This window comes from Lupinus angustifolius, chromosome LG01 (assembly GCF_001865875.1).
Source record: "Lupinus angustifolius cultivar Tanjil chromosome LG01, LupAngTanjil_v1.0, whole genome shotgun sequence".
Lineage (NCBI taxonomy): Eukaryota > Viridiplantae > Streptophyta > Magnoliopsida > Fabales > Fabaceae > Lupinus > Lupinus angustifolius.
The window spans coordinates 32464149-32526902 of NC_032009.1; the positions used below are offsets into that span (position 1 = coordinate 32464149).

Genomic DNA, 62754 nt, shown 5'->3' on the forward strand with positions numbered 1-62754 from the left:
CCTTGCTTATCTTTTTAGACCTTTAATGTCTAGGTTGTTTTTTCTTATCGTGTTAAGTTTGTTTAGATTGAGCTCCTTTGCTATACCTCTGAAGTTTGGTGTTCTTAAAATGGTGAAGTAGACTTTCAGTCCATATGCTTTTATGCAATTTGGAATTTTTACCCTATCTTATATTGTTTGGATTTCCATACAGTTAGATTAATTTAAATAATGGTACCTTGGGGACCAATACCCTCATAATTTGAAATTATAAGGACCAATTCCTGATGGAAAACAGGGACCAACACCGTAATAAGAAGAAATTATAGGGACTAACATTCCGAACAAGTAAAAAATGTAAGGACAACACTATAGTATCTGGAATCAAAATCTGAAAAAGTGAAAATGTAGGAACCAAAATTGAATTTGGTGATATCATAAGGACCAAAAGTTCATTTAAGCCATAATTTGATCCATTTTTATTCTTCCTTTCCTCATCCTGATTAAGAAGTGTTGTCCGAACTTATGTAACAAAATGTTTATCCAGATAATGAAGCTGACAAGCAGCAGCAGTCAGAATCACAGATGCAGCCTTCATCTGAAAATGGAATTTCTGATCCTGGTCTTAGTACCCAGAATGTTCAGTATGCAATACCTGCACAGCTTGGAACTGGGCATGCTATGGTATGAACTTCACATTTCTTTTGGCTGTCTTCTCATTTTATCTTAAAGAACAAAAGATGTTTCTTTTGTGTTTTGACATCCTCGGTCCTTATTGAATTGGCGTCCTAATATTAATTCCACAATTCCCATGGAATGTATTGATTCGCATAGGCCTTAGACATCAGATACTATCCAATGTGTTTTTTTATAGGTCTATCCAATGTCTATTGCATGTTGTAAGTATAAGATAGACATATATGTCATTTAATTTGCCATCTCAATTGTACCGATGTTGGCAGTCATCTAGATGAACTTAAAGTAAGAAGTTCGTTCAGAATCACTGTTTGCACTAGTAATTATGGCTCAGGGCTGTGGTTCACATGGCCAGGTTATTGAGTTATTTTACCCCTCCCTCTTACTGGGGAACATTGTCATTGATATTTAATTTTAGATTGTGATTTTTTTGTGAACTTTTCTGATTTGTGCTGCTTTATTATCTGATTGAAGGCGCCACCTGTGTACCCGTATCAAGATCCTTACTATAGAAGTATCTTTGCTCCGTATGCTACACAACCTTATCCCCCACCACCATATGGTGGACAGCCAATGGTTTGCTCGAATTCTTTAATGTTGATTTTTGTTATAGTGAGTGGCTTCTTGTGGAAATATTTTTCTGATACTCCACTTATTGAACTATATCTTGTGTCAGGTCCAACTTCAGTTAATGGGGATGCAACAAGCTGGTGTTCCCCTCCCTACTGATGCAGTTGAAGAGCCTGTGTTTGTCAATGCAAAGCAATATCATGGTATATTAAGACGTAGACAATCCCGTGCCAAAGCTGAATCTGAAAATAAAGCGATACGGAATCGGAAGGTATTTCATTCTCTATGCTTATGAGTATCGTTATTTGTAATGATGCTAAAGCCGATTAAGAAGAAAAAATTAAAGAGAGGAAAAAGGGAAGTTGGATGTTCGAAGTAGTGTCGTAAGTTGCTAGCTTCTTGATTTTGCCTCCATTGACTGGATGGATCTCATGCTTCCATACCTCCATAAATCCTGGCATTCCCACCTCCACGGAGGTACTTATATGTTTTTCAAACAAATCTTGCAGCCATACTTGCACGAATCTCGGCATTTGCATGCACTGAAAAGAGCAAGAGGATGTGGAGGTCGATTTCTGAATTCCAAGAAAAATAATAACCAACATAATGGTGACGCATCACCAGACGAATCGGAATCACAGCTCAATGTCAATCTCAGCTCTGATAAAAGTGATCTTCTTTCGGCAGATAGGAATCCCAAAACTACAAAATGATATCTTGAAACAGCAGAGATATGTTGTACATCACAAGATCAATAAAAACAGGACTCAGATATGTCACTACTGCTTCACTCTGGCATTTAAGCTCTATAGATGTAGAATTGTGTAGAGGTACTTCAGGATGTTGCATGATGCAGGTAGAATGTAAATTGAAGTGATTTTATCAAATATTATCATCCTTTCTAGCATTGGGTAGGTATTATTTTCATTTTGGTGAAGCATTTCTGTGTATATAATATTAGTACCATGGAGAGATATTATTATCCAAGGTCATGGTTTGCTTGGATCATGTGTGTACTTTAATTCACTGTTGTCAAAGGATATGGTCTCAACCAAGATTGGTCATGGATATTGGTAGTTTTGTGCAAGAGCGTAGAAGGATATGGTTCAAATTTCTTGTTCATATTGCAATGCATCTTATTTTTTTGTCAGAATTTGTATCCTAATGACCTAATCAATGTCACTGAAACTGGTAGAATGATAGGATTCATATCCCTTTGAAAGATTAAAGGGAAGTTGTTCCATTATAAAGTGAGATAAATAAGAACCTTCAACTATCAAAGTAGTGTTTATAATGACTTACCTATAATGATCTAAAAGAAAAAATATTTATTTTGGTCCCTCAAAATTTTTCACGTTTACTAGTTTGGTCCTTCAAATTTTAGAAAATTCAAAATAGTCTTCAAAAATGTTAAACGTGAGTTAATGTAGTCATTTTTATCATGCTTTATGATACTTAATATGAATTATTTTAATTTATATTGGTGATTATTGGATTCTAATTTGGATTATGAAATTTATGATAATGTACTTATGATAATGTATTTACTCTCTAATTTATTGCCAACCATTTTGAGAATTTAAGATTATGAGGATAATTTAGATGATGGTTTGAGTAAAGAAGTATCTCACATTTTGACCTTTAATTTGTGATGAGGAATAAGAGGCACGTAGTGATAAGAAAACAACAAAACAAACATACATACCCAAACAAAATTTTCATAAGAAACCCCATCCATTACGTTATCCTTTCTCCACTACCAAACATAAAACAAATTCTACAGCTTCTGCTTGTGTGACAAATCAAAGAAAACATTATCTTAGAAACGTCAATATGGACTTTGGGCTAATACTATAATCAAAATAAAAAATAAAGCATGACTATAAGACATTTTTAATGTAAAATAAGATGCCACTTCTCTTTTTGGCCACAGTACCACTTGTGGAATTAAGAGAAAAAATTAACTTGTGAAGGACTATTTTGTATTTTATGCCTCAATTATTGTATTCACATTAAATATTTTAAGAAGTTATCCTAGGAAATATCAGTTACATTTTCTTGGTTCATATAAGCTGAGCAACTAGTAATAGTTGAGTTCAAGTGTTTCCTTTTTCCTATTAAGGTATCCCAAACAAATAATAAAGGGGGCACTAATCTCTTTTGGGCCCTCAGCCTTATTACTAAAGTTACCTTTTCCAGTAATAAAAGTCATATTAATATTTTGAATCAAACAGCTATCTATCAATTGTGCATGTATTCAGTGTTAATGTAATGTATCTATTGGAAGTTGGTTCGTTAGAATTTACTAATGAAAACTTTTGGGTGTGAAATTTAAAAAACTCTCAAGTTAGTTTTGAAAAAAATAACTCCCAAGTCTTATATAGAAGTTTCTTCCTTTCATAATTTTTTGTTCCAAGTTAAATGCGTTTTCATTCAACTTTTTCTTTCTCCCTCATATTTTCCGCTGATGCATTTCAGACAAACTTTTTCCTATTTCTTTCCGTGACACTAAGAATTGACACAAACAATCAAATTGTTAGAATTTCAAGAACTAACATTAGTAGTCGTATTGTGGGAAAAGAATTGACACAAGTGGCCATATTGTGAGAATTGACACTGATAGTCATATTATGGTGGATGTATTCAAGATCGTTTCTTACTGTTAGAATGGTTAGTTAGTTTTATTTCCATATTTGGCAAGTATTCAAATGGCAGTTTTGTTAGTTAAGTGTTGAGTTACTATAAATAGTTTTGTATCACATTGATTGAATACATAGTGAAATTCATTGATAAACTCTTCTTCTTATCTTCACCTACCATACACTTAATCCTAATCCATATTCTTCTTCTGCAACCTTCTTTAATTTCCAATTCTTCTTCAATCTTCTTTTTCTTCATAGTGCAGAGACACTGGTTTTTCTCCAACAAACTGGTATCAAGAGCATTAGGTAGATCCTTCACTCATCATTCCCTCCACTCTTCTTCTTCCGCATTTTAATCTCAATGGGCCACACAAGCACAAGCTTTCTGGCTAGCCTACCAGTTCTTGATGGAAAGAATTGGAACAGATGAAACATTCAAATGAGAGCAATCATGAGATTTCAAGAAATTGCAGAGATTGTTGAGCTCGATTATCCCCAACTTGAAGCAGAATCAACAGAACAAGAACGAGTGACATACAAGGAGAACAAGAGGAAATATTGCAAGCCATGTGTCTTCTACATCAGTGTGTTGATGAAGCACACTTTGAGAAAATTGCCTCAGCACAAACATCACAAGAAGCATGGCAAATATTGGAAAAATGCAACAAGGGAGCAGAGCAACTGAAGAAAGTTAGACTCCAAACTATGAGGAGATAGTATGAATTGATGCAGATGGAATTGAATGAGAAGATTGCCCAATTCTTTAACAGGATAATCTGTCTCACAAATCAGATGAAAGCCTGTGGTGAAAACATAGTTGATCAAGCTATTATAGAAAAAATCCTAAGAACTCTTACCCCCCAACTTTGATCACATAGTTGTTGCTATTGAAGAATCAAAGAGACTCAAAGATCTAAAGTTGGAAGATCATCAGGGGTCCCTCGAGGCTCATGAGCAAAGACTCATTGAGAGATCAACTGAGAAAGTAAGCCAAGCACTACAAGCTCAAACTTTCAAGAAGGGGAGATACCTTGGCAGAAATAGTGAAAGAAACCGAGGAAGGGGGAGAGACTACAGGGGAAAGAACCTTGGCAATTCAGGAACTCAAGATCAAGAAAGAACTGATCTTGATCAAGCATCATGTTACTCAAAGAGATGAGGTGGTAGCAATTAGAGAGGAGGAAAGAAGAAAATTGACAGAAGGAGAGTAAAATGTTTCAATTGTAGTAAGATGGGTCATTTCTCTTCTGAGTGCCAATCTCAACCAAGACACTCATATACTCACAATAGGCAGCACCGTGATGAAGCTCGTATGGTGAAGGAAGACAATGACTATGCTGATGATGATTCACCAATTTTGCTAATGATGACTACAAGTCAAGGCAACAACAGTGAAGAAATTTGTTATGTGGATTCTAGATGTTCCAACCACATGATAGGACATAGAGAGTGGCTTGTCAACTTTGATTCTAGCAAGAAGAGCAAAGTGAAATTTGCTGACAATAGAACTATCCAAGCAGAAGGACTTGGGGATGTTGTGATCAAAAGAAAAGATGGCAAGAATGCCTTGATTTCTGAAGTACTCTTTGTACCAAATATGAGTCACAACCTGATCAGCCTTGGTCAGCTATTGGAAAAGGGATTCTTTGTGAGTATGCAATATGGTGAGCTTGAGATTTTTGACTCTACCAGAAAGAAGATCATCAAAGCTACCCTAACTCAAAACGGAACATTTCAGGTAAACCTCAATGCTATTGAATCCCAATGCCTTAATACTGAGACTCTGAGTGAAGATGTGTGGCTATGGCACATGAGACTGGGCCATCTGAATTTCAAAGACCTTAGCCTAATGAAAGCAAAAGACATGGTTCATGGTTTGCCCTCAATTCAGATACCAAATAGAATATGTGATAGTTGCCAAATCAGCAAGCAACCAAGGTCATCATTTGGCAAATTCACTGCCTCAAGAGCTAATAATCTCTTTCATATTGTCTACTCTGATGTATGTGGTCCTTTTGAGACTACCTCACTTGGTGGAAATAGATACTTTGTCACATTTGTTGATGACTTTAGTAGAAAAATATGGTTGTACCCCATCAAGCTCAAAAGTGAGGTATTTAGCATCTTCAAAACCTTCAAGTGCATGGCTGAAAAGCAATCAAAGAGATCAATTGAAGTGTTGAGAACTGATGGAGGGGGTGAATTCACATCCAAGGAATTTGAAGTGTTTTGCACTGAGAATGAAATTTTGCATGAGGTGACTGCACCTTATACTCCTCAACATAATGGAGTGGTTGAGAGGAGGAATAGAACCATCCTTAATATGGTTAGAAGTATGCTGAAGTCTAAGAACCTCATACATAGCCTATGAGGTGAAGCTGCAACAACAACAGCATATGTTCTCAATCACTGCCCAACCAAGAAACTTGAGTTCAAGGTGCCTAAGGAAGTCTGGTCTAGAAGGAAGCCCTCTGTTACTCATTTCAGAATCTTTGGATCAGCTTGTTATAGACATATCCCTGACCAGAAAAGAGGGAAAATGGATGACAAGAGTGAGCTATTAATCTTTTTAGGTTATCACCCAATAGGCTCCTATAAGCTATTCAATCCTAAAACTAATCAAGTTCTGTTCAGCAGGGATGTGCACTTCAATGAGGCAAGCACTTGGGTTGAAAAACAGACAAAAGCAGAATCAACAGTTCGAGTTCCACTGGAATGGAATCCTAGTGATCTCATACCAACTGAAATCATGAATCAAGATGAAAATGAAACACACTCAGAGACTGGAACAAATGTTAATGATATAAGCAGGCCCCCTAGGATGAGGAATCTACCAGCCAGACTAAGGGATTGTGAAATCCTACCTGATAATCTACTCACATAAGAATGGGAGCTTGTTTAGTACTTGGCACTCTTTGCAGACACTGAACCTATCTCAATTGAGGAAGCCTTTAATAGCAGAGTATGGAAGAATGCTATGGAGGAAGAACTGAAGTCCATTGTCAAGAATGAGACTTGGGAACTGGTTCATCTCCCTGAGGATCAAAAGTCAATCTCAGTGAGATGGGTCTTCAAGACAAAACTCAAGCCAGATGGCTCTATTGGCAAATACAAAGCAAAGTTGGTAGCAAAAGGCTTTATGCAAAGGGAAGGTATTGACTTTTCTGAGGTGTTTACACCTGTAGCTAGAATTGAAACAATTAGATTGATAGTAGCATTGGCAACAAAGAACAATTGGGAGATATGGCAACTTGATGTAAAATCAGCTTTCTTAAATGGCTCACTTGATGAGAAAGTCTACATCAAACAACCTCCTGGATTTGTGATAAGAGGCAGTGAAGACAAAGTCTATAGATTAAATGAGGCTTTATATGGGTTGAGACAAGCTCCAAGAGCTTGGAATAGAAGAATTGATGCATTCTTCCTAAAAAGACAGGGTTCAAAACGTATGAAGTGGAGCATGGTGTTTATGTGAAGTGTTCAAACAACAATCATGTTCTCATCATCTGCTTGTATATGGATGACCTCCTAATTACTAGAAGCAACTCAGATGGAGTTGAATTGATCAAACAGAACTTGAAGTCAGAATTCGAAATGTCTGATCTAGGGAGACTTTCCTATTTTTAGGGCATAGAATTCAAACAGATTGATGGAGGAATCTTTATGCATCAGAGGAAGTATACTCAGGATGTTCTAAGGAAATTCAACATGACCAATTACAACTCAGCTAAGACACCAGTAGAGCCAAGTTTAAAGCTGGATAGAAGTGACAATGAACCTGCTATAGACAGCACATAATTTAGGCAAATGGTTGGATGTTTGAGATTCATTTGCCACACCAGACCTGAGATCTCATTCAGTGTTGGCTTGGTGAGCAAATTCATGAGTGATCCAAGGAAATCTCACCTTGTAGCAGCCAAAAGAATCATAAGATATCTCAGTGGCACACTCGATTTTGGAGTTTTCTTCTCCAATAACTCAGAGAAATGTAGGCTACAACTCTCTGCTTATTCTGATTCAGATGGGTCTGGTGATTTTCTTGAGAGAAAGAGCACAATGGGCTATGTGTTCATGCTATGTGGCTCACCCGTGTCTTGGTGCTCAAAGAAGCAAGAAATTGTTGTCCTTTCTATTTGTGAAGCTGAATATGTTGCTGCTTGTCATGCTGCTTGTCAAGCTTTGTGGTTAAGTTTATTACTTGAAGAATTGATGATTGGTTTTGAAGGCAGTGTTGAGCTTGCTGTTGATAAAAAATCAGCAATTAATTTGGCCAAGAATCCAGTTGGTCATGGCAGAAGCAAGCATATAGAAATGAAGTATCATTTTCTTAGAAGTCAAGTAGAGAAAGGCAAGATTTGTTTGAAGTATTGTAAGACTGAACTTCAAATTGTTGATGTAATGACAAAGTCTGTCAAGATTGAAAGGTTTAGGATGTTGATGAGGTTATTGAGTGTGATATGTTTGTAATAAATGGTTTAGAATTAAGGGGGAGTGTTAGAATGTTTAGTTAGTTTTGTTTCCATATTTGGCAAGTATTCAAATGGCAGTTTTGTTAGTTAAGTGTTGAGTTACTATAAATAGTTTTGTATCACATTGATTGAATACATAGTGAAATTCATTGATAAACTCTTCTTCTTATCTTCAACTACCATAACTTAATCCTAATCCATATTCTTCTTCTGCAACCTTCTTTAATTTCCAATTCTTCTTCAATCTTCTCCTTCTTCACAGTGCAGAGACACTGGTTTTTATCCAACACTTACAATGCATTACGAATTTGATAACAGAGGTCTGAACTGTTTTATCTTAGGGATGACGTAGTTGATAGTTTGCTTGCACATTTTGGGTGATGCCACAAAATATCTTAAAGAGAGTGACCTGGTCGTGACTCAATCACTAAGTATTATCTCGTGTCATTTAGAATTGTTACAAGCTACCGTAACAACAATATCTACCCAAAAAATGTAAAGTAAAGTATTCGATAGCTTATAACTAGAAGAGAACACATAAATTAACTTTGTAATAGGTGTTGATGTTTAAAACTTTAAATACAAGCATGTTAGTTGCCTCTAACCCAACCATCTGAACAACTATCACGTATTCACGTCAAAGGCCACCCATATTAGTAGCTAGGTCCTCTAAAGTTTTATTAATTATATATTCTTAATTATTAAAAAATTATACTGTTAATATAAAATTTATACATAATTAATATATTCATTTATTATTTATTTATGTTATTCATATTTAAGAATATATAATTATTAATTAAGAATGATGATGATGCATGTCAATGTAACAAGATCAACCGTGTAATGGAGGAGGATTCCAATACTTGAAGAAATTGAGAACAGGAGGATCCCAAAAATTCAAATTTGAATAAAAAATTGTGAATAAGAGAGTAGAAATAGACAAATGACAAAAAAATTAAAAAAGGGACTAATTTGATAATAAAATCAAAAGTTAAGAGACGAAAAACGAATATAAAATTGAGGAATTGAAAAGAGAAAAAAGTTGAGGGATTAAAATGATGAAATGATAATGGTCTAAATTGAGAATAAGAAAAATTAATGACCAAAATATCATTTTTTTTTGAAGTTTGATTGTTCTCACAATTTGAATAAATCTATAGAGGTTTTGTTCCAATAAAGTTGTTATTTAAGGTAGGGTGAGTATAACTCGATCATACTCACTTAATTTGGTTTGATGATAATTAGGTCCGAATATCATAGTTTTTTCAGTTATATGGTCATGTCCGAGTTACAAAATTAGACCCATTTAATTTTTAGAGTCAGGTAAGGGACAAATATGGTCATTCTTATAGTTACTCATTTATCATATTTGTATATATATTTATTCAATTGTGTACAGATCCATAACATTTTGTTTGGTCGAAATTAACATTGGATCTCTATTTTTTCTACCATATATACATATATTATTTCATATGTCAAATTACATATCCATAATAATAATAATAATAATTAATATTGAGAATATTATCTAAAAGATGTATGTGTTCTATTTAAGCAGATCTAACATCTGGTTCAGGTTCAAAGGTTGACCCAATTGAGGTATAAAAGTTCAGTTTGGTGCAGTTTTTGGTGCAATTTAGTCATCAAACTAAACACAAAGACATAGTTCAGTTCACCTCAATTAACTACAAAATTTGTTGTCAGAATCGAACCGCTCTTGAATGGTTTAGTCTAGTTTGGTTCCATAATTTTCTTGTTTTTTTTAAATCACGCATCAATTGAAAATTCAAAATGTATTAAAAAGATATTGTTTGTACATAAAACGAAAACCACTACTACTATTATTATCATGAAATATAAAACATCAACACATTAGTAAAAAATTGAAATTTGTAATTGCTTGTTAGTAATATATATCAATTATGTAATTTAGGGAGAAAAAATTAAATCAAATCTATAATAGTACAATTCATGATTAACAACATATATATTTATTAAAAACATATATATCAATACAATCCACGACTAAAAACATACATAATAATTTAGTAACATATATATCAATTAGCAACATAATATGTATAACAATTTATGGTATATGTTAATTTCAAATCCAGTATCATGGAAGTTAGAAGATATGTTCCAAATCATTAAGACATTGGGAAAGTAGCACATAACAATTTAGTAATTAGTAACTCTACAATTTATACAAAATTGGTAATTTAAGCCACAAAATTGGTTGAAGAAATCAAACAAATTAAGGTATCTATTTTTTTAATATGCGGTTCGGCTCCAACGATTCCTAAATTTATAAAATCATAAACTGAACCGAATATAAATGGTTCCTTAAAAAATAATCAAACTGAATTGCAAAACCGAACCAAACCACGTGTCTGGTTTGGTTCTACTAATTTCACAATTTAAACTAGAACTACTGACACTTATATACATTATCAATATTTATGATCGGGTTATCTTCGAGTGTAGATTCAAGTTCATGTCAAAAAATAACTTGACCACTATTTAGGATTGGGTAAGAGACAGACCTTATCCAACTCATGGTGAACCCTAATCTAAGGAAATCAATGACATAATTCAACATCAAAAATGCTACATTCTCAATGTGGTTACATGCTACACCCAGTGGCGGACCTTGACTAGAAATTCATAGGGGGCAACTGATGACAACCTCTAGGGAGTTGCCTTAGAATTAGAATCGTTTTAGCTTGAAGTCTTGAGCTTTTTAAACTATAATTCGTTTTTGGCGAATTGTGGGAATTTGGGGTTGTTTTGGTGAGGAAAATGGAAAGGATTTGGAGGGGGAAAGCGCCACAAGCATGGAAGCTTGATAAGCTATGGAGTTCGCCACAAGCAAGGATGTTTGATAAGAACAACAATGGTGGCCACAGCCAACCTAGGTTTAGGAGAAGTGCTCTCAACTAAAACAATTCAAATTTACTCAAAATTCAACTTAACTTTATTAATGAATAAACAAAATTATAAATAGGCAGATTTGTCTTGTTGAAAAGATAAAAATAAGATCTAATTTAAAAAATTGAAATTTGAAGATAAAATCCTAACTAACATAATCCTAACAAGCCTAATCTAATTTGATCTGATCAATTTCGGTTGGATTGAGTTGTTGAAGATTTGAATTTGAATTAGCCTTGAAAATTTCTCGAATTAATCATAGAATTTCCTTGTTTAAGTGGACTTGATCATCTTCTCTTCATCCCTTAAGTATAGCCACAAGTTGGTTCTGAAATTGTTACAGTGTTCCTATTATCATGCCACCTTGTTTATGCTACACCACTTAACCACTATTATGCCAAATTACAAGGAAATAAATAATTTCCCAATCCCCAAAATACATCAAATTAAATACTAAAATACTTGAATGAAAAATAAACATAAATCCTAAGACTACATGAGAATTAAATTCTCATTTATTAATAACAATGCAAATTAAATAAACTAAATTATGCTACAAATTCTTTGCAAGAACATGGCCTCCAAAAATCATAGGTCGACCCCATTGGTTTACATCAGCAACAATATTTAATTATAATTTACGATTAAAATTAATTCATTAATAATAGAATATAAAAAACATATATAATTATTTCGAAGTTTCAAAATAACATATTAATTATCAATAACATTAATTAAGAACTAAAAATGTTAAAGAAAAATATACATTCAGTTAAAGTGCCGCTCTTCGTTCTTTTAAAGACTTAAACTCCTCAATGATTGAATCAGAGGAAAATATTTCAGCTATTTCTTTTTCAATGTAAATCATCATGTTGTCTGCAAGAAATTCATCTTCCATCTTACAACATAATCTTGTTTTGATTATCTTCATTGTTGAAAATACTCTTTCTATAGTAGTTGTAGAAACCGGAAGAGTTAAGATAAGACAGATAACTCGATTAAGTAAGTAATATGTATTCACCTTCCCTGTTTTTGTCAAAGCTGCACTTAATTCAGAGATGGTTGAGATGTTCTTCAAATCTGAATGACTAACAACGTCAATAATAAAATGTTGAAGTTGATATCTCAAGTTAATCTTTTCCTGCTCATTGAAATCCATAGGATAAAATTTTTGCACAAGAATACATATATTATCAATATTAAATGTTTTATAAACATCCTTAAGATCCAAACTAGTGCTTAGAGTTAAAAGCTCCATTGTTTGCTCACTGAACTTGCGATTCAACTCTTGTAATTGCTTGTCAATTGTAGTTAGAAATATGTTCACCATATAATGATGCTCAAATGTGATGTGATCCTTTTGATGACGAGCACGCCCTTCACGTGCTATATAAGCTTTATTAAAATCAGGAATGTAAATGTCATGTTGCTCACAAAATAATGTAACAGTTTTCAATCTTTGAGAAACAACGCTTGTAATTCATTACATTCCCCTCTCATATTACTTGTACCATCATACCCTTGGCCACAAATGTTTGAAACATCAAGATTATTTTGAGAAAGAATACAACATATTGCTTTTTTAAGAGTGATAGGTGTAGTGTCCTTGACATGCACAATATCAAAAAATCGTTCTTGTATGCAACCATTTTTATCTACAAACCTCAAAAACACTTTGCACAAGCTTGAAAAGTGAGCCAACGGATTGAATTGATAGAGATCCTAAGACGTAGCCAATTTTATTTGATTTGATCAGAACTTTGCACATTGAAGATATTGCGAATATGCCTAGATTGGTTCAACAAATCAAAACAAGCTTTTATTGCATTATTGTGAGGCGAGCCACCAAGGTTAATAAGAAATGCACAATTCTTCCCAGCATTGACTTTTTTCCATGCTCTAAATCTTTTTATAGTAAAGACATCAGATCCAGCCTGTGCGCTTGGTTTATTACTGAACAAATAGCAAGGTAAACAATAAGCAGCATCATTCACTATAAAGTACTCTAACCATGAAGGAAACATTTTGAGCCATGTGGATTGAAATCGTCATGATTTTTTATCTTTATTTAATGGGTAATCTTCAACATCATATTGATATGGTCCCTAATTTAGATAAGGTCTCTGAATTTCATCTCTTGATTCATTGGATATTCCCAAATTTGAGGTCGTTTTCCAAGATCACGTTCTAAAGAATTAATATCATATTCACCTATTGATACCTTTTGAACCTTTGAAGGTTGCGGATCTGGTTGAACTACTTGACCAACTGAAGAATTTTGTTGGGGTAAAGATATCGAAGCTATATCATCTTCATTATCTTTATCAGAAGGTTTCCTTTTAAAATAGGAATCAATTTTTTTATGTTTAGACATTGTACATTTTTAGGTAATTTCATTAACATGAAATTATTCATATAATGAATAATTAGAAAATCAAATTATTAGAGAATCTGAGTGTGACTATAAAAAATATTGTGTTTGTCATAACAAAAATTCTAAATGTATCAACAATGTCAATAATTATACCCAAATATGGAGTAATGATACTGCAATATTAATCATCAATTGAGGAAATATAAGTATAACATAAAGAAAGTATTGGGAAAAGTGATAATGTGTGGCTTTTGTGTGCCTCTTGTATGCCGTCCTAAATTAGAAATTTGGATTTAATTTAAACACCCAAGTTTAGGTCAAACATATTTTAATAATATTATTTTTTCTAATTTTTTAAAAAATTTCAGGGGGCAGTTGCCCCACTGTCCTTGAGAACTTCCGCCACTGGCTACACCAGTTGAATTTGTTTAAGAATGTAATATTTATGTATTGTTTGTGTAGATATTTATAAATATACATTATACTATCTACTATTTATTTAAATTATCTCTTTTGAAGAGTCAGTGATATTTAAATATGAATAGTGAATAATATAACAACAATATATAAAACTCTTACAATATCAATACACATATTTTTTTCTGTTTATATATTCTAATGGCATGTGATTTTTAAAAGAGATATTCAAGTGGTGTCATATGTAAGGATTTTATGTTATGAAGGTAGAATGGTAAGTTATGTGACTAGATAAGAATCTTACATGGACAAATTGACCAATAACAAATATTTTAAAATTGTAACAACTCTAACCATAAAAATAAAAAGCACCTATTTATATGAGATCAAATTAAATTATCCAAATGATATTTATTAGAAGGGGAACACATACCATAAAAAAATATTAGTTCCTTGCTCAAAAGGGTGAAAAAATACCCTTAATGCCGGAAAAAACTAAATCATTTGAAAACTTAACAAAATAATATATGAAAGTTCATTTCTCATTGAGTACCCCACTCCTCCTCGTGGAAAGTAGTTTTCTTGCTTTTTGATGTTTTATCTTTCATATGTTAACACAAAAAATAAATTTATTTTTTGGTATACACAATTAAATTCAAGTGTATGATTTTTTAAGCTCTTGTTTATAAAGATTAAAAAATAAAAATTATTATCTAACACAAATAAGTAAGAATGCACTTTTTTGGTATTGTTTTCCAACAAAATCACTTATTTTTTGGAGAAAAAAAATCAGTTGTAACGAAAATGATTAAAATCTCATAATCAACATTGAACAACTTTATATTATAAGGAGCTATTTATTTAAGATTAAAAATATGTGATGAATTTTTTATATATTTGGGTATAAAACAAAAAAAATATTTGTGTTTGGTTAAAATCAAACTTTTTTACAATGTTGTGGATTTGGTACACTCTTTGTGTCTCTTCTGTAACACTAATTATAATATAAAAGAACTCAGAATAATAAAAATAAGTTTATCCAAACATTTTTAAAATATATAATTGATTTTAGTGAAAAATAATCTGAAGCAAACATATTCTAAATTTTAGAATATTCATAATTTCTACTTTAGTCAAACTAAATGTAACTCGTGAAAGAACAGTAAAATATATGGTAGGATGGAAAAACAATTAATTGAAAGATGAAACAAATTTTTAGGGGCAGTTATTGGGTAAATGATTATACTAGGGTGAAAAAAAGGTGAGAGTAATATGAGAAAGAAAATCCATAAACTAAATTTAGAAAATAAATTATGTTGACAACCCAAAATAAAGTTTTTACCTAACTAATTTTTCCAACTACCAATAATATATATTTTTCTAAATATTACGTATTCTTATTGTCTCATTAAAATTAAATTCATCATTAGTACCAATAATATATATCTATATAACATTTACTTATGATAATATAAGTATCTAATAATTAAAAATGGTTTGACCGATAAGACAATGTGTGTGAAGATGCTAGTTATATTAATAAATAAGATTTTTCTATAATAGATAATTTAGTTATCCATTATAGGGAAATTTAATGTTTCAAATTTACTGATTAATTTAAATTATTAGATAACTAAAATATTGAGTAAATTATTTTATCTTACTTAAAGTGAATGATCTACTTCCAATAAATAAAAGGAATTGACAATTTTAGTGGATGTGATCTAGATTTGTTGGAGAGAGAAAAATCAGTTGTAACGAAAATAACTAGAATCTCATTAAAATTAAATTCATCATTAGTACCAATAATATATATCTAGATTTATACTTATTAATAATCTATATTTCTAACTTACATCTTATTATCTATTTAAAATTAAATTTATCATTATTGTTCACAGTAAATCCATATCTTATTTTTTTAATTACTTTTTTGTCTATAATTTTTTTATTAATTGTTCTATAATTTAAAAAATATGATATTTTAAAAATGAGTGTTGGAAGACAATCTCATGCTTTCAAAATCCTAGTATTCTATTAATGTGTATCGATCCATGAGGAATGGACTAGGAGTTCTTAATATGTAGTTTAGGGTTTCATTTTAACATTCATGTGATAAATAAATTATTAAGGGACTCTCTCGCAGTGTCTAATTATGTTTTGGTGGTTGATATCCCGTATTAGAAAATCCTTAAAAATAGAAAGATATATGTTGATGAAACTTGGGTGACTCATATGCAAGCAAATGAGACGATGACAAGTTTTGATTGTCTCAACTCATCCATACCATGAATCCAGCCATTTTGATGAAAAATGAAGACATGCTCAATCTTATTCTTACTATTACCATAGGTATTTAAAGAAAAGTCGTTAATCTAATGATATAAGATAATATTAGATTTTCAAATAGATCAAATGTCGATGGTTTGATTTTTAGAAAAAATATTTGTCAGAAAGAACAACATACATCGTGAAAAGGGACTCATAGAATAAGAGGATACATTAGGAAAATTTACGTGGATAGTGTAGTCAAACTACACTATCACACGTTTAGTATATGTTTCAAAATATTTACGGAAGTAGTGTATTTTTAGGGAAGTCGTGGATGGTATCCACGACTTCGGGGGAAAGTCGTGGATGGGGTCCACGACTTTCTCTCTCTACGGAAGTCGTGTACCCTAAACACGACTTCCATTGTATATTAATAACAAAACAGCTATGTAGCCTAGTGGTTCTTGATTTTTATGAGAACCTAGAGGTCCATGGTTCAACACCCACCTATTGCTTTTTTTTATTTTTATTTATAACTTTGACATATATTATTTCTACAAGTACTATGATACATTATGAGTATATTGCATTATATTCATTACCAAATTTTATACATTTTTATTCATTGCCTAATTGTTTAAAACAATATAAAATAAAAATGTACAAAATTCAGTAATGAATATAATGCAATTTAACCATAATGTATGATAGTCCTTTTATAAATAATATATGTCAAAGTTATAAATAAATAAAAAAGCAATAGGTGGGTGTTGAACCATGGACCTCTAGGTTCTATTATACCCAAATATGGAGTAATGATACTGCAATATTAATCATCAATTGAGGAAATATAAGTATAACATAAAGAAAGTATTGGGAAAAGTGATAATGTGTGGCTTTTGTGTGCCTCTTGTATGCCGTCCTAAATTAGAAATTTGGATTTAATTTAAACACCCAAGTTTAGGTCAAACATATTTTAATAATATTATTTTTTCTAATTTTTTAAAAAATTTCAGGGGGCAGTTGCCCCACTGTCCTTGAGAACTTCCGCCACTGGCTACACCAGTTGAATTTGTTTAAGAATGTAATATTTATGTATTGTTTGTGTAGATATTTATAAATATACATTATACTATCTACTATTTATTTAAATTATCTCTTTTGAAGAGTCAGTGATATTTAAATATGAATAGTGAATAATATAACAACAATATATAAAACTCTTACAATATCAATACACATATTTTTTTCTGTTTATATATTCTAATGGCATGTGATTTTTAAAAGAGATATTCAAGTGGTGTCATATGTAAGGATTTTATGTTATGAAGGTAGAATGGTAAGTTATGTGACTAGATAAGAATCTTACATGGACAAATTGACCAATAACAAATATTTTAAAATTGTAACAACTCTAACCATAAAAATAAAAAGCACCTATTTATATGAGATCAAATTAAATTATCCAAATGATATTTATTAGAAGGGGAACACATACCATAAAAAAATATTAGTTCCTTGCTCAAAAGGGTGAAAAAATACCCTTAATGCCGGAAAAAACTAAATCATTTGAAAACTTAACAAAATAATATATGAAAGTTCATTTCTCATTGAGTACCCCACTCCTCCTCGTGGAAAGTAGTTTTCTTGCTTTTTGATGTTTTATCTTTCATATGTTAACACAAAAAATAAATTTATTTTTTGGTATACACAATTAAATTCAAGTGTATGATTTTTTAAGCTCTTGTTTATAAAGATTAAAAAATAAAAATTATTATCTAACACAAATAAGTAAGAATGCACTTTTTTGGTATTGTTTTCCAACAAAATCACTTATTTTTTGGAGAAAAAAAATCAGTTGTAACGAAAATGATTAAAATCTCATAATCAACATTGAACAACTTTATATTATAAGGAGCTATTTATTTAAGATTAAAAATATGTGATGAATTTTTTATATATTTGGGTATAAAACAAAAAAAATATTTGTGTTTGGTTAAAATCAAACTTTTTTACAATGTTGTGGATTTGGTACACTCTTTGTGTCTCTTCTGTAACACTAATTATAATATAAAAGAACTCAGAATAATAAAAATAAGTTTATCCAAACATTTTTAAAATATATAATTGATTTTAGTGAAAAATAATCTGAAGCAAACATATTCTAAATTTTAGAATATTCATAATTTCTACTTTAGTCAAACTAAATGTAACTCGTGAAAGAACAGTAAAATATATGGTAGGATGGAAAAACAATTAATTGAAAGATGAAACAAATTTTTAGGGGCAGTTATTGGGTAAATGATTATACTAGGGTGAAAAAAAGGTGAGAGTAATATGAGAAAGAAAATCCATAAACTAAATTTAGAAAATAAATTATGTTGACAACCCAAAATAAAGTTTTTACCTAACTAATTTTTCCAACTACCAATAATATATATTTTTCTAAATATTACGTATTCTTATTGTCTCATTAAAATTAAATTCATCATTAGTACCAATAATATATATCTATATAACATTTACTTATGATAATATAAGTATCTAATAATTAAAAATGGTTTGACCGATAAGACAATGTGTGTGAAGATGCTAGTTATATTAATAAATAAGATTTTTCTATAATAGATAATTTAGTTATCCATTATAGGGAAATTTAATGTTTCAAATTTACTGATTAATTTAAATTATTAGATAACTAAAATATTGAGTAAATTATTTTATCTTACTTAAAGTGAATGATCTACTTCCAATAAATAAAAGGAATTGACAATTTTAGTGGATGTGATCTAGATTTGTTGGAGAGAGAAAAATCAGTTGTAACGAAAATAACTAGAATCTCATTAAAATTAAATTCATCATTAGTACCAATAATATATATCTAGATTTATACTTATTAATAATCTATATTTCTAACTTACATCTTATTATCTATTTAAAATTAAATTTATCATTATTGTTCACAGTAAATCCATATCTTATTTTTTTAATTACTTTTTTGTCTATAATTTTTTTATTAATTGTTCTATAATTTAAAAAATATGATATTTTAAAAATGAGTGTTGGAAGACAATCTCATGCTTTCAAAATCCTAGTATTCTATTAATGTGTATCGATCCATGAGGAATGGACTAGGAGTTCTTAATATGTAGTTTAGGGTTTCATTTTAACATTCATGTGATAAATAAATTATTAAGGGACTCTCTCGCAGTGTCTAATTATGTTTTGGTGGTTGATATCCCGTATTAGAAAATCCTTAAAAATAGAAAGATATATGTTGATGAAACTTGGGTGACTCATATGCAAGCAAATGAGACGATGACAAGTTTTGATTGTCTCAACTCATCCATACCATGAATCCAGCCATTTTGATGAAAAATGAAGACATGCTCAATCTTATTCTTACTATTACCATAGGTATTTAAAGAAAAGTCGTTAATCTAATGATATAAGATAATATTAGATTTTCAAATAGATCAAATGTCGATGGTTTGATTTTTAGAAAAAATATTTGTCAGAAAGAACAACATACATCGTGAAAAGGGACTCATAGAATAAGAGGATACATTAGGAAAATTTACGTGGATAGTGTAGTCAAACTACACTATCACACGTTTAGTATATGTTTCAAGATATTTACGGAAGTAGTGTATTTTTCGGGAAGTCGTGGATGGTATCCACGACTTCGGGGGAAAGTCGTGGATGGGGTCCACGACTTCGGGAAGTCGTGGATCTCATCCACGACTTCCCTGACATATTCTCTCTCTACGGAAGTCGTGTACCCTAAATACGACTTCCATTGTATATTAATAATAAAATAGTTATGTAGCCTAGTGGTTCTTGATTTTTATGAGAACCTAGAGGTCCATGGTTCAACACCCACCTATTGCTTTTTTTTATTTTTATTTATAACTTTGACATATATTATTTCTACAAGTACTATGATACATTATGAGTATATTGCATTATATTCATTACCAAATTTTATACATTTTTATTCATTGCCTAATTGTTTAAAACAATATAAAATAAAAATGTACAAAATTCAGTAATGAATATAATGCAATTTAACCATAATGTATGATAGTCCTTTTATAAATAATATATGTCAAAGTTATAAATAAATAAAAAAGCAATAGGTGGGTGTTGAACCATGGACCTCTAGGTTCTCATAAAAATCCACGACTTCCCAAAGTCGTGGACCCCATCCACGACTTTCCCCCCGACCATCCACGACTTCCCTAAAAATACACTATTTCCGTAAATATTTTGAAACATATACTAAACGTGTGACTACACTATCCACATAAATTTTCCGATACATTATAATAAAATCGATATAAGTATTTTTTTTGGGTAGTCGCGAGATATTATTTAATTTTAAAAAAATACCTAGGGACTCCCATTTGTTAAACTTAAAACCCCTCCTTGCGGCTCAGTCTAAAACCTTATCTCTTTCTCATTCTTACTTCTTCATTTCTCGTCTCATATAATAGTGAGAGAGAGAGAGAAACAGAAAATTCTTATCTCTCTTTTCATCTTCCTTATCCCTTTCTTCATCTTCATCCATGGATTCTCAATCTTCCCCTTCTCTCTCTCAACCCTCTTCCACTGACAACAACCTCGTTAATGGGTCCCAGAATGTCAACGATGATTTTGATACCCAACCCTCGAATCCCGTTAACGTACCCCCACTTTCAAATTCACCCAAAATTGAAGACTTTTCTCCAAATTCTGGTGATTTTTTCACCCCCAAGTCTCAGATTCCTGTTCCCAAGGTAACACTCGATGATGGGGTTGGTGAGAAAGAAAAGTTTGGTGAGGATGATGATGAAGTGTTTGTTGAGGCTTCTAGTGATGATAAGGGTTTTCAGACTTCAGGTTTTGATGGTGTTGCTGATGTTGAGAATGGTGTTGAATTGGATGGTGGATTGAAGAATAAGGACGAGGTGGTTGCTAAGGAAGAAAAGGAAGTGGAAAGGAATGAGCTTTTAGATGATAGACAGAAGGATGGTTTCGACAACAACTCCGGGAGTGGTGAAACTGGTAATTCTGATTCTTTGCCTGTAGAATTAGCACATGATGATGATGATAATGATAAGTCTAAGCATGTCGTTGATAAGAATGATGGTGATGTTGTTAATAAGAATGATGGTGATGTTGTTGTTGATAAAATTGATGATGTTGAATTTAGTAGCGGTGGTGATATTGATAAGAATGATGATGTTGTTGTTGAGAACAATGATGGTGATGTTGTTGTTGAAAACAATGATGTTGTTGTCGATAAGAATGATGGTGTTGAATTTACTAGTGGTGGTGATGTTGATAAGAATGATGTTGTTGTTGAGAAGAATGATGGTGTTGAATTTAATAGTAGTGGTGATATTGATAAGAATGATGGCGATGTTGATGACAAGAATGATGGTCTTGTCAAATTTAATAGTGGTGGGGACACCATTGTGGAAAGTGTACGAGTTAATGTGGAGTCTGGTGGAGGAGTGGTTGTTGTTGGGGATAAAGTGGAACAAGTTGGTGAGGTGTCTGAAATTGACGGGGTGGAGGCTCCGGCTCATGGTGGTAGCCTGGACAATGGATTTAATCCAATCGAGCAGGAAGGTGCTAAAGATGTTTTTGATGATAAGGTTGCAGATGGAGATGCTGAGTCTGGTAAGATTGCTGATGCTGGAGTTGAAGATGGGAAGAAGAGTGACATTGTTCCTCTAGAGAAGGATGAAAGTGTGAAGGCTGTGCAAGATGACATAAACACTAATGTCCATGCTGATAAGGGGGAAATCAGGACCCATATTGAGGAGCCTGAGATTGATGGGGTGGAGACTCCGGCTCGTGGCATTAGCCTGGATAACGTGGTTGTTCCAACTAAGCAGCAGGGTGCTGAAGGTGTCTCTGATAGTAAGTTTGCAGATGGTGATACTGAACCTGCTCAACATGTTAGTGCCGGAGTTGATGATGGCGATAGTACTGGACATGATGGGCAGAAGAGCGACATTGCTACTCTTGAGAAGGATGAAAGTGTGAAGGATGTCCAAGATGATATAAGCACTAATGTCCATGCTGATAAGGGGGAAACTGGGACCCACATTGAGGAGCCTGAGATTGAAGGGGTGGAGGCTCTGGCTCATGGCATTAGCCTGGATAACGTGGTTGTTCCAACTGAGCAGCAGGGTGCTGAAGGTGTCTCTGATAGTAAGTTTGCAGATGGTGATACTGAACCTGCTCAACATGTTAGTGCCGGAGTTGATGATGGCGATAGTACTGGACATGGTGGGCAAAAGAGCGACATTGCTACTCTTGAGAAGGATGAAAGTGTGAAGGATGTCCAAGATGATATAAGCACTATTGTCCATGCTGATAAGGGGGAAACTGGGACCCATATTGAGGAGCCTGAGATTGAAAGGGTGGAGGCTCCGGATCGTGGCATTAGCCTAGATGATGTGATTGTTCCAACTGAGCAGCAGGTTGCTGAAGATGTTTTGGATCGTACAGTTGCAGATGGTGATGCTGAGTCTGCTCAAAATGTTATTGCTGGAGTTGGTGATGATGATAGTACTGGACATGATGGGCAGAAGAATGACATTGCTCCTCTTGAGAAGGATGAAAGTGTGAAATCTGTCCAAGATGACATAAACACTGATGTCCATGCTGATAAGGAGGAAACTAGAACCCATATTGAGGAGCCTGAGATTGAAGGGGTGGAGGCTCCGGCTCGTGGCATTAGCCTAGATAACGTGATTGTTCCAACTGAGCAGCAGGGTGCTGAAGATGTTTTTGATAGTAAAGTTGCAGATGGTGATGCTGAGTCTGCTCAAAATGTTAGTGCTGGAGTTGATGATGACGGTACTGGACATGATGGGCAGAAGAGTGACAGTGCTCCTCTCAAGGGTCATGTTGTGCAAGATGGCATTGACATTGAGGCTCATGCTGATGAGGGGGAAACTGAAAACTTCGTTGATGCCTCTAGCGAGGTTGATGAGGAAGAACATGGTGGCGATGACAGCTCTGGTGCTCCCAAAAATTACTTAGAGGATTTGGAAGAGGAAGAGCAACAGATTGTTGGTGGGAGTTCAAGGGATCAGAGAATCGATGGCCAGATTGTGACTGACTCTGATGAAGATGTGGAAACTGATGATGATGGAGATGAGAAGGAGCTGTTTGATAGTGCTACCTTGGCTGCTCTTTTGAAGGCAGCATCAGGCGCAGGTCAAGATGGTGGAAATATCACAATAACCTCCCAAGATGGATCAAGGCTTTTCTCTGTAGAGCGTCCCGCCGGTTTGGGACCGTCACTCCAGCCTGGTAAGCCTGCCATGCGATCAAATCGTGCTAATCTTTTCACTCCTTCCATTAACAGAGCTGGTACTGATTCTGATATCAACTTAAGTAAAGAAGAGAAAGATAAACTGGAGAAATTGCAGCAAATTAGAATTAAATTCTTAAGACTGGTTCAGAGACTTGGTTTTACCACAGAGGAATCAATAGCAGCACAGGTGCTGTACCGGTTGACACTTGTTGCAGGGAGGCAAACTGGTCAAGTATTTAGCTTAGATGCTGCAAAGGAGAGTGCTTCCCAGCTTGAAGCCGAGGGAAGGGATTTGGATTATTCTATAACCATACTGGTTCTTGGGAAAACAGGTGTGGGCAAGAGTGCTACAATAAATTCAATTTTTGGTGAAACCAAGACCAGCTTTAGTGCATATGGTCCTGCTACAACTAAAGTGACAGAAATTGTTGGGATGGTTGATGGAGTGAAGTTAAGGGTTTTTGACACACCTGGTCTGAAATCTTCTGCATTGGAACAAAGTGACAATAGAAAAGTCTTATCTATGATAAAAAAGGTGACAAAGAAATCACCCCCTGATATTGTCCTCTATGTGGATCGCTTGGACCTACAGACTAGGGATCTGAATGACCTTCCATTATTAAAGTCAATCACAAGTGCCCTGGGTCCGTCAATCTGGCGAAATGTTGTAGTTACGCTGACCCATGGTGCTTCTGCTCCTCCAGATGGGCCATCAGGTGCCCCATTGACTTATGATGTATTTGTTGCTCAAAGATCTCATATAGTTCAACAAACAATTGGACAAGGTGTTGGCGATCTACGACTTATGAATCCAAATTTGATGAATCCAGTCTCTCTTGTTGAGAACCATCCTTCTTGTCGAAAAAATAGAGATGGTCAGAAGGTGCTCCCTAATGGTCAAACCTGGAGACCACTGCTGCTGCTTCTATGCTATTCAATGAAGATTCTCTCCGAAGCTAGTAATCTATCAAAAGCTCAGGAATCATTTGACCACCGTAGGCTGTTTGGTTTCCGAAGCCGCTCCCCACCACTTCCGTACTTGTTATCTTGGCTATTGCAGTCACGTGCCCATCCGAAACTTGCTTCTGATCAAGGTGGTGTTGACAATGGCGATTCTGATGTTGAGGCTGACTTGTCTGATTCTGATTTAGATGAAGAGGAAGATGAATATGACCAGCTCCCACCATTTAAGCCTCTCAGGAAAGCTCAAATTGCTAAGCTTAGTAGAGAACAGCAAAAGGCATATGTGGAGGAGTATGATTACCGGGTGAAACTTCTTCAGAAGAAGCAATGGAAAGATGAGCTGAGAAGGATGAGAGCTATGAAGAAAAAAGGTACAGCTAATGCTAATGATTCTGGTTACCCGGAAGATGATGATCAAGAGAATGAAGCTCCAGCTGCTGTGCCAGTTCCATTGCCTGACATGGCCCTGCCACCATCCTTTGACAGTGACAATCCGGCCTATAGATACCGTTTCTTGGAACCAACTTCCCAGCTTCTGACAAGGCCAGTGTTAGACACGCACAGTTGGGACCATGATTGTGGTTATGATGGTGTTAACCTTGAGCAGACTCTAGCCATATTGAGTCAATTCCCTGCTGCTGTTACTGTCCAGATGACAAAGGATAAGAAAGATTTCAGCCTCCATTTGGATTCCTCGGTTGCTTCAAAACATGGAGAGAATGGATCGACCATGGCAGGCTTTGACATTCAGAACATTGGAAAGCAGCTAGCTTACATTGTTAAAGGAGAGACAAAGTTCAAAAATTTCAAGAGAAATAAAACTGCTGCTGGGTTGTCTGTGACCTTTTTAGGTGAAAATGTGTCCACTGGTCTAAAAGTGGAGGATCAGATAGCTCTGGGAAAACGCTTGGTCTTGGTGGGTAGTACAGGGACTGTGCGTTGTCAGGGTGATTCTGTTTATGGCGCCAATGTTGAAGTAAGGCTCAGAGAGGCAGATTTTCCGATTGGTCAGGACCAGTCTTCATTGAGCCTTTCTCTGGTGAAGTGGAGAGGAGACTTGGCTTTAGGGGCCAATTTTCAGTCCCAGTTTTCACTTGGACGAAATTATAAGATGGGTGTTCGTGCTGGATTGAACAACAAGCTCAGTGGACAGATCAGTGTGAGAACAAGTAGCTCGGAGCAGCTGCAGATTGCACTTATTGCTATTCTTCCGATTGCCAGGGCTATCTACAAAAACTTGTGGCCTGGAGCCAGTGAGAATTATTCCATCTATTAAAATTGTTATCTTGCTTATGTTACTAGTTAAGGAACTAGGTTATGAGTTGACCATATTATGTTGTTGCTTCTTTTCATGATTATCCTGAATAATGAGTTGTTTTAGTTTTGTTTAGACCTTTAAATGTCCTTCTACAATGCAGTCATTTTGTGTGCCAGGAAATTGTACTGAAATTGAGATGGAACCTGCAGGGAATTTATTCAGAATTGTTTTGTTAACTTCTATTTGAATAATGTTAATGTCAGGTTATACCATTTTCCTAATTTCTTTCTTCTTTGCTACTGGAACTGTTGTTTATCGGTTGAATATTATAACTTGCTAGCAATCTTACTTAGCTGAAGCTACTTGAATATAAATTGGCTAATACCTTCATTGTGATTAGGTGAAAATATGGTGTTCACCTGCATGAAACATGAAACATATGATTAGATTTTGTTTTACTTTTCTTTTCTAGACCTATTTATGGTATCTCCTGTTTCAGTTCTTTTATAATCATACCTTACAACATTAAGTAGTGACCTTTTCTCCCTATCTTGCCTTGCTATCTATGACGCGATACATCAATTACTACAAGATTATTCAGGATATCTACCTGTTGCTTATGAGATATACTCAAATTACAACATTAGTGGTAGACATGCCTTGGATAAGGGTCATGACATAGTGATGCAATATTGTTTTTCCCAGTGCATAATAGCTGCTGTTGTTGCTTGGTAGTATGTGCAAAAATTGAGGTATAAGCATGAATGACCATTGCATTTTAATTTAGTTGTGAACTAATTTCAGCATGAAAAATTGGTAATCAGGAACCAACCTTATATGCTACTTGAATTATCTGCACTGCTTATTAAATGTGTTCTCTTCATGTACCTATTTTTCAGTGGTTTTTTCACTTCATTTAAAAGAAGTTATAATTGTTATTTACTTTAGGTGACCTCCTGTTGTAAAAGGTTTAATTTTCCTTCTTCAATTTATGCTATAAGAACCAATGACCAACTCCAATAATAAATGAAAAGACCAACTTGAACCCTTACAGCCTTAATGATCCATTATATAGAAACTGTGGTTGCTGGATTTGTGGAGGGTCTCTGTACTTACTTCTTTTTACCCCAAATATGAAGCCCAAGTTGACATTTTTGTATCATTCAAATAATGGGGATCTATAAATAAATTGACCCTACTTCATAATTTACATCTTAACCCTTAACCAATTATCGCCACCCCTCACCTCATAGCAATGTCATCCATGTTCACCTCCCCTAATGTCCCAACCCCCATCCATATACAGCACCATTCCTAAATATATCTGATATAAGGTCATGAATGAAAAAATTAATACGATTATAAAACTTAATTTTGAAGTAAGTGAATTTCTTCCAATAAAAAAACTATTATTATTTAAAAGCAATATTGGGTTATAACTATTTTCAAATAGCAAGAAGCCCGTTTGAAATAGAAGCCCAGATAGAGAGCAATATATTTACTCAGCAACGGAGGAATTGGAATTGTGAGAAAAAGAAAGTCGAAAATTGGGTTGGGAACAAGTATCCAATGGATTCAAAACATTTATCAATTCTAACGATCTCAACAATTTTCATATACCTTCTTTTTTTCTATTCTTACAATGTTATTATTATCACTATCTATCATATTCTAATTATCAATTTCGATTTCCTTCAGGTTGGGAAGGTTTCAGAACATTAACGCTGTATTGTCACATTTTAATCACTTCTCTGAACATTGCTATGCTCAGATTTCTTGAAGTCTATCAAATCTGATGTCGATTATATTTTCCAGAAACCAAGGTATTTAATTACTTTATTATCATTGAATTAATCATAATTTATGTGAGACATTGAATGAATTAAGATTAGTTCATATATAGTAATAAGGTAGATGCTGTATACATATTTGTAATTGCATTCGACCATCAAAATTGTTATGAAATCGAATGAATGGAGATTCATACGATGGTTGTTGTGAAAACCATGAGTTACAACTGGTTGAATGATTTTTTTTTACTACCAAGGTCCCTCGTCTATGGCTAAGAAATTAATTCCTTTTGCGATGTATGATTGTGTCTCTCAATAAGTCTCACTTCCAGGAATCGAACTCTGGACCTTTTTAGTCATGTGGAGGATCTATCGGGTCTTATACTAATAGACCAACGCTTTGGTGATGGGTTGAATCGGTTGTATGAGTGTAAGTGGAATAAATGACCTAATGTTATAGAAATTTGGCTCCAAAACATGAAAAGATGCTATAATGTGAAACAAGACCCTAATCCTGTTGTAGCCTCTGCCCATTCAGATATCCTTGCTGCATTCGAGTTCTAGAACCTTATATTATCATGCCTTGTGATTTTTGTTTACTTTTAGTGCCATATATGTTACTTTTGGACATCATTCTTATATGTTTGGATTCTACAACTGTTTTTAATATTATTTAGAGTAGATTTGCGAGTTGAGTTTACCTCGACTAATTTAGGTAAAACTAGCGAGTTTCACAACTGGGCATAACCCTTCTTGCTTGTTGGCATCTTTCCTAAGGATTTAACAATGTAAATTCTCATCAGCAGCTAATGGGAATTGATAATGGGTCTCCTGTCTCCTCCATTTAATGGCAGAGGGAACTCAAGAATTTCAATTATAGTCATTTTGGCGAATATTGTCTCTTTCTTTAATTGCCATAAAGAACTTCCTTTTAAACATCCTCTCCTATGGTTGCTCTTCATAGAAACCATTGAATGTATTCTTTAATTGGTTTAACCTCTTTTCTCCCTTTGTGGGCTCTCACTAGTTCCAACTTTCTAGCTTGGTTTAACCTCTTTACAGTGATGTTCCAAGTTTTGTCCACTGCTTTAACACATCAGTGTTTGAGATTTCTATATCTTTTCTTTTGATTTTATTCCCAAGTATCAGTTTTTCTTCTTTACTTTTGGTGTGCTGAATTTTTATTTTCTTATAGTTTATTTATTGAAGGTTTCTTAATTTCATCCTCAAGAGAATCAGTTCCCAATTCTGTTTCTGTTCATGTAGCAGAAAAGGAGTCAATACTAATTCCCTATAATGAATGAAATGATGAAACTAAGTATCCTAATTTTGACTGTTTGTGTTCCTTATGAATTTCAATGTGACCAAAATAAACTTCCAATGTGTAGGGATTTTTGGTTATGAACTATAATTTTCATTATAGGGATAAAGTGAGGCCGTGGGGGAACACTATAAGAAAACAGATTAAAGTGTATAATTATGTTCATTTAAAAGAGAACTTCAGGAGTGGATACCCTGTGTAGATATCATTATGTCTAACTAGATTTAGTTGGAACACATTTTAGAACAAAGTTCTATATATATACTCCGTCTTTTCAGGCAATAAAATGTCCATATACTAGGAATTGATCAATTTTACTTCTTAATCTCTTCCGAATACCTGCATAAGGCTCTGAGGTTATTCAGCAATTCCGTTTAAGGAATGAGATCTTACCATGAACGAATCTATGCTTAATTAGCTCGCTAATTGTATTGGTTAAATACCAAAGGACAGGTTTGAAGGAACAAACTTAACACTGGAAGACGTTGAAAACTATCTTTGCCAAGAGAAGTTAGAACCATTTAGGAGATACAAAATTGGAATAAAAACATCTACAAGATGACAAAGATGAATCCAAAAGACAGTATTTAGTCACTTTGAGATACTAGAAACTACATCATCAACATGAAAATACAAAAAATAAATCATGAACCTTGGACAGAAAACGGTGAAATAAATAAATATGAATAATATGAATTAAACAAAAAGGGGACCTTCATAAGCCAGAAAACACCCTATTACATAATAGATTGTCCAAACTATTTCTCCAGTATGCTCAAGTCAATCAGACATAAATAAATAAAGCTTAAAAACTAGGTAAACCAAAAACTTAAAAACCAGTATATCTTCATCACTATTTCCCATCTTGCTTTTACTTCTGTCTTAAACAACAGTAGTACAAAGATTTACAAGACAGGAAACGGCCAACCAAATAAAGGAAACAAAAAGGAAGAAAGGTGAAGTCCAAATAAAACAAGATATAAGCAGAGATTTTTAAGCAGAAAAACTAAGAACCAGAAACCCTAGGCAGTAAAGAAAAACCTACTAGGAGCTAACCACTGTAAACAAAACCCAACCAAAAGGGGTTGGTGCTAGCATTCTATGATCTACCTCCGCCAAGCCGAATCTCAAACGGATCTTTATCATCACCAACCAGTCCATATATCATCTTCAAACACAAGAGAAGGCCAGACGGATTCAATATGGTGGAACCAATTGCTCAGTATTCAATTGCCCAAGGAGCAATATATCCACTGAAACAACATCGGAACCACCATCATAGAACATAGCTTAGAAACCATTAGCAACCCCATTTGCTACAATCTTAGTCTCGGATAGAACTGGTTTAGCACCCTTTGGGGCATCTCCAGTTTTAGCAACAGATTCATTCTTAGAAAGTTTGTGGTCATCGGTATCCTTCTCAGCTAGAGTCAAGTCCTTCAGCAATTCTGCGGCAACTTCTGGATTTTGAGCTTTAACTTCCCCATTTAACTCTGCCTTTTCGTCAGTGGGTTTCCCTTCCCATACCTGCAATGGGAGCATTGAAATAACAAAAAAATTATAAGCATGTGAGATCAAAGAATTCCATAGGACACTACATTATAGCAACCAGGAATAAAATAGTCAAAAAGATGCCATGCCTGCTTTGGAACTTGTTGCTTTGCTTTCTTCTCCAAAATTGTCTTCTGACGAGCCTCATAAAACGCAAAATCATCCAGGATGCACGTCTTGCTGCTAAACTCCTTAAAAATTTTGATCAACTTCAGACCTGGCTCCAACAATACCTGCATACATTAACTAGGATGATCAGATGAAAAGCATATCACTACAAGTTAGTATCACCTCAGGAGCAGAATCAAATTACCTCTTGGGTATCCCTACTGTTAGTAACAGGCTTGTTCTCATTGTTTTCTAAGGTAACGTGCCTCAATAAATTGTTAGGAACATCCTTAACAATGTGCCACTTAAGGGGAAAACAGCCATTCCACTTATCTTGCTGCCAGTACTCAACACTGTTGTTAAAATCAACGGGACCAATCATTTCCGCAACACCAACAAATTGCCCACTGGTATTAACCTGCATAGCCATTAAACAAATCAGATAAAATTACCAAATAAACAGAGGATAATGATTGAACCATCAACAATGTTTGCTTACAGAGAAAAATAGGAATACAGGGCAACCACTGGGTTTCTGCTGGGCCTCTTGATAAGCAGCATCAAGTTTCTTGTTGCCATTTTGTGTACTAGCCCATACATTATACTTGATGCTTTTGTGGATGTCATCCTCGCTGTAAGACTTGATGATGAAAAATTTAGCATCAGTGTATTCTTCAGGAAACTCAGATTTGTTATACTGATCCAGGTCTGGAACAGAACTAATCTTATCTTTCTCCTCACCCTTGCTTACATCTTCTGGCAAGTTCTGCCCTTTGACTGCCAGTATTGTTGGAGCAAAACCCTTTTGGTTCTTATTACCCTTGGCTCTTGGTCCACGGTTTAGTTCATTCAACCCATCCACGTTCTCATTGCCATAGCCAAAGTACCCACCACTACGTCCCCTATTTTTGTATTTATTGTCCACAGCTAACCAAGCTCTTCCATTTGCACGAGAATCAAATCCATGTGTTCCATAACCACCAATACCAGACCTCACTGTGTTTCCATACTGACCATATAACTTGTTTGGATACATCCTGTTTATAAAGCCAGGGGTTGCACCCATGGCAGGAATTGGCCTTGGATGTTGTAGGCCCTGTCATTAGAAGAAAATAACAATGGAAGGAGTTCAAAAGGTGTAATAAAAAATCAACTGATGAAGCAAGCAACCAATCCAAATACTTGCAAACAATCATAAATTATGCAGAGCTGCATACCATGAATTGAGAATTAGGACGGAAATTCTGGTTCCTTGATGCAGTGCTGTTATTGCCACCTGCTACTGATGATGTAATTGTTGTGCTACTTACAGGTCTTTGCTGCCCATCTGGAAATAGTGTGGCATCTAACCAAGGGATAGGTGAGTGTACTCCATCAAATACAAATCTAGGATCCTGATACCCTGAAGTAGGGCCACGACCTGGCACAGCACCCCTTTTATTTGAAGCATTGGAAGTAAAAGAATTTTGATAGGCCAGTTTAACAGGTGCAGCACCACTATTACCTTTTGTGTTGCCACTATTTGTGACACCATTAGAATTTCCATTAGCTGTTTCCACAGGAAGAGGCTTCTGATCAGCCGCTACAGATGAGGTAATCTCCCCCAGGGGAGGAACTGTTGCAGTTGGTGCAAAAGACCCACCACTAGTTGGAGTCAATGGCTGGAAATATTGAGGATACTGATAGTGTTGAGGCCCATACAGCTGCCCATCATTTCCAATGGTTGGAACTGGGGACCCTGCTGGCGAATAAGGGGCATAGGGCGCATATCCATATCCGTGGTGATATACCATTGACCCATTATCCCCATAAATTCCCTGACAATTAATTGTATGAAAATAATACATTAGCTTGGAAGTCAAAGATCACAAAAACTTTTGTACTAAAGGAAGTGTAAAAAACTTACAGAAGTGATATCAACTCCTTCAGGATTCAGATATCTTGAATAATCTTCCCACTCATTACCAGTCCCATTGTAGCCTTAAAAAAAATAGGACAGAAATCAATAAATAAATTCTTACATATGTACATTATCCAACTTACAGATTTTAAGCAATGAATCATAACAGATAAACATCTTCATTTGGTTCAGTTTTAACCCACACACTCACCACCATAATAATAGGCTGTAGACTGGTAACCACTTGGAAGGTAACACAAGTTGGGATCCGCAAATTCTTGTAAAAGAGGTGTTACGGACCGGTCATAAGGTGGGACCTGGCCATTCAGAGCATTTCCTGAATCAACTGTTCCATATTGATTGCCAGAGGCCTGTACAAAATTGGAAAATTCAACTTAATAACACAAATTAAATTCAAATTGTGTTATAAAATATTTCAACTTAAAACATACATGAGTTTGTTTGAAATTGATTTCAGCTGTCATAAAATATTTAAAATTTAAAATGCAAGGCTAGCATCATAAACACTTTCAATCATAAATTCCATCAACAGAGATTAAAAAGAATAAAAATTGACCTTCTTGGTATTCTCAGGAATTTCCAGAGGCTTGGGCTTAGTGTCTAGTGGCAACGTTTGTAGCAAATCAGTTGTTTCTGTGTAAAGCAGAGGGTAAAGGAATACAACGTTCTAATAATCAGTTTTCTGCAAGCATAAACCCTAGCACAAAATGCAGACAATACCCAATACCAACAAACATAGAACCCATAACTTCAAAACTCAAATTCACAAAACCACCCAAAAATTCAAACGACTCAATTCAGAGTATTTCAATCCCAATAGTCAATCTCAACAAAAATTATAAAACTCTACAAACACACAAACACGTGAACACGCATATAGCATAAATCCCTAGAGCGACAAAAAATCGCAGTAAAACCTAAACCAAATATGACAGCAAAACTCAAATCCTTTATAGATCCAATCAGAGGCTAACTAAAAACAAATAAAAAAATAACAAAACACATCAATTTCACAAAAGAGACAAAAATAAAACAAACCAAAAATGAATAAGGATACGATCAGCGGGACTAGCAACAGTAGCCATATCCAAATCAATATCGAGATCTTGTTCTTGTAGAAGAAAAAGAAATAGCAGACCCCTAAAATCGGAATAGAGCAAATCAGAATCGAAGGGTTTTAGCCCCAAATCGAAACCCTAATAGGAGCGAGAGAGTGATAGAGAGAGAAACACGGAGGGAGAGAGAGAGAGAGAACAACGGGTCTCGCAGCCGCCAAGGGTTTGGGTTTTTGGGGAGAGAGGGTTTTGTTCATACAAAAGCGGTGATTCAAATAGCACCAACACACTCTCTTTTCCCACTCTCTATCTCACCCGCGGGTTACTTTCTGATCTCATTGTTTCTTTCTCATTCGTTGATTTAGACACGTGTACTGTGTCAACAGGGTTTTTGTTTTTTCTAGTTCTGTTGTTTATGTTTCTTATTGGTCTGTCGTCTATGTTTTGGGTGAGGTATTGCCTGATGTCAATGATTCCTTTTCTGAATCGCCCTTTGGGCGAAAGATGGAAACCCTAATTACAAAATGACACGGATATCCTCGTCCACCTGGAGTTGTGGTAGGGGCTTCTTCGGTTTTTTACTCTGTCGTTATGCTTCCTGCTTAAATTCATTTCAAGTTTACTATATCTACCGAAACAAAAGAAAATATATTTAAATGAAGGAAAAATATATGTACAAAGATATAAGAGTTTATATATTTTTAATTTATTATCTATTATTTATTTTTAATTTATTATCTATTATTTATTTTTAATTATTATTAATATTTCAAAAATATAACGCAAATAAATAATAAAGGATACACGGTTCATGCATGAACATTTACATTGATAGTATCAATTAGATTTAGAGAAGGATTTACTTTTAATATTTATTGTTATTCTCAAAAGTTGTTATATTAAATGAATTTAATATATATATATACTAATAGTATAAGTGTTTTTTATAATATCATCATATTATCAATTATTTATGTGTTAATAATCATTAACTCTCAAATAAAAATAATATAAATTAATAGTGGATGATAGATTGACAATGTAAAATTTTTTATACTCAATGTGAATAAAAGTGATTGACCATTAATTCATTTATGGATAGAATTTTATGTGCTGACTTGGGAATAATTTCTGACAAACATAATTATATAAAATAAAATGTTTACATTATCATCTTTTTATATATAAATATGATATAAATAATTCCACAATGTAATAATTTTCTTTATAACTAGTTGTATACTCATACGATTCGCACCGATTGATTTGGTTGACACTGAAAAATGTATTTAATATTTATATTTAAATGAAAGATCTAAGTTTTAAGTTAAATAAAGTCATATAATAATTTAAAAATAGAATATAAATATTATATTTGTATGAGTTGAAACAAAAAATAGACATGTAAGTCAAAATGATTACAATAAATCAAACTTTAGTTCATAATATGTTCAAAATATTTTTTTATTCTTTAATACTATATATTTATTTTGTACTTTTACTTATTTTTATTTTCTAGTTAGTAACTATTTTTAATTAAATTTTGTTTTAATAAATTAACATTTTGTATCTTATTTTTAGATCATTTTTTTATACCATTATTTTTTTTATTTATGTTTGAAAGTTAATCTCTTACATGTTACATAATTATGAAATATATATTATTATGATTAAATTTAAATAGTCATTAGTTTTTACATCCAAATATAACCATTTTAAAATTTGAATGACATAAAAATAAGTTAGTAACGTTTATCCGATGCAAATTCAATTTTCATAATTGCAAATGTCATAATTGTGAAATTTGTAATCAAACATCAAATTCATTACCAACGGGCGTTGGTTCGAGTGGTATACGTTTGATTCCCCTTAAGCAAGGTCTCGGGTTCGAGTCTTGTAGATGGAAAAAATGTTCGCTGGGAGAGTTAGAACCCACGCACATGTGGATATTCCCGGATCGGACATGATTGCCTCCAATGTGAGGATATATGTAGGAAACAAAAAAAACATCAAATTCATCAAACATTATTGAATTACAATAAATTATTGATATGTGTATTAATTATTCATGTAATATACTCTTACATTTGAATCAATATACATTATTTTGATATGTATAATTATGTTGAAATTAAATTTATTGAAATTGTATTATCCCAATGTTGCAGAAATTAAGATACATGCTTATTACTAAAAGTGAATTTATTGTCCCACCATTTTTGAAATTTTATTTTATTTTATTGAATTAAGAAACTCGTGTATTACTTTATTATACGATATTAAAACCTTAATCATAATTCTACATTCTCATTTTCAGATGCTTCTCTCTTGTAACCTTAGAATAATGTAAATATAAAATGATATTAATAATGTAAATACATTTTATAATGTCGATAAATTTTGTGTTAATAATTACTACATAAGTCATATATAGAATGGTATATAATATAATTATGTAATATAGAGAAAAAAATTATATTTATAATGTAAAAAAAATGCATAAAAGAGAAGCAATGACATAAGTTATTCTCTATTTATATTTTATTTTTAGTATTATATTTATTTTATAATTATTTTATTCTTATTGCAATATATAAACTTAAAGAAAAATGTGGATTTAAGAATATAAAAATTATTATATGATTGTTAGATATTAGTATTGTGTAAAAGTTTTTATTAGTTATTAAGGAGAGAGGTTAAAAAAGATAAAAATGGAATATTAAAATTATGTCATGCATGGTGGTTACCACTTTTTTTGGCTTTATTAATAGTCAATGTGATAAAAATAATTAGAGTATGTCCATTATAAAAAGGATTATTAATAAAATTACATGAAACTCATTATAATGAAATAATTTTAGGAATTAATCAAGGTAGAGAGAAGGTCGTCTTGGAGGCTTCTTTCTTCTTAACTCATCTTCAAAAGGTCGTGCTACACTGTTTCCTCTCGATTAATTCCCAAAATCCAAAATAAATCATTTTTAATAGAATTAACAATTAATTACAACACTTTTTTCATAAATACACAAAAAATAAATATTTTCATTAATAAAATTTGCCAACCACATAAAGGATAGAGGGACGGTCGCCCTGTGGGTCTCATTCTTCTCAACTCATCATTCGGACGGTCGCGCTACGCCACTTATGTCCTTAATTAACATACCCAACTAATAAGTTTGTAACCGCCTAAGGCGCAATAATAAAAATAAATAAATTTACTCCTTATGATAATTAATTAAATAACCAAATAAATATAAAAATATACTAAAGTCATATAATTTAATAAAGGGTATCGCCTAAGGCGGGCGGGTAGGGTACTAATACATTCCCTACCTTGTAACCGACTTCCGAACTTGGATATCAAAAATCCAAAGCCCAACATGATTGGGCTTAAAAGATTTTTCTATATTTTTAACCATAAAATTAGTGACGACTCTAATAAGGTCATGCAGCCGAAAATCGGGGCGCGATGTTTGTTATGTCACATATCAATCATGTGTTACTCTATTTAACTATGAGTAATTATTTAAATCAATTCCTAGTAAACCATATCCATTATACTATACTAGCGTGTCGACCGACATTTTGTGCATGTCGACCCGCATTCTTATTGCAATATATAAACTTAAAGAAAAATGTTGATTTAAGAAGATAAAAATTATTATGTGATTGTTAGATATTAGTATTGTATGAAAGTTTTTATTAGTTATTAAGGAGAGAGGTTAAAAATGATAAAAATGAAATATTAAAATTATGCCATACATGGTGGTTACCACTTGTTTTGGCTTTATTAATAGTATAGAAGTATAGATATGGTTAGTTCTCTAACATTGAATTGTTATCTGTTACATAATTATGAAATAAGTATAATTAGATTTTAGTTTTAATAGTCATTTGATTTTTAAATCGTCGTTTTGAAACTTGAATAGCATTGATAGTAACAATATATTAGTAACATTTCTTCAATGTAAGTTTAATATTCATAATTGCATATATGTAACTGTATAATCTATAACCAAAGATTAAATATATAATATATTGGGAATGTAATTATCGCAATTCAATTCTTATCATAAAGATAAAACTAATTGTTAATGGAAGGTGTTAGGCGTCAACAATCATAAGATTCCAATTTTATAAATTGAAATCAAACAAATAATCCAATCAAGTGAAAATAAATATATTTAAAGATTTATTTCTTTATTACCTTTTAATATATTTCAATACATTGTTTAGGTTGACAAATGGAATGAAAATAGATTCAGTTGAAACAATAATGAGCAACAATTATAAATATCAATACAATTTCTTTTCGTTGAAGTTAATAGGAATTTTAACTTAATGTGTGTATATAAAATAAGGATTAATGAATCAAGTTTCTTTACATGAAAAAATGAGATACCTTATTCATAAAGACAAGGACTTGCTCAATATCCTATGAACTATAATATCTCAATAAATTTGTTCAAAGTATCTTCAATAACTATTTTTCAGACATTAGTTGAAGAAATGTTTAAGAGTATAATAGTACACATACTTATTTCCTTTATCAGCAAAACTTATCGGCTAAGTTCCTAGACAAAATAACACCTCAAAGTCCAGGTCAAGAATAAAGCTATAAGGTGGGTACCTTTTCACTTGACATACTGACTACATAAACTATAATTCATGAAACAATCTATTGTAAGTGACATAACACAACAGAACAAACTCTTTTATATTTAGTTTTTTTATAAGGCAATTCATATCTCTTGTTTGAGAAAATTGTAATTCGTTTAAAAATAAAAATCTGTAAAAAAAATAACATACGCATATAGAGGAAAAACTAACCCGCTATATTGCTTCAAGGGAGACAATTCACTCTTGGAGTAAAAATAAATCTACAATATAAAAAAACCAATGAAAAATTAGTAAGAACATGTCGATAAAATAAAAATAGATCTACAAAATATGAATATATATATAAAATAAGAATATATCTATAAAATAAGAACAAATTCACAAAATAAACAAAGAAAAACAATGAATAAGAAGTGAGAGAAATTGTTGAAGAGAAGAAGACTGAAAGACTAATGAAATGAATGAATGAAAAGTAGAGGGAGAAGGAGTGATGAGACATGAGAGAAAAATGGGGAAGAGAAGAAGACCCACTTTATTTTTTGATAGTCGAAAAGTCATCCGAATGTTAAATCTCTTTATTGAAAACAATAGTAATTCTTTTGAAAGAAAAATCTATGAACAAAATAAGAGATGCACATAGAAAAAAATCTAACCTGCATAGATGCTTCAAGGGAGACAACTCACTCTTGGAATAATGAACAAATCTACAAAATAAATGAAAAAAATCATTGAAAAAATCAATAAGAGCATACCTAGAAATAAAAATAGATCTACAAAATATTAACATATCTACAAAATAAGAATATTTTTATACAATAAACAAAAAACAGTGAAGAAGAGAGATAAATTGTTGAAGAGAAGAAGAGTGAAAGGGTGATGAAATGAATGAGTGAAAAGTAGAGAAAGAATGAGTGATGGAATGTGAAAGAAAAATATGAAAGAGAATAAGACCCACTTCATTTTTGGAGAGTGAAAAAGTCATCGAGATTTCAAATCTCTTCATTGAGAAAATAATGATTCTTTTGAAAGAAAAATATGTACACAAAATAAGTGATGCACATAGAGAAATAACTAAGTTGCATAAATACTTCAACGGAGACAACTCACTCTTGGAATAAGGAACACATGTGCAAAATAAATGAAAAATCAGTAAGAACACATCTAGAAATAATAACAGATCTACAAAATATTAACATATCTACAAAATAAGATCATTTTTGTACAATAAACAAAAAAAGCAATGAAGAAGAGGAATAAATTGTTGAAGAGAAGAAGAGTGAAAGAGTGAAAAAATTGAAGGAGATAAAAGTAGAGAAATGAAAAGATTTGAATGTTATTAATGCATGTTTTTGATCTTGTGTGTGATGTTGTACATTAAGCAAGTGAGACATTTTAAGCTAACATATTTTACATGAAATGATGATATGAGTCCCTAGCTAACATGTCAAAGGTTATTTTTTGTCAGATAGGTAATAGGTAGATTATGCATTGACACTAAAAATTCTTTCATTATGCATTGATATTAAACTCTATCATTATTACTTCCAAATTATTTATAAGAATTTGAACATCAATATATAGTCAATAAATACATAGCTCAAACCTTTTTATTAATAAAGCAATCCAATATAGGTTTTTATATTATCATCAAATTATATACTATTAGATTACCGAGATTAAAATTACTTTTATGAAATTATATACTATCATTATTTACCAACGGGCGTTGGTTCAAGTGGTACATGCTTGATTCTCCTTAAGCAATAATCCGGGTTCGAGTCTTGTGGATGGAAAAAATGCTCGTTGGGAGAGTTAGCCTCACGTACCTGTGGAAGTTCCCGACTCGGACATGATTGCCTCCTGGAGGGACACTTGTTGGGAGGGACAACCACAAACCTAAAAGAAATTAGTTCCTTACCAAAAATTGATCTTCCACTATTAAGTTTGAATTTAGCAATAAGTCAACCTGATATTCATTTGAAACTATATTTATTGTTTAGCTCAATAAGTTTAGTTTATGAACCAAATAAGTTGAATTTGAGTTAAAAATTAAGCTCATCATAAAAATGAACCAAACTTAAACAAAATACATTTCATCTCATTAAGTTCATAAGTTTATTAGAATATATATAACTTTTAAATTTGTACATATTGAATATATAATCATACATATATAGATATATGTAACTAAAGTGGGAATAAAAAATTTGGTTTCTACAATAAATAATTAAGAGAACAAATTAATCAAAAGTTACATGATTATTTAAAAAAGTCACATGTATTTATCTATTAATCTTAACTATTTAGCTAAGATTTATTGATCAATGTTAATTATTCTTATTTCTCATAATAATATTTAATTTTATATGAGTGACTTCATTCATATATGTTAAAAATATTTACATACACATCAATTTAAAATTTATAATTCTATTCATGTACATACATACAAATATACACATATATATGTATGTTAATGATCATTATTCTAATTGACGAGCAACTTAAATTGTAGTTCGTTAACTCATTTAAAATTTTGTACAATTTAGATTGATCTCGAGTCGAAAAACAATTCATGTTTTATTCGACTCGAGTCAATCAATGAGTCAATTTGAGCCCAATTTGTCTCAAATTGATTCCTTTTCACCCCATGTGCAAGAGGATACTTTAAGAAATAAAAAAAAAAAATCATAAAACATACTAATTTCACTTTTTTAGATTTTTCTAAAAATAAGAAGAAAAAACCTTAGGCTCGTTTCCAACTTCCAATGATGCTAGTTTAATTTGGAAATTAGTGGTTACATACATGCACTATGCAGTTATGTGTTTAACTTACATACCCTTTATATTTATTTTATTATATAATTTATATTATACACATTATATTTAGGTGTAAAGGATTTTCATTCCCTAATAAAATGATTGATCTAATAATATAAGACTTTTTCGATTAATCATCGATTATAATAAAAGGACAAATGCATACCCTATATAAGAATTTGCTAGGTTTAGTAACATTTCCTTTACTACCCAAATGCATATTAAACTATAGAATTAAGGACAGGAATTTGCTTCTTGTTTAACAAGGGACACGTGTGGAACAAAAGGTTTATAGAAAATTGTAATCTGCATTTTGTATCTCATAATTGTCTTTCATTAGCTATTAATTAATCTTAGAGTTTCCAATCTCTAATGCTTGTATTGGCTTTTATACTTATTCTTGTGTATACACCAATAAAGTATTAGTCAGTGGTATAAGATTCTATTAGATCTTAAAATGACTAAAAGATTAATGGTTCAATATATGTAAGTGATACTTACTAGGATGAACATTCATGCACCTTGAAATTGATTAATTCATTACCAAACGGTAAAGAGATACATTTGGTAATACAAAAAAAAGTGGATTCACTTACTCCAACAATAATTATAGATATAATAAAAATAAATGTATTAATATATGTTAGAGGAAGTTGGTGCCAACATCAAAGTGGGATTTGTAGATGTATGATGGAGATGATTATAATTGTATAGCATCTCAAGATATGCATTTCATATTGGATTAGACTCTTTTTGTAATTCTTCAAAAGGTAAGAAGTGGTGAAGAATGCTTTAGTTTGCAACTATGGTCTATTTAATTGATAAAGAATAAATGATTTTGTCTGATCAGAAGCCCAGTTATATCTAAATTATGGATTTCATCCAGATTCGATCTTAGATTTGGTTTTGTCATAATAACAGGTATTACTATTGTTGATTGGTATATTAGTTGTTGGTCTTGTATTCAACTTCTTTGTAGTAGCAGTTGTTGGTTGTTGTATTTGGGTTGGCTGCCTTCTTAATTAATCTTTTGCTTATAAAAAAAGATTAGTTAAATTACAAAAGTGAAATCCAAAAAAGTGAACCAATTTTCTGTCTCCTGTTTAGCAAATGAAAAAGATGAAGATAGATGATTGTGGATAAACATTGTCTAACAGCTTTGTCAAGCTTATATAAATAATTTAAATTACTTCTCAATTAGATTATCATGTACAAATCCAAACAAAAAAAGTAATACATGTAATTGAAGACTAAAGAAACTCTCTAGAATACTAAAGAACCTTTCCCTTGCACCCTTTATTGCAAGATGGAACATCTGCATATCTTATTTTCATGCATATAGGTATGAATTTTGTCATACAATATGGCATGGTTATTTTTCTAACATATGACTATTCACCTGCATTTACCAACACCATCAATGCAAAGATATGGAGAAGCAATATCACTAATTACCCTGTAGATTTATGAGCCATGTATGTAATTAGTTATGTGCCTAAGAAAAAGGAAATTTATCAAAATGTGCAAATGATAGAAATCTCATTGCAATGACTTCAGATTATCCAATGTGAGGTGAAAATTGAATTGGTTGACTTGTTCTAATTAATGTGTGGTTAGGACCTTGTTTTATATTAAAAGTAATGGGGAGGGAAATAATTGCCATTCTAGAGTAAGAAGATAAGCGGAATCATTAATAATACAAGATGGTCAAATTTATGCATAATTTGAAGAAGGTTTTGTCCCTTAATTCCATGATTGCATAGCATAGCTTCTAGAGCTCAATCCGAATTTACTGGGGAAAGCATGATATAATTAGGTTTGTGTTTGAGTTTTACTCGAGTTCAACTTTTAGGTTTGATATACTTGATATCCTACCTAGAGCCCATCCCGAACCCGATTAATAATATTACAAAATTATGCATAAATACATATATAAAACCTATATATATATATATATTCAAGTTCGAGTTATCCAAAACCTGATGAGTTCGGAGATGATAGCTTTATTTTCAACTCCACTTAATTTAGGTTCGGGTTTTAAGTTTCGGGTATGGAGTTAAATAAGCACAAACTCGACTTCGACCTATCTCGTTGTCATTCCTATGTACTAATCAAGAGTATTTTAATTGCTCATCGGGTGACTATTCTAGGAGACACCTATGAGTCGTATATGCCCATGAGTTGGTCTTTCAAAGGATTGATTGGAGGACAATAGCAACATCCATATCATTCATTATGGCATTGGACTTTACTTTACAAAGTAAACTCATCTTAAGCTATGGAAATAGAGGAGACCATTATACATGAAATATTATCTCTTTATCCCCTTCCTAGCTCCTTGTCGCTCTAGTTCAACCCATCTCACATGATCCAAGGGTGCTTCAACCCAATTTCATTCTTGTTATGTTATCCCCTCCATATAAAAGAACACAAATCATTAAGAAATTTAATATGGTAATAATAAACTAAATCCATGTAAACAGATTTGTTTAAATTAATTAGGTTTTTATATCCTAAAATTAAATCTGAATGTGATTTGTAAACATATTTATTTAGATTGATTAAGTTGTTATTATCCTAAAATCAAATTTGAATATGGTATGTAAACGTATTTGTTTAGATTGGTTAGATTGTTATTATCCTAAAATCAAATCTGAATGTGTTATGTAAACATATTTGTTTAGATTTTAGGAACAAATTTTGTGTATATAAATATGCAGTATTGAAAAATAAAATATTTGAATCCATTTCATTACATGGTATCAGAGCCAACAAAAAAAAATTAGAAATGTATACGACACACATGATGCCTAAAGGTAAAGGTTTTATGATATATTCAAGAACTGAATATGCTCAAAAGAAAAAGTCTTCCCCTTGGATACTTGACATTGGGACATCAAATCGCGTGATGGTGAATTTGCAACACCTATGCAACATGAGGGATGTGTGTGGATGTCATGTTGGGCTTCTAAATGGACACACTGCCATCTCTACTAAGAAAGAAACAATAAAACTTTCTGATAATTTAAATCTTGAGCATGAACTTTATGTACCTCAATTCAAATGCAACTTGATTTCTTTATCGCAATTGATAGATGAATCAAACTGTAATGTTCAATTTACTCGTAATTTGTATGTTATAGAGGACTGAACCTCGAAGATATTGATTGGTTCGGGTGAATGAAAGAATATACTCTATCTTTTTTCGAGAAGTCCCAACGAAGAAGATATGAAAAGTTGAAGGAATGAATGAGCTAGAAGTATGACACAACAGGTTAGGACATCCGTCTTGGAAAACTACTCAACTAATTTTCAATAATAGTAGAAGTGGAATTAGTAGTTTTAACAATAAAGTTTGTGACATATGCCAAAGAGCAAAGCAAGCTAGAGAACCATTTCCTTTGAGTAATAATAAAGCTTCTCATATATTTGACTTGATATGGGGTCCATATAGAACTAGTTCATCTTGTAGGACTTAAAACTATGAGAATTGATAATTGAACAAAATTCCTTTGGATGAGAAATTATTTTCTAGATCATAGTATAATGTTTCAAACTTCATGTACAAGGACACCTCATCAAAATGAGAGGGTCGAACGCAAACATCGCCATATTCTCAATGTTGCACAAGATCTAGGTTCCAAGATAATTTGCTTATTGATTTTTGGGAGAGTGTATGATGACAATAGGCTATTTGATCGATCACACACCAAGCACAATTTTAAAAGGTAAAACACCATATGAAATGTTATTTGGACAAGAATCCTCTTACAATCACTTACACGTGTTTAGTTTTCTATGCTTCGCTCACAACCAACACACCAATGGCGACAAATTTGCTAGTCGAAGTCGTAGATGTACCTTTGTGGGATACCTCTATGGGCAAAAGGGTTGGAGAGTTTATGATCTAGAGACTCGTGGATTCTTTGTTTCACGAGATGTACTATTATTTGAAAACCAATTTCCATATCAATGTTCCAAAAATGAGAAAGAAACCTCTCATTCCTTTCTTATTGATGATATGGTGGATACTGATTTTAATGACATGCAAACACCAACTAACTTTGCTCTCGACATGGGGTATAAGTACTACAACAGTCACAAGTGAAGCTTCCGAAAATCAAGACTTTGAACATTCACCTACGAATAGTCTCATGGCTGACATCAGATGTCAGTTTCATGATTTCATACACCATAATGCCTAGTAATCCTGATGAAAATCCACTACTTGGGCACAATCATCGTGTAAAACAGTCATCAATGAGACTTCAAGGGTATGTAATTGTTGTTTGCGTAATTCGCAACAATTCTGCATGACATGAAATAATCCTTACTGGTTAAGTCATGACCAAGTCGCTCTCTTTAAGACATTTCGTGATACTGCTAAAATTGTGCCAGCAGATTATCAACCATGTCGTCCCCAAGATAAAACAATCAAGTTCTCTATTATACGATTTCTTACTGCATTGTAAGATCACTCTCGAGTACCCCCACAATATGGCTACCAGTGCCAATTCTCGAATTCCCACAATATGACTACTTGTGTCAATTCTTTTCCCATAATACTAACTAATAGTGTTAGTTCTCAAAATTTCCACTTTGGAATTCTCAAGTGCGTCAGCGGAATTTTATGGGGGATAAATAAGAAAGTCAAAGAAGATTGCTTGACTAGTGCAAGTTAAAATGAGGAGAGGATGCCTCTTTTTATTGAATGAGGCCTCCAACGGCTCCTCATCTGACAATCACAATGGGTGGTAAATCCCACGATCCAATGTTGGAAAATTCTACCGTCCAACGACTCTCCCATTATGGTCAAGAACTCCTCCCACTCTTGACTCTCCAACGGCTCTTTCACCCAAACCGTGTTGCCTGCGTGTGTTGACTTGGTCAATACATAGTCCAAGCCCAAAAGGTCCCAGAAAATAAATAAATATTTATTTAAAAAGAATGTTGGTCGCAAGCCCGAGTCGAACACGAGTCGAGCCGACTAGCGGAGGAGGAGATGGTGGTGATGGTGCTCACGCGCGTGTGAGTGGATGGGTTTTGTTTGTGTGAGTCCTCACCTACTCACAAAACTCATTGTACCTATTGTGGCACACCCCAATGTTGCAACGTAAGGCTTATAAAGCATTTCAACTTCCTTCCTCCAAGAAATGTGGGACTTTGTGAGTTTTTTCATTAAACATCCCCATGAATCAACATTAATGACCATTTTAATGTGCATTTAATCCACATTAAAACTCATCATCTTCATCACATCCTTGCAGAAATTGAGTCATTTCCCTAGTTCATCATCTTCATCACATCCTTGAGTTACTCCCTATCTTATTGCTCATTATGTAAGTTGCGACAAAATTTCTTTGCCATACAAACACTTTCTTGCATCAATCACTATAGAAAAAGAGCCCTGATAATTTCATGAGGCGGTAAAGAATGTATAATGGAGACAGACCATGCAAGCTGAAATTGATCCACTGGAACATAATGATACATGAAGCATACAACTATTGCCTCAAGGGAAGAAAGCTCTAGGATGCAAGTGTGTGTATTGCATCAAGTACAATTCTGATGGCACCATCAAGCAATTTAAAGCACGTTTAGTTGTGCTCGGAAATCATAAAGAAAAAGACATCAACTACACTGAAATATTTGCTCTCGTCGCGAAAATGGTAACATTGCGAACTGTTCTTGCAGTGGTAGTAGCCAAATCATGAGAACTTCATCAAATGGACATACACATGCATTTCTACACGTCGATCTCCATGATGAAGTGTTCATTCGTTCGCCTCCTGGTTTTTTCGTTTCCAACCAAAATATGGTGTGTAAACTTTGAAAATCGTTGTATGGTTTAAAGCAAGCTTCACCTTGTTGGTTCACTAAATTCTTTCATGCACTTGTATCTTATGAATTTAAGCAATCATGTCTTGATTATTCTTTGTTCACCTTGCATCAAAAAGAGGTTCAATTTGTTCTTGTTTATGTCGACGATCTAATCATTAGCGATAATGATTCATCATCCATCAAATGGTTTAAAACCTACCTCAATGAATGCTTCCACATGAAAGATCTTGGCACATTGAAGTATTTTCTGAGTATTGAGGTTGCTCGCAATTCTACATATATTTTTCTGTGAGCGTAAGTACACGCTCGATATTATTTCTGAAGTTGGCATCATCGGTGCTAAACCTGCAAGTACCCCATTAGAACAGAATCATTGTCTATCTCTTGCTATATGAACTCTTCTTACCAACCCTGAATGCTATCATCGATTGGTTGGGTGATTGATTTATCTATGTTTTACACGCACAGAGCTTTCATATAGTGTTCACACACTATCTCAGTTCATAAAGGAACCACAAATTGAGCATTAGGAAGCTGCCCTTAGAGTGGTTCGGTTTCTCAAGGGCAATCGTGGTTAAGGCATGTTGCTTTCTCGCAACTATGATCCCCAGCTTCATGGATGGCGTGACTCCGACTGGGCTAGTTATCCTTTACATGTTGTTCCGTTACTGGTTTGTTGGTCCAATTTGGTCAATTCCTTATCTCTTGCAAAACAAAGAAACAACACACCATTTCTCGATCATTAGTTGAAGCTGAGTATCGGTCCATGGCAACTACTGCATGTAAGCTCAAATGGTTAAATGAGATTCTTTCCAATCTTGGCATCACTCATACCAAACATATGATTCTTCACTGTGATAGTCAAACGACCTTGCACATCGCTAAAAATATGGTATTTTATGAATGCACTAAGAATATAGAAGTCGATTGTTATTTTGTTCGTAATGAAGTCCTCCACCATAATATTCTTCCAACCTATGTCTCTAATATTGCTTAACTTGTAGATATTTTCACCAAAACTTTGGAAAAACCATAGTTTAAACCAATGTTGTGAGACCCGAGCCAGACATCAAACCGGGAGAGGTCCTTTATAGGTTCTATCCGGTTAAATCGTCTGGTTGGACCGCACAACACCATATATATGAGAAAAAATTTGTATGCACAGATAATATATGAATTTTATATATTATTACTGTATCATCTACCGTTCATATTTAATTGTCATTATCTTCTCAAAGAAAATAATCAAAATGAATTATGGACGATATAATTATTGTGTATAAATCCGTACATTCATAATGCATATATATTACACTATATATATAAAGATATATATTATAATTAATGATAGCAAGCTAATTAGTAGCCTTATTTTTTCTTGGGCAACACGTGATAGTCCTAGACTAGTAGGCCTTAGGTTTAATAATTTAATGTATGTATAATGTGTAACATCTAGACTATATTATCTTTTGTAGAGGTATTTAGTACGTTTTCTCTTTGTGACCATAGTTGTTTCATTTTCCCATTTATCTCTATCTCAAGTCTCAAAACTCAACAGTCTCATATATACAATATACTTAATACCTCCATTCCAGAGTTTGCTCTAGCAGCAACAATAGAGACAATAACAAAGCTCACAACACAAAGAAGAAGAAGGCATAGAGAAGTTAACCAAGCTCACGACAAAGAGAAGACGAAGACACGAAGAAGTTAAGATTTGCAAGTTTGAGTCTTTGAGAGTTAATGGAAGGGTTTTCAAATTGCATATTTGATTTTTAGGGGAAGGGTTTTAAATTTGCGGGGAAAGGTTTCTTAACTATCCCCTTTCTTAACTTTGCAAACCACCTGGTTCAACAATTCGAGTTATTCCGGTTTTAAGTGGTTCAACTCGGTTGAACCGGAATCTCAACAGGTAGAAGCGGGCTAAATACAAGGACAGTTTTTTGGAGTAACCGGAACCGTTTGATTATCCGATCGAACCGTCCGGTTCGGTCCGGTCCGAACAACACTGGTTTAAACCCTTATTGGGCAAGTTGGGCATTCTGAATCTTCATGCTCCAACTTGATGGGGTAATGCAGTAATAACAAACCAAATCCATGTAAACAAATTTGTTTAGATTGGTTATGTTGTTATTATCCTAAAATCAAATTTGAAGGTGATATGTAAACAAATTTGTTTAGATTTTAGGAATAATTTGTGTGTATATAATAATGCAGTATTGAGGATTAAAATATTTTAATTCATTTCATTATTATACTATTAGTACATTGCACTAATCGAGCCATAACCTTAGTTCCATCTTCCTATGACTTCAAATTTTTACTACAAAGAAACTATACTCTCCTCATCTACCATGTCAATCCCTATGAAATTTTTTAAGACCACTTCCAAAGGAACTTTAATCTTATAAATCCTTTTCTCTTATCAAACAAATGCGCGATTTCAATCTACTAACTAACCATATGAAGAAATTGATGTCCTCCCCCATTTTCTATTTTCCCAACCTTTTCTCTAACATATTCACTTCCGCCTCATGAGCTCAAGGTTCCTTCTAAAAAAACCTATCTCTAAATGACACAATTCTTTACATATGATTATTAATTCACTGTGATAAATGTGGGGCGAATTTCCTCTAGGCATGCATACCCTTTGTGTCTTTATTTTTTAAAATTAATATGAAATAATGTCATTTTACTTATTTAATATTGTCCACCATGGAAACAACATGATGGATACGTAGGTAGATAATGTGTCATGTCACTGATTTTATTAATGTTAACAAACACACTTTAACGCGTGAACTAAGTGAGTCACAATTTTTAAAATTAGGGACTAAAATGATAGACAAGTTTTTTTGAGAGACCTAAATGAGTTTTTACTCAAAATGGTACAAAACAAGTTTTTTTGTGTTTGTATTTTTTTATCTTTCTAATACAAAATGACATTGCTTTCTTATTAAATTTAAAAAGAACCTAATATAGTTGTTTTGCTCATTGTGTAAAAAATTCAGCATAAAATTGCCATGCGTGGTTATATATACAGTTAATGTGTTATATTAGTTATTAAGTTGGTGGGTTAAGGAAAACTTCAGAAATAAACTAGCAAGTATTCTGTACATTAGTATGGGGTGATATTTTTTGTTGCATGATTAATGATATATATTACATGTATATTCATATGGTTAAGAACACATATGTTACTTGTGTATTCATATTGCTAAGAACATCCATGTGACATGTGTTAGATATTTCCTGATGATTGGTAAAATATCAATCCTAGGATCTTGAATATCATGATTCTCACGCATCATATTAAACAAGGATATAATATCATACCTCGATCTATGTTCTATAATATACTCATTTGATATACCTTTTGAGAGAGTTTTGGTATGATGACATTCCTCAACCAAATCCTGAATTTCTTTTGGGATCTCATTTTCTCTCTGATGGGGAGAGGTGAAAACTATTTGTAATTTGGTGTCTTGGGGACCATAATCATTCTTTATGTGTTAACTTATAAGGTTCTCATTATCCCATATAGGTCAACCGTTTGGGTATCCACTCAGTAAAGCCCATATCCATTAACAATTTTAGAAGTCATATGGGTTATTAGAAATTAGATCAGTCAATATAATTGTATTAAATATATGATGTTCACATTAATTAGAAATTATGAATTTCTAATAATCTCCCACTTGGGCTTCATATTTTTCTTGAAACAATATATCACACACTCTTTAGACACTCATCTGTATGCTATTTATATTTAGACTTTTCCTTAATACAATCTGGTTCATCTCATATATCAACTATAGAACTACCATGACCTTCATCACATCCAAACGTGTATCAACGATCACCATATTAATATACTTAATGACATAGATCAAATATGTATGAGTGACATGAAAATTTTATGCAATGTGATCTCAAACATGTTTATTTCCAACTGGTCCATCTTTATTATTTTGTGAGATCAATCCAAAGTCTTTAATTTTAACACTATACACACATTCAAAATAGAACAATAAACCACCAACTTTATTATGCATAAAATTATATATGACGTCCAAAATATATTATAAAACATATAGACTCTTACTGAACTAAGATATCTTAAGGAGCAATACTCATATGAGCAATATGCTCATAAAAGACCTTAGGTACCAAACTCTTAGTCAGTAGATCAGTTAGCATAAAATTTGTCTGTATATGTTTTATAGAAATTTGTCTATTTTAAACACCTCCTTTAACAACCACAAACTTGATGTCAATAAAATTTGACTTTGTAGAACTCTTATTATTGTTGGAGTAAAGAACCGCAGACTTACTATCACAATAAATTATCGGCGGTCTTTTAGTATCATCAACCACACGTAAGCCAGTGACAAAATTTCCGCAACCATATGTCATTGTCTGATGTTTCAAAACAAACCATGAACTCTGCAACCATGATCGATTGAGCTATGAGCGTATGTTTAGCAGACTTCCTAGAGATAGCATCTTCAACCAAGATAAATACATATCCAGATATGTAGTGTCTATTGTCTAGACACCCAAAAAAACAAAGTCATAGTACCCAACAATCTCTAAATTCTCAGACCTCCGATAAGTGAGCATGTACTCATTTGTTCTCTTTAAGTAACACATAACACATTTGACTGCCTTCTAGTGATGCACTACAAGATTGCTCAAATATCTTTTCAAAACTCCCACGACAAATGCTATGTCAGAACATGTACAAAATTGAGCATACATTAGACTTCCTATTACAGATGCATAAAAAATCTTTTGCATCTTGTATCTTTCAAGGTCATTTTTTTGGCAAAGTATGATTCTTTTTCTTTATAGAACTTCCTTGCACTCTGATCCTCATAAATAGAGCCTCGATATGCTTATGGAATAAAGCGTTACATGATCATTAGACACATTCGGTTAGAGTGGTCCAATTTCTCATTTTTAATCTCATGGAGGATTTCTATAGTAGAAATAGATTTCTCCACCTAAAGTGCTAGATCTAAATCTATAATGTCGAGAATAATTTCTATGGCTTCCTTGTAGACCTTAAAGTTTGTCTCATTCAGCCATGAGATGTTCTTAATTTGAGCAGAAATATTTGCAACACTAGTAAAAGAACAAAACAAATTGCAATCATTCTTGCAATTAAACTCACATTCAACTTTAATACTTAAATTCAAATGATGATGAGGCACATCACGAGTTACATAACACAACACATTAATATTCAGTCTTTGGAACAAAAATATTAATATTCTTTTACTAGTGTTGCAAATATTTCTGCTCAAATTAAGAACATCCCATGGGTGAATGAGACAAACTTTAAGGTCTATAAGGAAGCCGTAGAAATTATGAATTTCTAACAACATGTACATTCGTATGGTTAAAAACACATATGTTACTCGTACATTCGCATTGCTAAGAGCGAAAACACATATATTACCCATGCATTTGTATGTATTGTTAAGAACACATGTGTTACTCATGAATTTGCTTGGTAAAAAATATAAGGAAAATAAATGACAATTTCAAAGTTGAATTTTCTAATGAAAATATAAAACCGAAATATCATACTATGCAATTTTTTTGAAAATAAATATTTTAAAAGTTGTAGAAAATGAAATGATTTTTCAATTTCAAATTTGTTTTTTTAATGAAAATAAGGAAATCAAATCGTGGTACTTTTATTAAAAATATATTTAAAAACTTACAAAAAAAACTTTAATTTCCAATTTGATTTTTTCAATTATAATAGGAAAAAATTAAAAATCCAAAGAATATGAACTGTGATATTAAATTCGAAAAGTACCACAAAACTTTAATATGGTGAAAAAATATAGTAATTTTTAGAGAAATACATGTTTTTTATTTTGAAATTATTATGAAATACAATAATGAATTTAATATTATGACATTAAGAAAAGTAAATATATAGTGTAGCCAAAAAGACTCAATGACATATTTTTTATTTTGAAATTATTAATAAATACAATAATAGATTTAATATTATACCTTTTTTATTATACATTTAAATATATTTTTTGGTAATTGCTTTAATTATAAATAAAATACAATATGGACAAAAAAGAGAAGACTATAATAAATATACACAATTACTATATGATTCACTATTCATTTGAAGTATATTCACTATTCTTTAGAGTATTTAATATTTTTTTCTTTTAAATAGTAAATGATAATTAGAAATCATACATTGACTATAAAATTGATACATTTATTTTATTTTATTTTTTTAACAAAAAAAATAAGAGTGAAGACTAGTAGGATGTAAAGTAGTCTGAAGTCTAACGTCTGAGTAGATACCAAAAACGTGAATACAATGATGAAAGTGAAGCACAAAGAGATCGAAATATTAAATCTTTTGCTCCGATCAACTAACCAATTAGCAAAAGAGAAAGAAAAAAAGAAGAAGAATCTTCCAACATAACCATGGTTTTCAACAGGTTGATATTGTTTTCTGTGGCACGTTTTTCAGCTGAAGCATGGCAATGGTTAACATGCACTCAAGACCCTTTCACCAATGAGGAACTCTTTGATCTTTTCTTCACTTTCCCTTTTCAACAATTGCGTCCTATTGCTCTTTGTCTCTGGAACTTCTGTCTCCACCATCCTTATGATTCATTCTTCTCTTACCTTCCTTTCTCTGATGATGATGTCTCTTCTGTAGCCACCTTTGAGAATGATGATGATTATTACCATTCTCATTCTGATTGATCTGGGTTTTGTCCCTTTTTCGGTAAAGTAAGTTTTTTTTCTCTTTCTGTGTTTTTTTTGGGTGTGGGTTTTGTTGGATCTTCTGTTTTGATTGAAAGTTTTAAACTTTGAATGGTTGGTTGAATTGGGTTGTTTTAGATTTTGAGTTTTGTTTAGTGGTGATTAGCGATTGATGATTTTTGTGGTTTGTTTGTTTACTTTCATGAATTGGTTAAGATTAGAGACATTTGAAGTTTAAAAAAAATGATGATGGCCTTATGTTATTAATCATTATGGTAGTGTTTGACAGACCTATCAAAATAAGATTGAATAAGACATGTATGTTCTGGTCTTCTTTTGATTACTTTATAAATAGAAGAGGACATTTTTTTTTGTAGTACCAATGGTATACCCTCACCTATGGATAAAAAACTAATCAGCATGTATGTCCCTCCCAATAAGTGTCGCTCCCAGGAATTGAACCATTGATCTTTTAGACATCATAGGGATCTAGCGGGGCTTTATATCACTAGACTATCACCTTGTTGGTATAATACGAGATCAGATAAAAGTGAACAACACAAAATATATTGTTCCATCCTGTTATGTCCGCCTACATAATATCACTATCATAGTTAAAATTTTCTTCCATGTCACATTTCGTATCTGCATTGAATTCCTAGTCTATTTGGTTTAGTTGATTCATTCATGTTTTAAGATCCTTTTGGCTACGTTTTATGTTATTGGGTTCATTTTATTGAATTTTACCCGAGAAGACATATCATATTGTATGGTAAATATATATGAAGCCTAAGGATTTGAGTAGTTCAGTAATGAGCCTAAGATCTTGGAAACTTACCTATCATCAATGCCCCAAGGCCCCAAGTTGATTTATCCTTCTTAGTTCTCAGAAAATAAAGTTAATCCTTGTTTATATATGACCTTCTCAGACAGATTGGTATGAGGAGTTGTTAGTATTTTAAACTTTTGTTGGCCCCCTTTTGTCCCTCATTTGTATCTCTTTTCGTCCTCTTTTACCATATTATCTAGTGAGTTTTCCATTGACCTATAGTTGTATAGTTGCATTTAAATAAACTAACATTTAGTTCAACGGAGTGAATTATAAGCTCTGGAGCATGGGTATGTCCACTTTGTCCGGCATACCAGGTATAGCTTGGGTATTTACCCGGGAGTACCGGTGTATCTTTTTTCCAAAAAAGTGCAGCTGATTGAATTGCTCCCAGAAACTGCTGTTTTGCATGCTTGTACATATTCTTCCCTTTTTGCTTCCAGTGTTTAATTTTCTTCTGGATTTGGCCCTTACAATGCATGCTGAAATCATCTCTCGCTTCTTGGTGGCTCATGGTGGTGAGGACGAGTAATACCAGTGGTGACTTACACTGTAATGCTGTCATGAGGTGGTAGTATGGTCCCTAAATATCCATCTCCGTCCTTAAGACTGTCCCAAATCTCCACCTTCCTTTGATTGCCCAAATGGATGATTCTATCCCCCCCCCCATAATTCCCTCTTTCTGTTCTTCCTCCTTTGACATAATCACAACATTTAAAAATATGTATCTTGGGCTGGGCGCTGCTTGTTTTTGCTTTTTGACTGCGGCAAATCTTTTTAGTATTATTTAATAAAAAATATCTTTGTTTCTCTATAACGCATTCATTCATTCATTCTTGATCTTGTCTAGTATGTTCATTCATTGACCATAACACCCTCATCTTTACAATCATAACACTTAACTCATGTTTTTGTTGAAACTTTATCGTCCAACATTTAGTACCATAAAGCACCCCATCCCAGGTCTTATGGATGTGCGTAAAATCTTCCTTTAAGCTTGAGAGACACCTTTTTATCACAAATAACACCATAAACATTTATCCACTTTATGCACCCAGTTTTAATCCTATGCTCTGCATCTCCTTTTTATTTATCCATCACTCCGTATAATAGATCAATGATACCTAAACTTTGTTACTTGTGGTATGGTATGACCTCCATAAAAAATGCACTCAATTTGAATCCTATGATACAACTTTCCCTTTGTTTCTCCATCACTTCATATGATAGATTCAAGATGACTAAGTTGTGCTACATGAAACTCTAAGCTGGCATTTGCACTGTCACACCCTATGTACTTTGTAAAGATAAAAAAACATCTTTTACAACCACCACTACCGCCGCCGCTTTTTGAAATATTCTGTTCCTAGCTATAGAAAGTACAATATGAAGAATGGTGATTCATTTCTTTCCATTCCGATTCCTATTCGTTCAGCCAGAAATCTACAGAATACCATTTCCTCACAAGTTTTGTCGATGTTATCACAAGACCTTCTGTTTTGTGGTTGAACATGTCACTCCAATGTCTATAATACATGTCCACCTCAATTGATTGATTACTCATTGTATATGTGAACTTCCGGTTCTGGTGATTAAACTTACTGTTAAACAAAATTATGAGAAGTTGGAACCTACTTATATGCTGGAAAGTTTTGTTTATATATTAAGAAGGCTGGTTTTTCTTGTATCATTAGTTCATTGTTGAAATGTTATATATATGGAACTTTAGATTATAAGTAGGTACAGGAAATATTTCTAGGCATTTGTGCAAATTATGAAAGAATGAAGAAATCTGCGATCCCGATTGATAATATTTTGCAGTGAATTATCTTTAGAGACTTCATTGATTCCCTGTCTGACTGTGCTTTTTGCTCTTTTGATAGGAAATTGCATACAAATTATCTTCATGAAGTGGTGGAATGATAGACTTTGGGTTTTAGGACACAAGAGATCAAAGGTGCATTCTCTGGATGCCTAGTCAGTCTCTTGTTTGTTTGTCAAAAAAAGGTGAGACTTTTTTTTAGAATTCGCATCCAGGACAAAAATTGTGTTTAAGCTACGTCGATTGTGTACAAGAACATCTTTTAGAGGTATGTTCTTGTAGCTGATTAACTGATCTCTGCACATTATACATCCTTGTAATTTGGAAAGATTGATATGTGAGTGTTTATATATATATATTTAAATATGCTCTTGAAATGGGGCATGTTGATATCAGTTATTTATATTTATAACTGAACACAATATAGTATAAACCATAACATATTTCTGAAATTCTGGTTTATTTTTATGCATATTTCTGAAATGCTGGTTTATTTTTAAGAGAATAATGTATGTCCTGATGTGAGGAGAGAAGTTCTCCTCGCACCCATTCATTAATAGACACTTGTATTACTTTACTTTTTGTTTTCTTATTTATTTTTAAAATAGTTAAAAAATAACCATGTGTCATTGCCTAACTGGTGTAAGGAGAGAAATTATCTCCGAGGAGATATTCCATCCTCTAATTGTATTATATAGATTTTGGATAGTCCTATCAAGTGAGGGGCCTCCAAAGTGATAGGTGCTTTTGTGAGAGTAAGGTGAAAGTTTTGTTCAAGAAATATAAAATCCAGAGATTTAGAGCTAAAATATTTTTTGAGGTGTGGTTAAAATTTGTTATATAAAGAGAGTGAGCCTCGTCTCAACAGTGAGATTGTTTATCTTGAAAACAATCTCTTTTTTGGTGAGAATAAGATTACAAACATCTACTCTCCTCAAACCCCTCTAGTTGCGAGTCTCATGCATTTCACCACCATTTTATTTTTGTTAAAACTTAAAATTTGCTATATGATTGAGATGGAATAGATGGCAAATTTAATTATACAAATAACAATGGTTTCTATATTGTTGCATGCAGTTGTGCTCCACTCATTTTCAATGAATAGGGCCCCAATTTTTTTAGTATATTGATTTCTAGAAAAATGAAACTATTATTCTTAGATCTAGCTTCTCAATTACATATAAAGACACAGTGATACGCATCCTTTTGTATCCCCTTTATATGATTTTTGTGGCCCACCAACAAAATAAGTAGTGGACAATTCTATTCTTTTATATACAGTTGGAAATGATAATATATCTATTAAGGTCTCACCGTATGACAATAGTTTAAGAAAAAAAATTAAAAAGTCGTTTAGTTTTTATAACAAATCACAACTGGATTTTGAAATACTATTTATATAATACCCTAAAAAACTATCAACTCTATTATATTATTACCTTGTTTATTGTTTGTTACTATTTAATAATATTATATTATTATTTATCATCAACTTGATATAAAATTATAAAGATGAATTATGATTCTTGATTTATTTAAATCATTATTTGTTTATTTCCTTTTTCTTTTGAAAATTAATTTTCCTAAACCAACATAGTAATAATCTTAAATAAAAAATAATTTTGGTATCATTTTTCCTCATTGAAAATGTTATTATAATTCGTAAGAGTTGAGAGTGTATTTTGAAAATACATAAATATTTTCCCCTAGTTTATAGAGCATATTTGACATTTCTAAATTCATCTTGTTCTAAATTTCAAGCAATAGTTTGATAAATAATGCAAATATCATTCTTTTTTTTTGTTTTATAAATCACAATTTAATTTTGAAATAGTACTATTTATATAATGCTCTAAAAACTATCAAATCTACCCTTATATTATCTACTTTATATATCTTTACTAATTAATAATATTGTATTATTATTCATCAATTCAAGATAAAATTATGGAAATCGTGGGTGATACTTAATTTATTCAAATCAACTATTTTTTATTTTGTATTTGTTTGAAAGTTTAATTTCGAAAAAAATATATTAATTTTATAAAATTGTTATCATATTTCCTTATTGTAAATAATATTATACTTTTCGATTATTAAAAGTATATTTTGAGAATACAAAGCTAATTTTTAACCATATTTAAAAATATATTAATTTTACAAGTCGATTTTTAAATATTATTATTTATATCAGAGCCGAAAAACTATAACTTTCTACTCTATTATTCTCTACTTTAATATTGTACTATTATTCCTCGCCAATTTTGTATATAATTAAAGTGATGAATGACAATTCCTAATTTATTGAAATCAATATTGGTTTATTTGTCTTTCTCTTTTGAAATTTAGCTTTTTGGGAAACAACACAGTAATAATTGTAAATAAGGAATAAATTTGATATCAAATAATTTGTAAGCATCAAGACTCAAGAGTGTAATTCGAGACTCCAATAACATTTTCCCGTAGTTTAATAAGAATATTTTATAATATGAAAATTCAAATAGTTTTAAATTTCATATAATAATTTGAGGAAAAATAAAAGGAATCAGTCACTATTTGTTTTGAAAATCACAATTCAATTTTTGAATAGTACTATTTATATTATATCTCAAAGAACCTCTTAAATCTATTCTTCTATCTCCTACTTTATTTACTCTTATTAATTATTAATATCATATTATTGTTCTTCATCAATTCGAGATAAAATTATAGAGATAATAGGTGTACCTAATTTATTCATATAATTTTTATTTACTTCCTCTTCATTTGAAAATTTAATTTTGGGAAATAAAATAGTAGTAATATTAGCAAAATAGAATGATTATCATATTTACTTGTTGAAAATAATATTGTAGCTTCAGAATATTAAAAGTATATTTCGAAACTTCAAAACTATTTTTTATGTTAGTATCATTAACATTTTCAAAAATATCAATGACTGGGGTTGACTTTAAGTTATACACAATAGTTTGAGAAAGAATTAGAAGTTCCTTTCCTTTTCTTCATAGTAAATCAAAATTCAGTTTTAAATACTACTATGAATATAAAACCCTAACACACTATCAACTCTAATCTATTATTAACTACTTTATTGTTACTAATTCATAATATTATTTATTGTTGCTCATCAATTTGATATAAAATTATATATAAAGGACGAGTCTTGATTTATTCAAATCAATATTAATTCATTTGTCTTTTTTCTTTTGAAATTTAATTTCTGAAAACAATAAAGTTATAATTTTAATTAAAAAAATAAATTTGGAAAAATTTAACTCATTCATAATGTCATGATAATGTGTAAGCGTTGAAAGTGTATTTTGATATTCCAAATATAGTTTTTCCTAATTTATTAAATATATTTCACATCTTCAAAATACTGAAAGTGCAAAGTGTCGAGGATCGCACTAGCAATATATTGTCTATGTTTTGATGAAGACAATGTTTTATTAAAGTTTGAAGATGACTCAACAATCAACATGCATATAACTCAATGGTCATATCTAGACTATGTTATATAAATAGAGTCATTATTCTAAGTAGTCTGATATGTGTGCCTTAGTAAGTGAGTATAGGTGAGGTAAATCTAGATGCAAGTCTCTCAAGCCATTATAATTGTCATATCACATTCATGAGACATATCATCTAGTTAATTGTATGTTCATGCATTAATAATACATGTAATATGTGCATATTAGGCATAATATAATTGCTAAAACATGTATAGAAGTTAAGCATAATATATGAGTAGTTTGCCTTGTGAATCACATATTTTAATATGTTGGTTAATCGATTAACGTGGTGACTTAATCGATTAACTCAACTGTTTTTCTGTTATTTCAGTTTTTCTGTTACAACTGGTTTCTGTTTTAATCACGTTGCACTGGTTAATCGATTAACGTGGTAACTTAATCGATTAACAGGTCTGTTTTATGTTATAATTGCTTAGCTGATTGCAACGGCTTGAAGTGTCAAAATGGTTTTTTATAAGTTTAGGCAATTTCCAGATAAGTGTAACATTGCATACTATTGTATAGGATTGATTAGAGAGCATATTTTCGTGTTTTAAATTCTGTTTTGTAGAGAGAAATGCATGTGCGAGGAAGAGAGATTAACATGCCATATTGAAGATTGATTCATTGTTATTTGCATATTGTTTTTCATATGTTTAATCTCATTCTTATCTTGCTCACATGTTCATGCATTCTTGATAGAGATTCTTAGAGAGATATGGTTGTTAACGTAGCTTGCAACAATTCTAAATGACACGAAATAATACTTACTGGCTGAGTCACGACCAGGTCGCTCTCTTTAAGACTTTTCGTGGCACTGCCCAAAATGTGCAAGCAGACTATTAACCACGCCGTCCCCAGGATAAAACAGCCCAGATCTCTGTTATCGAATTCTTACTACACTGTAAGAACTGATCTCGAATACACCCACCACAATATGGCTACTAGTGCAAATTCTCGAAATTACCCACAATATGGCTACCCGTGCCAATTCTCTTCCCACAATACTGACTACCAGTGTCAATTCTCGAAATCCCACAATGTGGCTACCTGTGCCAATTCTTTACCCACAATACTGACTACCAGTGTCAGTTCTTGAAATCCCACTTTGGCTGCCTGTGCCAATTCTCTTCCCACAATACTCACTATCAGTATCAATTCTCGAAATCCCACATTGGCTGCCTGTGCCAATTCTTAAGTGCCACGGAAAGAAAGGGGGAAAAGTTTGCCGGAAATGCATCGGCAGAATATTAGGGGGGAGAAAGAAAAGTTGAGAGGAAACGCCTTCAACTTGGTACAAGTTAAAATGAAGGGAGAAAGCCTCTATTTATAACATGAGATTTTTCTCATGTTCCTCATTTCTCCCATGTGGGACTTGGGAGCTTAATTTTTATTTTTTCAAAACTCTTCCATGTGAGACTTTGAGAGTTGTTTTTTTAAACTCTTCTATGTGGGACTTGGTTGTTTTTTTTATATTTCACACCCAAAAGTTCTCACTCATGGTTTTCAGCAAACCATGTTCCAACAATCCCCCACTTGAAATTAAAAAACAATTTCTGAGAATATTTGTGGTCTCAATAAGATTATGCATAAACAAAGGTGTCATGCGACTTGAACCTTTGCATAGTGAATAAGATCCAGATTTTACTAGAGTGACTCGTAGTCTTGAACTCTATCTCCAACATCAAACCACACACAACCTGTTCAAAGGTGTATTCTGTAAAGCCGTGCGTTAAAGGCCATGAATGTCTATCTCAGTATAATGAACGCTCTAGAAATTTATGCCCCTAAATTTCATAGGAAGCGGTCCCCACTTTCACATTCACATAGGTGAGTCTATCAAGAGTACTCCTATAGCCTAGGTACTTCACTCCAATTGGAGTATAGATCTCATTAAGAGTTTAACTCATCCTTACATATGCTACAGGAATCATGCTTCTCATAATTTTATAGCATGTTCATTCTCATATCACTTCACAACTTGTTATTACCATTGAACCTATTTCTTGGGATCTCCAATCAGTTAGGTCGGGTTACCATCATGAGTGATCCTCGTTCTAAGGGCAATAGTCCCATACTCTTAGAAGTATTATGGACTTTCTCTCTAGCTAGTCCTTTCGTCAAAGGATCTTCTAAGTTATTCTTCGTGCGTACATGATCCACTCTAACAGCTCTTGTAGAGAGTAACTCTCTAATGGTGTTGTGCTTACGACGAATTTGTCGTTTCTTACCGTTATAAAAGCGGTTCTCAATTTTTGCAATAGCCGCGGTACTATCACAATGGATCAACATAGCCGGAATCGGTTTTTCCCATAGGGGAATCATCTGAGTCACGGTCTTTCCCAAGGGTAAATACATTTCACACCCACGATATGGCTATTGCCTAAGCAATCAAACAATCGCAATCAGTGAAAAATATTGTTTGTCTTTCGCCCAAGCGAGAGACTGTCGCTCAAGCGACCAATTCATTAAAATCTGGTCAAAATACCTGTTTGGACTTGCCCAGGCCAGGTACGGTCGCCAAAAACGCCCAAAACTAGTTATCTGGCCCTCGCCCAAGCGAGGCTGGCTCGCCCAGGCGAGGGGTTGCTCGCCCAAGCGCTATTTGGATCCATTTTTCTCTATTTCTCCCTCGCCCAGGCGAGGCTGGCTCGCCCGGGCGAGGTGGTCCAGTTACCAGGATCATTTTCCTCGCCATTTTGGGCTAACGGATCGAAACTCTCCACAGTTTTCGATCTCAATGCATTTTAGTTTCTCGAGTGGTGTTCCTTCATGGATAGCCAACACAATACTTGATATTTTATGCTATCCTAATCATACAACTTAAGAAAGTATCCATACAAAATCTAGGCACACAAAATAATTGATTAAGTATGGGTTTTCTTAATACACAAATATAACTCTAAACTTTTGA

General features: G+C 32.7%; 3 protein-coding genes and 1 long non-coding RNA gene across 15 annotated transcripts in view; 3 read left to right on the plus strand and 1 right to left on the minus strand.

Annotated features, from left to right (window-relative positions):
- LOC109360842 (nuclear transcription factor Y subunit A-7-like) overlaps positions 1–2392 on the plus strand; it is a 5250-nt gene extending 2858 nt beyond the window's left edge. For all 5 annotated transcript variants that reach the window (XM_019606018.1, XM_019606029.1, XM_019606002.1 and 2 more), the window contains exons 3-6: positions 527–663; positions 1150–1251; positions 1352–1516; positions 1755–2392. In XM_019606018.1, coding sequence (XP_019461563.1) covers positions 527–663; positions 1150–1251; positions 1352–1516; positions 1755–1958 — 608 coding nt within the window. In that variant the 3' untranslated portion in view covers positions 1959–2392. The remainder of the gene's footprint in view (positions 1–526; positions 664–1149; positions 1252–1351; positions 1517–1754) is intronic.
- LOC109360861 (translocase of chloroplast 159, chloroplastic-like) lies at positions 20792–26142 on the plus strand. 6 transcript variants are annotated; one of them, XM_019606066.1, is made up of 3 exons: positions 20792–21628; positions 21686–22458; positions 22771–26142. In XM_019606066.1, exons 1-3 carry the CDS (start codon positions 20924–20926, stop codon positions 25910–25912), a joined length of 4620 nt encoding a protein of 1539 aa, XP_019461611.1. In that variant the 5' UTR covers positions 20792–20923; the 3' UTR covers positions 25913–26142. The 6 variants fall into 6 exon arrangements, with proteins under 6 accessions (XP_019461611.1, XP_019461621.1, XP_019461603.1 ...); XM_019606076.1 differs by having other exon boundaries at positions 20792–21529; positions 21596–22458; XM_019606058.1 differs by having other exon boundaries at positions 20792–21239; positions 21270–22458.
- On the plus strand, positions 27442–56767 carry LOC109360909. Its single transcript, XR_002109232.1, has 2 exons — positions 27442–27717; positions 56390–56767. It is a non-coding gene; the product is annotated as an uncharacterized LOC109360909 (long non-coding RNA).
- LOC109360893 lies at positions 29699–33896 on the minus strand. Of its 3 annotated transcripts, none has more exons than XM_019606113.1 (10): positions 33643–33896; positions 33142–33218; positions 32776–32935; positions 32571–32644; positions 32169–32481; positions 31882–31991; positions 31164–31760; positions 30870–31082; positions 30646–30789; positions 29699–30532 (listed from the first exon to the last, which is right to left on the minus strand). In XM_019606113.1, exons 1-10 carry the CDS (start codon positions 33668–33670, stop codon positions 30296–30298), a joined length of 1953 nt encoding a protein of 650 aa, XP_019461658.1. In that variant the 5' UTR covers positions 33671–33896; the 3' UTR covers positions 29699–30295. The 3 variants fall into 3 exon arrangements, with proteins under 3 accessions (XP_019461658.1, XP_019461649.1, XP_019461640.1); XM_019606104.1 differs by having other exon boundaries at positions 31882–32084; XM_019606095.1 differs by having other exon boundaries at positions 31882–32481.

Bases quoted from the DNA above. Each gene is read 5' to 3' on its own strand.
- LOC109360893 (XM_019606095.1), bottom strand. From the start codon at position 33,670: ATGGCTACTGTTGCTAGTCCCGCTGATC. The intron at 32,936-33,141 runs GTCAATTTTTAT...AATTTTGTACAG, and splicing joins TTCCTGAGAATACCAAGAAG to GCCTCTGGCAATCAATATGG. The intron at 31,761-31,881 runs GTATGCAGCTCT...TTCTAATGACAG, and splicing joins GTCCTAATTCTCAATTCATG to GGCCTACAACATCCAAGGCC.
- LOC109360861 (XM_019606050.1), top strand. From the start codon at position 20,924: ATGGATTCTCAATCTTCCCCTTCTCTCTCTCAACCCTCTTCCACTGAC. The intron at 22,753-23,064 runs GGAGCCTGAGAT...TGAGATTGAAGG, and splicing joins GAAACTGGGACCCATATTGA to GGTGGAGGCTCCGGCTCGTG.